The sequence below is a fragment of the Electrona antarctica genome, assembly GCF_951216825.1.
Source record: "Electrona antarctica genome assembly, chromosome: 12".
NCBI classification, from domain to species: domain Eukaryota; kingdom Metazoa; phylum Chordata; class Actinopteri; order Myctophiformes; family Myctophidae; genus Electrona; species Electrona antarctica.
The window spans coordinates 21,603,003-21,675,091 of NC_136793.1; the positions used below are offsets into that span (position 1 = coordinate 21,603,003).

Genomic DNA, 72,089 nt, shown 5'->3' on the forward strand with positions numbered 1-72,089 from the left:
TAAAAGGGAAAAGAAACATATACAGGGGGCCAGTTTCGAATTGCAGCCATCCGTAGGTGGCCTTTGAGAGCGGTTTTGAAGGAGTCAAGGGATTCGTCTTGTTTTTGTTTTTGTTTCGTTTCTCTGGTGTTGCCTGGCTACTTGGTGCTGATTAATTCTCTGAATTCTCTGTACCATATTTCTTGTCAATAAAAGAAAGAAAAAAATAAGTACTTTGGTGGCTAGCGCGCATGCGTAAACAGCAAACCCAACCACAGCGGTAACGCAAGTAGAGATCGAGTTAGCCATCAAAATAAAAGCATTTTATGAAATAATAATGATAAAAAAAATACATTTTGCATTGTATAGGCTATATGTAATTAGTTCACGAAAAACAAAAACCTGGGGACCCCCTACTCTATGCTGGGGACCCCCGTCCCCCCCTGCTGGGGACCTATCCGTAGGGTTTTATTTTGAATTTGAAATACACAACCGGAAATTGCACTTATTATTACTCACTTAAAACTGGTCCGTCCATCCATATCAATGTACAGAACCTTGCGGCTGCAAATGTATTCAACATGGCTAACATGACTGAAACATCGTGGATTATTTGTCTGTGGAGTATTCTCATGCATTTTAGTTACATATCAGGTGAGAAAGGCATGGCTGCGTTTCAGCCAACGTCTGCATTTTATAGCTAGTAGCCTAAACATTAGCATACACAGTAGGTGATCTGTAACATATAGGCTACATACACTGAGCTCGTTTGAATGACTGACAGATTGTTAATATAATAACGTAAACTTCACTTACCTTCTCTACTCGAGTCGAGTCGTCATCATTCATTATGCAGTTTATGCATAAAGTGAACATCAATTTATTTTGACGTGTCTCCAATTTGGACTGTTCCAGGTCTTGGGGTCAATGAATTGCTCTACTTCCGAGTTATCAGTCCTGAGGACATAGGTTACATCTTCAGTGCAGCTCCTGCAAAAGACTTTGGTGGAGATTTTGTAAGTAATATTACTCTGTACTTAATTGTTGGGATTTATTATTCACCAAAGAAAGTGTCTGACCTCTTCCCCCTCATACCCCACTAATGCTCGATTTTTTCTCCTATCTCTCCCTCACATTTCTCTGTGGTGGTCTTTGGTCGTTTGTGTTTTGGTCTTCATTACTTCCTTCTTCATCCTCTCCGGCACTTCTCTCTGTTTTCTCATCTGGGACCCAGACTTGTTCTTATGATGAGATTTTACTTGTGCCAGCAGACCCAGCAGATGGCTGCTCAGAAATGAGGAACAAAGAATTAATTCAGGGACAAATAATCCTACTGGAACGAGGGTAATTATGTGTGCAATGCATGTGCTGTATTTGTAGCAAATTAGTAAAGTAAATGATATCCAGGAACCATTCATGTCTATACATTTGATTTTACATAATTCCATATTGAAACACCTGTGTGAAGTGAGGGGTGCTCTAATCAATTATTGAACTTATAGTACCAACCTTGAAACATACCTTAGTTACCGTCACCAAGAATGGTGGTACCTTATTGGCCAAGGGTTTCCACCGACATACCAACAGCCGATTTGCTTAGACACATATGACGTAAATTCTCCATTCATTGTCAATTGCGTGTTCTGACAGAATCTACACTGTAGAATCTACACTGTAGCTGGTTATAGGAGGGGCTAATACATGTTTATGCCCAAGAAAATGCATTTGCAGATACCTAAAGTCATACAAGAGCAGCCAGATTGCATAGCTCTCAGTCTCTGCACTAAAAAGAAAGGAAAATGCTGAATATTTAATAAAATGCAGTATGATAAGCATGTGGTTACATCCAAAATTGTATACCGGTAGTTAAGCTGAAAGTTTGTACTTTCTGTTGATGCCTAAACAATTGCATGTTAGAGACAAGATTTCCTCACAAAATTAAGTAGTTTTTTTTCCAATAGAGCAACTAACCAGAACAATAGCGAGATATTTCTATCATGGTTTTAGGTAGATTTTGATGTCATTCTCATCCTAGCTCTACCCAAAAGTTTGGTACTGGTAAAATTGTGAAAAGGGCATTTGATCAACACATAAGATGATGATCATTATCAATGTCAACGAGGAGGAACTCTCCTGATGGAAAAAAAATGCCGATTTCGTTTTTAACATGTGTAAGTCAATGTGTATGTATCACCATGAATATGTTTTCTACATACTTCTTTCCTGTCATTCTCACACATGTTGAATATATATATATTTTTTTTTTACGTTTTCTTCTATCTGCATGAACTGCAGGGGCTGTTCTTTTGTCCATAAGGCTCGACTAGTGGAGGAGGCAGGGGGAAAAGCAGTGTTGATTGCTGATGATGCAGTTGATAATGACAGCCAGTATTTGGACATGGTTACTGATGGGAGCACAGCCAGACCCAGCATACCTGCACTGTTCCTACTGGGAAGAGACGGGTAATAAGAGAGATACACAGCCACTCTCACACCCTGACATAGACGAACACTACCCTGATTTACACTTAGTGGTATTGTACGATAGTGTCTGGTGCCACAGTGATTGGCTATTTTGAAAAGTGATGTGTTACTGGTTTCATACTAATAATAATAATAATATCATATCACCAATCACCTTTTCACATTTGGTGATTTTCATGTCGATTTTCATATGCATTTGTTCCAGGCTGATGATCAGACGGTCTCTCCAGAGACAAGCACTACCATGGGCTGTTATCTCCATTCCTGTCAACGTTTCTTCTTTGGCCTCTTTCCCCCTCAAGCAACCTCCGTGGACTCTGTGGTAGAGTCAACACGCACACCGGAACTCACATGAATCAACAGCCCACATACCCTGTAAACACGCAGCTTCACACTGAATCCCATTGGTGGTATGGAAATACATGCCTGCTCCCTAAAACTGGTGCACAGCTAAAGCCTCAGTGTTAGTTTATGTTTAGGGTCCATTTTTACACTCAGTTGTGCAAACAAACATGCACACACAGATTGGGTCACCTCGGTTATAAGCAGTGCCCTTTGACAATCCTATTCCAACGGACTTCTTATCAGAGCCTTTACCTTTATCACCATCTGTGGTGGTTCTAGAAACTCTTGTCATCGCAGGACGACCTTGGCTGGGAAATAACCGTTTCTCAATTTCAGCTGTCTGGATGAAGTCGACGGAATTTAGTAATGGTTGTGGAAGACATGTTTGTTTTTTAATAGAACTATCTCCATGTTCTATTCATGTGCAGGGATCCTTGCACATGTTCACCATTGAGTGAGGAAGTGTATATATGGAAAACAGACATTACACAATGATGTGTATTGTTCCCAAACAAATATGTCAATGTTTGGATGAAGCAGTATTAAAAGCTATTAACCACTATTAAAAGTGGTTGACAAAGTTAAGACCAACACAGTTCTGTGCAATGTAAAATTGTCTAAATTAAATTCGGCTAAACTGAACCCACCATCAATCTGTCAAATATTCATGCACAAAATTGTGTGCTTTGCTCTGCCTTAGCTAAATGCTGTCTTCATTTGTAATTCTCACACAAAACATGTTCATGGAGAAGTTTGAAGACCACATATTTAATAAACAAATCCTTTATATGTTGTAGATTGTATCGTTTCTCCTGACAGAAACAATCTTTGCCTGTTGGCCCTGTGCCTGGTGGCTGTAATAGCTGTATCCCATGGCAGGTGCTAAGGCTATAAGTGCTTCCCTGCACCAGTGTTTACTTTTCATGATCAGTTGGCTATACTGTTAGCAGTATACTGAAATTGAAGCGAAGACCTTTACTCTAGTGGAAAAAGATTACTCTGTAGTACTCATATAAAGTTTCATATTATGCACAGTTGCACACACTCGGTGGTCTCATGGTGTTTTTGAGTGGTGCAACCACTCCCTTACGGAGCTATGTGTGTGGGTGCCTGCCTGGCTGGGTGGCTTGGTATGAGCACGAACCTGTGCGCAACCTAACACACACACACAAACACACACGCACATATTAACTGTATAGTGTATATATGATGATTTCGGGTGTGCCGGTACAGTAGAGGGACCCCCACACGGTAACTCTGGATGTTCCGGGGACCCCCACATGGTAACTCATTTCTCTACCGTTTCGGACGTGGGGCGGCTCGCCAGAACCGGGCCGGCACCCTGGCCGTGGTCCCGGAACTTCCGGGGACCCCCACACAGAGTTGCACCACTCACTTCACACGGGTGTGATTTTTTTTTACTGGTACCGCGCACATGCAAGCACCACTGGGTACTTTGTGCGTCTTGGAAAGTCTGGTGGTGACGTGAGGTTGATTTGGTGCGTCTTCTGTTGAATCTATAGGGGACGCGTTCTAGCGTGCACGCACATGCACCGTTCTGTTCCGTCCCTGCGCGTGCACGTCAAATAATTACTGGTACCATGGCGTGGCACTGCGTTCTATGAGCATGACACCACTGCACACACTACTGTATGAGCTTGTAGTTCAACTATTTTCATGATTTGAGACATGACTGGTTGAATGTGGTTGAAACCCTGGAGGACCGTATACAGTTGAGTGTCTCTTCCTCCTATGTCTTAACTGTGTGAGCCATCAGGGCTTCTGTCACAGATTTTTGGGTCTCAGACTCTGAGGGCCCAATAGGCTGCTAAGCTTCTAAAACCATAATATAAAAACGTGCAAAGTTCTACTGTCTACATTATTATTTAAGCAGGCCCAGATGTGCGTTTATTTAAGGTCACATTTGACACGACTCAGAAAATGTAAAAGGCAACAACGGAGTAATTTCTGAGTGAAAAATACTTAGCAAGCCAAGACTGACCTAATAATGCTTACAGTACCAAATTGATTACAATTTAATTTAGGATTTAGATTGCCATCATCCCATTTCATGTCAGTAATCCTAGTCTCAAACCAGAGGGAGGAATCTGCTATTTAAACATTGGGGTGCTGTCAATCTGGGAACTAATTTGTTAAAAAAAAAAAAAAGCATATACAATATTGGTCTTGAGAGAGAGGATGCAGTTGACAGTGTTTGTTTACAGCACTTTTACACCTACGGATGTAGTTCTCTGAAAATGCCACTGGAGAGCCTGATGGAAGTTGATGTCACAGCAAGGACAATTGCTGAGCTTTCAATGTCCGTTATGGCCAAATGATAGACCTAAAAATAAACAAGTTACTATACTAATTAACCTTTGTCTGGTGTTAGAACTTTCCTGAAACAATAAATACTATGATTTTCATCTGATTGTCTCAATAGCTTATGTTTTCCTCCACACTGTGTATAGGCATTTGAAACACTTTCATAGAATTTGGAGTTGTTTAGTCAAGTTCTGCTTCTAAAATAACCGTGATATAAGAAATTCACAGTATACTGTATGTCTACATATATGAGTGTGCTGTGTTTATCCAGCAGATAGAACCAATTCACTTATACCGTACACACAATCTATGCACATTCAAACTCACACCCCACCGTTTTATGCCAGGTTGCAGAGTATCGGTATAATTCTGAAAAGGTCTCTGTGTGTATTTACTGTACGTGTGTGGAAATTACAGGATTCCAGTTTAACCCATTAAAACCGGGAAAGCACCTGTCATTTTATATTTTAGCTCTATTGTTTCTTATACTTTGTCTATTCAAAAATAGATCAACTAATTTCGTGTCGCACTATATGATTTTTGAAAAATCATGAAAATGTGTTCAATCTTTTAATATAATTTTTTTTTTAAATCTTAACTCAACAAAATATTTTTCAGATGGGTATCTGCACCCAAATACATTTTGGATGTCCTTGAAATTAGTATAAGTGGGCTCTAGACCGGATGGCACTGGTTACAGTTTTCAGCTGAACGTATAGAGAGGGACATCCCATGGTTTACAAGTTTTCAGTTACACAGATCACAAATGCAGACACTGGCGAGATAGGACTTAGTGAAAGATATTTATTTTAGAGCTTAATATGAACAAATAGTTTGCTGGTCAACTTCACAAACAAGATTTTGTAAGAAACCTTTCTAATTTAAGTGAAATATAGTGACATTGTAAGATAGTATATTAGCCAGAATGTCTGCACATAACTGACTGCTTACAATCTATTAAACAGCTGAAAGGTTTCTAAAGCTATGATAACTTCTTACTGCAGTACCTGATTAGATCTGAACATTTTAACTTTCAGTTGTATTCCTGCAGTCAGTGTTGGAAAGTAACTAAAGTAAATTATTACTTAAAGCCCAAACCACACCGGTATAGAGACTCCCTGGGACAAAACCGTTTTAAGGTAAACCACACCAATACAACTCATTGCAACTCAATGAGTTGCATTGGTGTGGTTATAACATTCAAATATGTCTTCCCTGTGTATTCTTTGTTTCTTCCTGAAAGCTGAAAGCCCTTTATCATACAACAACAGCTGTGGGTGCGGCTTCAGTTCTGGTGGATCACCACCCACCTGAAAACTGGGCATACTTAATGAACTGTTTGGTGTGGCCACATAAAAACATAATTTTAACACTTTCTGTACACTTTAAAAAAAACTTTATCCTAGTATAATCATAGTACCCGATGATCATGTTTTAGGGGGGGGGGGGGATCGGGGGATCACAGCTTTCCATCTTTAAAGTATAACATTTTTCCAGTAACTAGTAATAGTATAGTATAACTATATACTTAACATTTTGAGTAATAATATTACTACTAATATGTTCCTAAAGTAACTGTAGTAACTATAGTTCCAAAACAAATGTTATAGGCCTACTAAATCATGCCTTCAGAGAAAAATGATGAAATGTATACAAAGGTCAAGGCTGTATATAGTCGTGTAAGACAAATATCTATCTCTTTTACAGTTGACAGTGTGAAAATTAGGTGACAGAGTATTATTTAATGTATCCTAAATCAATAAATGCATCATTATTATATAGTTTGATATTTTTTCTATTTTAAAAATGTATTTATTTTAAATTCAGTTTGGTTTCAGTTAATTTCCAGGTTGGATTTGCTAGTTTCAGTGTAGTTTTTATTGTTTTGTTTTAGTTTAGTTTTTATTAGTTTCAGTTTTCTTGTCATATGGGGCATATCTCAGGGGCAAGATTCAAGAAGTTCAGAAAAGGTATTGTGTAATAGGCTACAAACGCAAAATACCAAAATTACGCAATTACACAGTCCTGTGCTGACAATCTTATTTTCTTTTCAAAATCTTTTTATTTCCTTTTTATAACAGTATGGGTGGTCACAGGTTCATAGAAAAAATAAAAATAAAATATCAGATTTTAGTATCAGTGACTGAGGTAAACAAACGTACTGTATAAATCACAGAGATCGTGGGCAGACATAATGAAAAGACTGTTAGTGCAAAACATGCCCCTTCAAGATAAAAGAAAAACATTTTCTCCCCTTCTAGTCCCAATTTAGTATAGCCAATTCCCAATTCCCCAGCCTCTCTACAAGTACTCCATCTCTGCTAACCCCCACAATCAGTCATTGGGAGGGTGAAGAAAGCCTCGGGTCTCCTCCGATACCCGGGCCATCAAGCCAACATCTTCTTTACACCCGACAGTGAAAGGTCTCACTAGGGGGGCGTAACGCATGTGGAGGTACACGCTATCCCCCCCACCTCCTCCCTCCCCTGAACAGGCGCCCTGACCGCTTGTGGGGATCATCAATGCAGCGACAAAGATGAGCCCTCCCCATTCAGCTTCCCACCCGCGAACACGGCCAATTGTGTTCGTTGGAGCGCCCGGCCAAGCCGTATGCACCATGAAGGCTAAGCTCCATGGTGGTGGGCAGGAACTTTAACCTGCACCACCCGGACGCCCCGATAGTGGTCCCAACCAAGTCCCAACAGAGCAGACAGCTTACAGCCACCCCCCCACAAATATAGTGCCTCTAGAAAATTTGGATGGTGAAATGGTGTCAAGTAAATAGAAAGATGAATAAAACAAATAAAATGGTATATAAATATAAATATAGGTTAATGTAAATATCCAAGTGCATACAAACATCCGCTTGTGTAGTAATATCAACAATGGAAATAATCAGTGTCATCACCAACCATCACAGCTCTAATATTGAAAGTAATAAAATAAGTGGTCAAGTATTGGTATGAAATACAGTTCTTGTGGCGTTTCAACATCAATGACATATGTGACAATGTCATAGTTTCAAGTGTGGCATACCTCAACGGAGAAAAATAATACTGTCTGTGAATCAGTCCTGTCAGAGTAAGTGACCACCAGACCAAAGAGGGCGCTATTGCCCCTAAAATCGTTAAGATGTCAGAAGCAGTTCACAGTTCAAGGTTCAGTGTTCAGTGTTTACTCCAACGGACCAAAGAGGAGGGGGGGCCACTCACTGAAAAACCACCCAATATAAGTGACGGTTGAACATTGCTACTTGTAAACAAAACAAAATGCGCCATCAAGGCTCAACAATGACCAACACACATCGATAAGTGAAGTAGCATTTGAGCACTCCCTAACACAGTATTCTCCACAAACCCTTCATGAAATAAAATAAATAAATAAAACAACACTCAGCGCGACAGCATAACGATCAAACAAACAAACATCATGGAATCAGAGACTTAGAAACGGGCAGATCAGTAGTAATAAGAACGGATAGGTCTAAGCGTTATGTTTTAACATTGAGTATCATCATTAAAGCGAAAAAAATAAGTAGGAAAAGGGCTTCTACAAAAAGGAGATGGATGCATAGCATCTAGATTAGAATGTTAGCGACAATCTTATTTTAAGTTGTCAGACAAAACAAATACATTTTATGTAGCCTATATTTCTTTGTTTTTATTATGTTTTATTTCAGTTAGGCTACTTTTGTACACTATATGATTTCAATTTCCTGCCTCTTTAAAAAACCTAAAATGTTATTATTTTCCCCACACCCCACGTTTTAGCTTTATATTTCGTTTTAGAATTAGGCTATAATAAACTTTGTCTTCTATTTTTCGTTTTGGAAAATCAATCTATTTTAAATAAATACTTATTCCATGGCTCATGTCATGTCATTCACACGCACGTTAATAATTCAGAAATCGCCTTGGACACGCCTAGTCTAAAATAATAAAGGGTCACAAAAAAGAGATGCATATAGGCCTAAAAGGCATGCAGCAAACTTTTATTGGAGAGAAGAAAAGAAAAGCAACATTGAATATCACCTATACCATTATAACAATAAAAACATATCTATATAATAACACACAGTGGGCCTAAATAAAATCCTCTGTGTTGTTAATGTTAAGTTATTTGCGAGTGTATAGCCTATATACATAGCCAACACTCCAAGAGTTTGATTGATTAATTGGAAATTGTAGAATGGGTAAGCACTAAGACTTGTTTACATTTTCAATTCATCTGAATGTGTACAAACGAGGGTCAATTTGGTTTAACAATTAAACAGTCAGTCAGGATTTTTAGAGACAGCCTTGTTGGAGTTAACCACTTGAACTGCAGTGCAGCATCCTATCATGGGCTGGGCGGAATATTCTTTGACAAAACCACATTGCTTGAACATCTGCTGGCACTGGCATGGCTACTATATCAAAATATCCTGGGGCCAGCACCATATAATTTTTCGTTATCAATCAATATCAAAAGACAATGCTGAATGCGTGCGTCCAGCTACATTGCTTTAGTAACTGCAGGCATCATATTTCTAGCAAGTGAACGAAATTATATAGTAACCTAATGACCACAACGTGTGTGGACTCATGGTTATGAAGCGAGTAGCTATACACTAATACTAGAATGGATGGTTAAACCGCAAAATATCGGTAAAATGTGCAATTAAAAGGATAATCGTATCGAGTAGGCTATTTTCCCACCGAATTAAGTCAGGATAAAATCGTTTTAACGCAGCAGTGTGCAGGGACCTTAAGTTCCATTTCAGGAAGGATATAGCCTACCTCCCGAACGAACGTCAATCAGACTACTGAGTAATAAGACATTCCAGCGGTATTCAAATAATGAGTCACTCACAAATGGTGTTCAACATAAAAAATAGCCTATTAGAGCTTTCGAAAATATGATCAGCCTAATTTAATATGCAGCTTTGTATTTAAAGTTATAGGGGTGCTTGCGTTGTGTAGGCCTACATGCATATGACAATTCAATTTCATTATATTAATAACATAAATGGTTTTTTTTCTTCCTGTAGCCCCCCCCCCCCCCCCCCCCCCCCCATTTTATAATATCGTGTGACAGACATGACAGCAATGTAAGCGTGGATTGCAGTTGGCAGTTGCAGCGCCTTGGAGGTTGAGGCCCGAATATGTGAATAATAATGAAGGTATAACCGTATTTGTTGTTACATAATTACAACAAATTGAAAAATATTTGGTGCCCGTTGTCTCTCTCTCTCGTACACAGCCGCACGCACGCGAAAAGCTAACGTGCGTAAAACCAAAACAGTGCGGATAAACGCATTAATCAGTGATTGGTTATTTCCTAAGTTAAATAAATACTATATAAAAAATCATCAGATCAGATCTTTTCACTAGTTGTGTTATAATGCATAAGCCTACGTTTGGGGAGACACCAATTGTTTTGGTGTCAGCTGAAAGCGTTTGCGAACTCCTGGTGCATGCTACAGTTAGAGAAAGAAAAGGAGAAGAAAAGGGTTTATTTGTATTCTATTACGCGTTTGACATGCATGAGCATGCATGCAGTGTTCAAAACTTGAGCTGTAAAGTATGTTTCAAACACCAGCCCTTGTCGCAAGTACCAGCCAATTGACAAACGAGGGGAGGGCAAACAGCAAAATATATCTGTCAAATTGTGCAAATACATCTTTCGGGGTCAATATATTGACCCAGAAAAATGTCGGTAAAATATTATAAATTCCATTTCTTGACGGATAGGATATCCCTCCCGAACGTCAAACAGACCAAGATAACAACAATCCAGTTAAGTATCACAAATATACTGCTGTCATGCATGTTCAACATTACAAAAATACTATTTTGAAGACGAAGATCCCAATATTTGGGCATATATGAAATATCCTCCCAGTGCCATGATGCAGCGAGAACTGCTAGTAAATGCAATTTGGAAAATAATAAATAACAGATAATCCTTGTGTCAAAACTGACAGTGAGTACTGCAGTCAGTGACACACCTGACCTGAGATGATAAACGATTGCATCGTTTGCGCACTTATAAGTAATGTGCAGCTTATAGCCAATTAAGAGTGCACGTGCATGGAAAAGATTGGCCAATCGCGAGATAAGTCAAGAGGTAAAAACGTCTGGGTTTCAGGTATAGATAACCTGTGACATTTTATCACGTCATCGGCGCCATGCAGTGATTTTTTTTTCTCCAATGTGTTTTCTAGACAAAATTCACAACGTTTTTTTTTTTTTTTTTTTACAGTGATTGCATACTTCTAATATGACCCTCGCATGGAACCACCAGCAACACACAGTTATCACATTGCCCATATTTTTGCAAACAAATCGCTTATAGCTAAGATAGCTGTTTCAGAACAATGGATAGCGCTATGTGGTTTCAGTACCATGGACAGCGCTGTTTGTTGCATGTAGGAGCCTGTTGTGTTGCATTTATAGGCCCTAAAGTTGTTTACCATGGGATTGTGTTAAGAGAAAGGGATATATATCATGTGTGCAAAACTGTTCCTGTATAAAGTTGCAGGGAGCATACATCTGATCTGATCTATATAGCTTATACCTTTGGGACTGAGGCAAGAAACCCTACTATTCCTGTCGAAAGTCGTTGTAATGAATTGTCCTTAGAAGACATCGCTCATTGCCAATATTTAGGCTACCGGTATACCATTTTGGATAAAAAAAAAAGATGTCTATTGTTTAATATTTCTATAAATATCGGCCAGGTGAATAGGCTGTATAGTGTAAGCAAAATGATGATGATTTACCACCATTTCCAATCACATTACACATTCACTGCAGTTCTCCTGCGGGTTTAACCACAACCTCAATTTATTTGATCTCTAGGCCTATACGGCGAGTCGGCGAATATGGTCTATTGGAAACATTTAACCTAAATTCTATAAGAAACAGTTAAATTCTAAGAGAACAGTTAGAATAAACGAAATTTATTTTAGGCCTATTTGGGCATAATACTGAAATAGTGTAATCCAACATATAAATTACTAAACAGCAGTACAATTTTTGCTCAATCCCAAACCGGCAGACATCAATCATTAGCGTGGTGAACAAGTCTTTGCGATGAGTTGAAATTATGATTCCAGTGTTGTCAAGAGGAGGTCATGCAATGCAGCGTCCTCACGACGCTTTTACGCCGGTATAGATCCGTCCACGGTCCTGATCAGACCGATTCTGAGTGAGAGAGAGAAAGAGAGAGAGAGAGAGAGGGAGAGAGCGAGATTGATAATGATTGTTATAGTGTTCATCACATTGGCCCTATATGGGCGCTCCTTAATTATCCTTTATCCCTAAACCTCTTTGCCATATCTTGAAAAACATTTTAGCCGATCTACATCGACACATTGTGTGCTTGTAGATCGGATATTTGAACTATTTGAAAATGTTTTTTTTCCCAAAATAGTCAAAAATTGTAAATAAGTTTAGGGATAATGGGTGGCATGCACAAGATATATAGACACAACAGTCTCCAGCTGTTTAATGCAGGAAACAGGATATACATTAATTATATAATATAGGGTTATATAATTATACATACAATAATAATAATAATAATAATAAATATAATACAAAGCACAATGATTAACTTAATATCATCCGCGACCGCAATTGTTTGTCATTCTCAAATTGACCATCGTCGTGGTCAAAAACATGCATCGGACTGTTGGCTACAGTGAAATCCGAACAATCACGTACTTTTTGACATGACCTGATTAACCTGATGATCGATTGAATGCATACAGCAGCACGAGCTGGCAGGTGAATTGGTGGTTATATGACTTATGTGCTGTATTACACAACACCCCAATACTGACCACAAAGAACTCTGTATTACACAACACCCCAATACTGACCACAAAGAACTCTGTATTACACAACACCCCAATACTGACCACAAAGAACTCTGTATTACACAACACCCCAATACTGACCACAAAGAACTCTTGCTGAACTCTTAACACACTTCTGACTCATAATCCAACAAAACACAGTTTGCGATGCATGACATACTGTAAAACAGTGCAAAAAAAACAAACACATACTGGCTTGATTAATCCACCAGCCCATCCATGTGCAACTATCTTACCTGCTCCTCCATTTTGGACACACTCTCTGCCATACTGTTGTCCATATGGCCTCCCTCAGCGCTGGGCTGCCCCATATGTATAGCGCCGGGGTGACCAGTGCGTTCAGCCGAGCCATAATGGCAAACAAGTTCGTGGCTTCATTCCTAAACCTTAGCCCCTTTCTAGTCAACTGCCTCACAATTATATTGACAAATGATGGACACCACAATGCCAAGAAGAATATAACAACAAACACAATGATGCGTAACGATTCCTTCTTGTTATCACGGTCAGCGCTAGGTATTTCCCTCCCCAACTGGTTTCTGGCTATGATGTATAGTTTAATGGTCATCAGAACCTTGGTGAGAACTATAATTTGCAGAGCTATTACACCAAATGCGTTCATTTGAGCCGCTTTTGAAATTGGTACCATACTTTGCACCGTTAGAATACCATAGGTATAGATCCAGCAAAAACTGCAAGTGGCAATCACAACTGATCTAGTAATGTAACGGTTGTAGAAGAAAGGATAGCAAACGGCGAAGTAACGGTCAAACTGAGCAAAGAGAAAGGTTAACACATTGACCCCCAGAAATGAAGGTAAAATATAATATGTTCCATTCCGAGACGGATAGCCCTCTTGGACATCAAAAAGGCCTAAATAGTACACCGAGAACCCAGTCAGTGTGTCACTGATGCTCGTATTCAGCATAAATATAAAGCGGTTCTGAGCTCGCAGATATCTTGTGCTCAATATACCGATGACCACTGAACCGGCCAGCAGCACGGAACTCGTAGCAAAGAGAATGTGGAAGATAAAAATGAAGAAGTCACCGGGACTGTCGAAGTTCACGGACAGGGGAACGGTCGTGTTGGAGAGCATCACGAAGCTCCACCGTAAAGCACAACAATTGCATTTTATAGGCCTACATGTGACTATAGGAGATTCAAGCAAACAAGTATAGCCTATAACGAAACTCTAGGGAGCTATATCATGCTTCAAGTGAAAAGATGACAATTGGAAGTGACGCATGTCAGATTATATGGAAAGTTTTATGAGCACAAACAAACCCATAATTCCTATGGGGTTTGCTTGGTAAAAACGATAAACAGTTGCTTGCTAATGTGGTGGGCATGGGCTTTTCTTCGGTTTAGCTATTGCACCATAGCCTATAGCCTACAGTCTACATCCATTTGTAACTCTAACGTCATAGAAATATGCCAACCAGGTGTAGCCTAAAACACGTTCTGTGGACACACATGACTTCAAAGTAAATGCATGGTAAATGGTGCATAGCGCGCTTATCCAAGGCGCTTTACAGAGGTTGTGCATTACATTCACCCAGACACACCGATGCCGGAGGAAACCATGCAAGGCACCAACCTGCACATCGGGAGCAATTAGGGGTTCAGAGTCTTGCTCAAGGACACTTCGACACTAACTTTGTCGAAAGTATTCCCGTGTTGGTGCCAGGTTTCTGTGGAAATGAACCCTATATATGAAATGGGGTCTCCCCTATGTTCCTCATCCCTATGTTCCCCAGGTTCTATGTTCCCCAGGTTCTATGTTCCCCAATCCCCACTTACCTTAGGGTTTAGGGTTAGGTTTCTGGTTTAAGGACTTCAGTGTTTTGTACTGTACAATAAGTACAGAACAAAGAATGTTTGTTTTTGCCATCTTTGTTGGAGAGTCTGAGCAATTATGTTTTAGTTTATGTTATGCCAGTGTTCATTTTTAGTTGGCTAAGACTAGATAGTTTAAGTAGCCTAGGCAGGCCTAAAGTTCAATGGATTGTTCAAAGAATGAGCTTAAATCAGAATTTGCTACTAAAAGTATAACACTAAAACTAAGTTGCTAAAATACTTTTAGTCTTATTAGAATTACTAAAATTACCAGGTTAGGTTTCTGGTTAGGTTTAGGTTTATTCTAAGTGGGGAACAAATAACCTTTTTTTGCATGGAGGGGAAAATAGAACCTGGGGAACATAGGTACGCTCCCCTGGGCACTAGGGAAAACTAGGCACATAAGAGTGACCACTAAGGAAATGTGGGATTTGGTACCCACTGCCCACCTTTCCTTTTACCCTTCTGAGAACAGTATTGTATATTTAGCTTTGAAATAGTATTTCAAGTTCAAGTTTATGTATAAACAATAATGGTTGTTTTCAATTGAGCACCTCAATAGCCCCATGCATGTGATAACTTGCATCCATCATGGATCACAATGAACATTTTTGTGTTATCCTTTTAGCTAAATGTCCGACTGTACCTTGTGCTGTTTACATTTCTATAATGTATTCATTCATTCATTCATTCATTCATTCATTCATTCAATCGTTCGTTCGTTCGTTCATTCGTTCGTTCATTCATTCATTCATTCAATCAATGGCCAAATATATTCATTTGGGTGTCATGTGGGGGTCCTTGACATGAAAAGGTTTGAGAACCACTGGGATAGGACTTAGGACATTCAAAGATAGCAGCTGCAGGGTCTCCTCAGCAAGGGTCCATACATTATTCACTTCATAATTTTGCATCTTACATACAGACAGACAGACAGACAGACAGACAGACAGACAGACAGACAGACAGACAGACAGACAGACAGACAGACAGACAGACAGACAGACAGACAGATGGATAGATATACTGGATAAGTGGATATTATGATGCTCTTGAACATATATCATCAGTGATGTTACCTGGGGTGGAGGGGGGGGGGTCATTAAGAAGGAATCAAACCCTCACTCTGAACAGAGGCGTTTCCAGGAATTACATGTTGGGCTCTGTCTCTGAATACACAAATATGATTGCTCAGGCCGGATTTATATCTCATATATACCCTTTTACGATTGAATCCCATCTTCCAAGCACATACTGACTTCCCTAAAGATGAATTATCTAGACCATAAATAACGTAATAGAACATCAGAATTTGAAACCATTCTGTGTCAAACCTGAACATAAATCTGAGAGAAAGACTGATATTGACTTTATGCAGACTGCATGCAGCTATCTTGAGATCAGTTTGGATGCGCTTACTTTCAGCAAAGCAACGTCCTGCTGCCTCCTGCATTATGTGTAAATTCAAAACAGGTGGTATGCAGGGCAGTTGTGTGATATCTAACGAGCACTTCCAAACTGCAACACTTAGAACAATAATCACCTGCAAGGAAAGTAACTCATAACATTTCTACAGTGGATTTTTATGAAACAAACACTTTGTATCAGACTGAAGAACAGAACAGTTTTCTGTGTCGGCTGCAATAGTGAAGTTTCACTAGCACAGCCACGTTACCATTGGTTTAAACATAAACTGCAATTTGTCAGGTTTACTGCCATTGTGGACCGCATGGATTGTCCCACGTGAATATGTTCTACTGAACTGAACAGTGTATCCAGCAGTACTATACAAGACCATGCAGCTTACGGTGGTCTGCTGCCATAGTGGGCTACAGAGGAGCTGCAGTGCTCGCCCCATGGTGAAGACAGTTCTGTAAGGAGTCAAAGCCAGTTACGGTGGTAAAACCAGCTTCTAGTTGTTTGTGTTGTCTGACAGCAGGAGGACCAGACAGCTGTATTGAAGCCAGCTAAAGGTTGGTGTGTGTATATGCCTGATGTCAGAGTATAAAATCTCGCACTGAGGCCAGACTAAAGTGTGTGTGAGAGCACATCCAGAGTCAGAGGAACCAAAGTTCTTCACATCCAGGGTCGGAGGAACCAAAGACCTTCATCGACCTAGGCTTCAGACCAGTGAAGTTTTTCTATTTTCTTAATTCTTTAATTTATTTTTGTACTTTTTGAGAGAGCTCTATTTTTGTTTGGGTACCCATTCAGGAAAGTCAGAACTGCAAAACACTCATTTAGAATTAGGTATTGCATGTGGGGTTCAGGGTATATAACTGTTTTGATATGTTTCCTTTTCTTTGACATGATTGTTGAAATGGTGTGGTTATTGTGATTTTTGTTTTGTTTCATGATGTACGCTCCAGTTCGAACTTAAATTTAAATTTCATTTGATCAATTCAATTGAAACCGGATAGTAATACACTATCTAAAATAAAATAAAATTCCTTAATCAAGGTGATTTGATCCATGGTTGTGTTGTTTATTTAATTATAAACTGACACTGGGTTACATATGGGAAAAAGTGTGGGTCATGACCGAAATAATAAGGTCGCGGGTACAAGCGTCCGAAATGAGTGTTCTTCGACGGGTGGCTGGCATCTCCCTTAGAGATAGGGTGAGAAGTTCAGTCACACGAGAGAGACTCGGAGTAGAGCCGCTGCTTCTTCGCCTGGAAAGGAGCCAGCCTAGGTGGTTCGGGCATCTGGTTAGGATGCCTCTCGGGCGTCTCCCTAGGGAGGTCGTCGAGGCACGTCCCACTGGGAGGAGACCCCGGGCAGACCAAGGCGCAGTTGGAGGAAACACATTGACTCACTGGCCTTGGAACGTCTCGGGATCCCCCAGGAGGAAGTCACAAATGTTGCTCTGGAGAGGGAAGTTGCCCCCGTGACCCGACTACGGATAAGCGGTTGAAGATGGATGGATGGAAACACTTTGCAGATAGAAAGAGGTTAATTCAAGCTTTTCGTACAGCTGCAATGTTGGGGTGAGTTTGAAATTTTTTACTACAATCAGATAGGAATTTTCTGTTTGGATGTATGGGCTGTCAATGGGAAATTGCATATAGTTACCATGCACCTTGCATTAACTTAAATGACAAGATGGCTGCGGTGTGCATATGGTCCATTGATTGACATTCCACTTGCAGGCATTTCATAATTGCTGATTTCATCAATACACACACACACACACACACATTATATATATATATATATATATATATATATATATATATATATATATATATCATCATCCATCTATAATCATCATGCGATGCTAAAGAAAAATAAATATATGCTCAAGCAATGTGCAGAGGGCACTCTATAGAGTGAATAGATTTGAACCACTCGAGGGTGCTATACACACCAAGATTTTGCTAAATGAAGTCAGATGCATTGTCCTTAATAAGATTGATGGCTAAATACTGATTTATTAGTTAATAATTTAATAAAATGATTATAATTTCCTTTAATTTAAAATAATTTCCAAATTATTTTATAATTCACAATGAATTCCTATCAAAACCTTATACAACGTGGAACTAAAATAGCAGATCGAGAGAGCACGAGAGACGTGTGGCTGAAAACATCATCAGGGACATCCATCACCCCAGCCACTGCCGCGCCCACGGCCGGGAAAACATTACATGAGCATCAAGAGCAGCACCACCAGACTCTTGAACAGTTTCTACTTTACAATTAGACTGCTGAACAAGAACTAGGTCTGGTGACACTGCACAGACTGCAGTGTCACCAGACCTGTGTTGATTTAGTAGAGACTCCATATATATACACGTAGGCTACATCACTACTATTTATTTATATGCATACATACTGTCATGTCCTAGGCAGGACAGAACAGACTCAGCTGAGCAGTTCTGGTGGCTGAGGGAGTGGTTCCAGGATGCTGGTTCTGCTGTTAAACCCAGGTGCCAGGGACCAATTGCGAATCACCATCAAAGGAGGGTATACCATAGGAACTGAAGCCACAAAAGTCTGGTCCAGACAGAGAGTGAGAGTGCGGCCATGCAGGAGGAGGAGCTGTGTCAACAAGCTCATAGAATGTACAGCAGGTTGAGGAAATGTTTTACAGAATTTAACTTTGCTGTGGACATTGTCATTTAAAAAAGAGGCTGTAATATTTGTTCTGACTTGATTCAGAATGCATTCTGAGGCACTGGTGGAAAACTTATATGCTAATATATATTTAGCACTAGTATTAAAACTTGCCTTTAAAGAGGCATCAAAATTAGATCTTAAATTTTAGATTGCTCCTTTACTTCTTTTCTTCAATGGCTGGCATTTGTGTCCCCACCCCACACACACACACACTAGTCTACACTGTCCTGTTACATTGCAATACATTTTGTTGTGCAGAGACACAGCATATACAAATGATCAGTTTTATGTTGTCAAACACATTACAGTTATAGATTTCATGTTTTTGTTTGCCCTGCAGATCTAACACTTTTTGAGGAAATCATTTATAAAGAAACTGCATGGGTAAAAAAAATCACACCTGTGTGAAGTGAGGCGCTCTTATCATCATATACATGACACGGCTGGGGATCGAACCCTGACCTCCCAGTCTCAGTCAGGGCGGACACTCTAACCACAAGGCCACTGAGCTGTTGTAAGGGTTAAGGGGGTCCTTGAAATTAAAACATTTTAGAACCACTGTGCTACACTATATGGAACAGATCTTTAATTAGTATAGTTGGAGCAATTCATCTGTCTGCTGTATGGACAGAGTTGTGAGTCTTCAGTGGACGTCACCCGTGCCAAGTTGCTTGCGGAAAATGGTGGGGGAAAATGACAAACTCACTTCTTAAATCTAAAGTTGACCTGGCTCGTCTTCTTCCATGCTACTCTGCTCTGAAGAGAACCACTGTGTTACCTTATACAAGCGAGCTGATGACGCTATTGTGGAAAAACCAAAAACCTATGAAGGGCAGGGATGGTTGGCTTTTGAATCCAGTGTGGTCCTGCGGTCCAGTCCTACCAACGTCACTGGTTGACCTCCTTGTCACTGGAGAGCATGGACAAAAAGTTATAAGAAGACTTGACGAGTTCTATGAACACGATGACTGATTAATGTGACTGTGCATTTTGTTCTGCATGGTGCAGGCTAGTGTATAGCGGGTGACTGTTGCTTACATTTTTGCCTGTGAGTGGGTACAGGGTGGAATACTGTCTCCAGGGGTGTCCAGTGTCCACACGTTTTTGACTTGAGAGCTACTTTCAAAATGACCAGCTCAACCCACCGAAATAATTATTATACCATTGCTGAAAATAGTTTAAATATGTATACCTGAGGGGGCTTTAGAATAGCGGAGCTGGCGTTACATTTAGACAAATGCACTTGGAATGGGAAATAGAGCGGAGAAATAGAATAGGTAGGCTTTTTTTTTTTTTGTAATGCTACCTTACCTACGTTTTTTGTGCACAACACTCTTGAAAACAAGATTTTGTGGGTTTGAGCTGACAGGCCCTGTTTGATCATGTCAATCAATCAAGTCACCTTAATTCAAGTGGACATATTCGTATACTATTGCTCATACTGAGTATGTTTTTTGTGTGTGATGTTATGCTATATGCTATGAAGCTTGCTTAAATATGCAGCACCTGTCTAGATACCTTAAAGTTATATGCAACATTGGTATCTCTTACTTGGTAAAAATGTGATTATATTGTAATGGTGGCACTGATTTGCACACCAACATGCCACAGGCACATGTGGTCACTTTAAGAATAGTTTCACTGAGATCCTTGACCCTCAAAACATAGGTCTAGACACCTTATTTGTTCATTTAAGTGCAACATTGGCTGAGAATCGATTATTTTTTATAATCGTGGCACTCAATTACATTACAAATTGTAGATGGGACACTTTGGCAACTTTTTAACATAGCTTATTCAAGTAAGAAGTAATAATGTGGAGTCAGTTCAAACTTTAAAATAGTCATTCATTCATTCATTCCAAATGTATAGCGGATACTGACTGAATATACAATTTTCACCGATTTGAGGTATAGTTCAGAATTTTAGCTACAGAAAGAGTAATTTTCAAGCTAGAAAAGTAATCTTGGGCTCAAATTGAAGCTTAGGGACATGGGAAGTTTTCTATATACAAGTGAGGCAGTGATATTCACCATAATGTGTTGGAAAAGAACCATCTTTGTTGTTATTAGTCAAGCGGACAGCATATTATTTTGTGTTTCTGGTGATGATGTAGGTCATATTTAAAAATATAATGGTAGCAAGCCCCAAAATCCTATTCTGCTACTTACCCCTATGTGTCAGGATACTCCATGACAAATTTCAGACTACCATGTCTATTTATGTAATTTTAGTGAATTAATATTTGTCTTTACACAATTTCGCCAGAGACATATACCAAAAAGAGGGTTTTGAGGTAGATGGGACACTTTGACAATTTTTTATCATAGCTCATCATTTTCAGCACATTTTTTCCAATAACAAAACACTGATTAGAAGTATATTTCCAATCACAATTACCGTCCTCACTTTTATCTTCAAATGTTTGTGTTTACGCAATGTTTGTGTTTACACAAACACTCAAAGCTGGCCATGCATTGTCAATGGCATTCAATGCTTGTGTTAGGACATTGTTTGTGTTTACACAAACCCTCAAAGCTGGACAGCCCCTCAAAAAATGTGAGAAAGATATCCTCCAAAATGGCCCTGCTCTCTATGGTCAGTTTAATATTTTGAATAGGCCTACTTTTGCCCAACCCTGACCCCTGTAGGCTACACCACCTGTGGGTTTGATGTGAGGCACTGAAAATAAAGTGGTCTAAGCCACATTTTCCCTGACTTTGTAGGTCAGGGCACCAATGTTATTGTACAGACCTGTAGGCCTAACTAAATTGGCAAATTATTTAACAAACAGACTGGTCTCAAGAGGTCATAGGCATCGAATCGACTCCATTCTGCTTCCATGCACCTGGTGTATAAAACACAGTTGTGTTGACCACATTGATGCTCAAAGGCACACACCCCTTCTCTCTGAGTCTGCATCCATGAGTGGTGGTAACAACAGCGAGGCTCTGTCGACTGTGTTGCCTCTCACTACGTTTGGCAACGTGTTGATGTTCCTGTTCAACATCGTGCTAGCATCGGCGATCATTTTCTTCAACTTGTCGGTGTTTCTCTCCATCCTGATGAACAAGGCACTGCGCGGCGAGAACCGTTTCATGTACATGTTGAGCACCTGTTTCAGTGACATTTGCTCCGGTGTCTCTTATTATTATGTTGGTGTTTTAGATGTGAGGGACAGCTATGACTCTCCGAACAGAACTTTCTACATTGCGCCCACCTTTCTCGGGTTGTCTTACATGGCAATACTGGCGGCTCAAGCAGATAGATATCACGCGGTGGCAGCGCCATTCAAGTACTCACAGCGAATGACCCGAAATAGGACTCTGTTTGTGATCTTCGCATACTGGCTCTATGCCTTCGCCATTGTGGCGGTCATCAATTTAGTTACAGTAGGGCTTGCCAAAAGAGTCACTGGCATCGGTGTGTTCGTGGGAAATATATTCACAGTCATCATCATGATAGGGTTGAATATTAAACTGTTTTTCATAGCCAGATTTCAGTTACAAAGGGAGCCATCAGCAGAGGCGGACAACAAGCGATCGTCGGTGTATCTGATCATTGTGGTTGCAGTGTTTTTCTTGGGGGCATGGCTACCAATATTCATTCATATTATCGTCTGTACTTTTGCTGGCTCGACGTGTTATTCGTTTAAAAACGAAGGCACTGACCCCCTTCGCATTCTACCCCGAATTAATGCAATTCTTACCCCGCTTCTGTATATCAGAGGGTGCGCTGCGCTCAGGACTACACTGCTCACCAAAGTTTGGAGACCTGTCCGTAAGAGGTGATGCATTGTAGGCTCTTATTCCAAGCACAAAGATGTCTGTTTTTGTCGCGAAATATTGTAGATGGATGGTGTCTGTGTGTGTTTTTACTTTGTTAGGCTTTGGTAAAAGTTTTGTGCATGATGATAAATATAATTTCTTATCTCTTTTCATAGCGTGAGCCCGGGGCCGGAAGAGAGCGGACGCAGCTTCACTGGGCACCGTCTTCAATAGGAAGGAAGAAATTATGTCAAATTATTTGAAACATGATGGAACCTAAATAATTAACGTTTTGTTTTGATAGGCCTATAACTCTGTGCCCAAAGTAAATATACAAGGCCTATAATAGGACAATATCAGATTCAGATTTATTTATTTATTCGTGTTATTTTGCAATAGGTTATAAGTTAAATCAGTTTCTAATCACTGGTGGTGAATAGGCTGTCTTCAATTCAAATCCTTTAGTTTAAATTAACAAATACATGTATTAGCCTATACTTCTTCATAGTCTATCAAATTTAATTTCGACATAAAAACAGTCCAACTTCCTCTGAACGATTTGTTTTATGATGTATATATCTTTTCTTTTCATTGTAGGCCTATTCGCCATAGGCTATTGAAAAGGAATTGAACGTATAAGGTTATTTGACTTTTCGGTGTTAATATAAGATATGCAGGGGTATTTTGTATTGTATTTATTACGTTCTTTTAAGATATTAGGCTATGAGCTGGTCAATATAAATGTATCATGAAATAATATTGTCATCGTGAATGTGATATCATATCATACTGCAATCTAGAATGCGAGGTTAAATGCGCAGGATATGGCCTAATGCCTATAGTCTGCTTATTAGGCCACTAAATGCGTTTTGGCACATAGGCCTACGTACGTTGACGTTACAGAAAGATGTTGAGTCGAGAGCAGGTCGAGAGATGCAATATGACTCCTCCTAAACACGTGTCTGTCTGACCGTAGTCTGACAGAGGAATGAGATGCAGTTTTCATGACAACCACGCAGTGTCACAAGAGCGCTTTGGCACAGAGCCATTTAACCATTATGGATCCTTGATTTATTCCTGCAATGTGCCTGATGCCCTGCTCTGATGCTTGGCGAGCTCTGAGTCTGAACTGATAGCATAGATCTACACGCATATAAAGAGAGATTAGGTCTAGCTATAAACCGCCACGGTTGTGGTCACCGTGTGTTTCTGCGTAGTTATTAAGGCTCATCATTGAGCTCCTACTGCGCAAAAGGCAACCAAGAAGAGGCCGGGCCAACCAATTCGAATTGCACGTTCTTTCCTATTACCACTATCAGCCTATTACGCATATCACATTCATTAATTCATTAATTAATGAACACAGTGTGGCCTAGAATAATTAGGCTCAGCCGCCGGCTCAGGGCAGGCCACGATGGTTGAAAACGCTTCCCAGAGCGGTCCTCTGCTCTGTCTGCACTAAGAGGAGGGGCGAGCACACACACTTCCGCTAACATCATCTGGTTTTCTGGCTAGTTCTCTGCTGGTGCCACTCCTCTCCTCTGGCTTCTTCTACTACTGTACTCTCTGGCCACTGACCCCTCCAGGCCCTCAGCTAAGCAGCCCCAAATTTTAGCCACACGTCACATAATCAGTATGTAGGTAGGCAGGCCCATTATTTGCACCTACAACTGCCATAGTTTGGTGACGTTGTTATGTTGTAGGCTACAGTTGCAGACTATAGGACTAATTATACATTGTAAGTATTGAAGACTACTTCAAGCCCCTTACTAAACTTTATATATATATATATATATATAAGCCCCTTACTAAACTTTATATACTTTATATACTTTTATATATATATATATATATATATATATATATATATATATATATATATATATATATAATCACACACACACACAGTTACACACACACACCGGCGCCAATGAATGGTAGCATAATGTTAACACAAAACACAAGCTTAACTAGCAGTAGCACCACAGAGGTGGTTACTCTTCCGTTGAGAAATGTAGACCCTGGTGGTTTCGGGTGGGACACAGCCTACTGTTTGACAAGCACAAGACAAGTAGTACTGCCTGAAGCTCAGAGGCGTCTCACTCTGATTCTTGAATGAGCGTTTAGTGGGAGGCATGGGTCGAATCTATGGACATAAAAGTTACCGACTTTGCAGCCTATGCCTATAAAAAAATGGCGACCCGTTTGTTTATAAATTTGGAAGTCAGTCGTCAAATAGCCCTACAGTCGCCAAGACTATCTAATTTGTATGGATTCGTGTGAACTGATACTGTAAGGTGACGAGGGACCTACATCTGCATTACATTGGCTATGTCTTGAGGTCTACACTCATTTACATAAAATATCTCTCTTTCTCTGCACCTGGCTTTCAACACGTCAACATTGCGAGGGGTGTGCGCGCTGAGAAACGATCCAAAGCATCACGTAACATCTTTGATGTGTTCTCTCCTCCAGTCAGTCAGTCAGTCACTCGGGGCTGGCTTGCTTCAGCTTCTATTCAAATTTGGGTCAGGGGTGAGGAAGCCCTAACGTCATAAGCTTGCAACATGGCGTCCCGAAGGCTGTGAGATGAGCGAGAGGATGGTACATTGAGAACGCTCCTACCGATGTAATAAGGTAATTTCGCCAAATTGTTTTGGTTTCACGTTGTTTCTAAATGCACAGCGGATCGGGTTCGGCGTGTGTTTTGGTCGGATCGGTTTTCCGCTCACTGCAAGATCGCCAGGATCTTCGCTGTTCCGATGGTTTTTCCATCGCGTGCCAACAAAAAAGGGGGCTCTATTGCTTGCGTTGTGCTGCCTGGTGCTGCTCGCTGGTTCTACCAGCCTTGCCTGGCAAGAACGGCAAATACGCGTTTATTCCTACTGTCTCGTCCGAGGCTCGTGTCCGAAAACAGAGTCGGTCCATCAATAGCAAATGTTTAGATGTTTATGTCGACGATGTGTGTTGCGGAGATGCCCAAACATGACGACTATTTATTTACCACCGAATGGTTGGGTGAACCAGGCTGGCAGAGCTAGAGCACATTAACGTTACAACACCAAAGAAAGGAGCAACCTCCCTCCGCCGTCACGAGCACAAGACATATGTTTTCTTCTCGGAGTCCATGATTTAGAACGTTTTTCTTTATTGTAATGAAATGTTACCTGCGATTTATCCCGAATCTATGTTATTGACTGATTGTTACCATATTAATCATAAACGCGGCGACGTTTTTTTTAAATCCAGGTAGATACGTTAACACCTAATTTTTAAATGAGACAAATGAGCTGTGTCGATATTACAAACGTTTTTATTCCTCTATCCTCTCTGACAATGATATAGGCCACTATTGTTTTTTATACTGACACGTATAGCTACTGTAGCCTGCATTGTTTATGTTTGCAATCATAGTCCTTAGGGCAGTGGCACAGTTGCAAATTAACAAGTCTACAAATAACACGCATATGCCCACAATTAGACACGAGATATATCAGTTTTTAATTGTGTTCTCCAGTAAACATGAATGCTATTGATAAAAGGTATCGCTTTTCTTGCAGTAGGCATTAACGTTACTTCCTCTGTGAGACATCGACCATATTTGCAACGGCTACAGTCGGGTGTAATGTTACATTGTGCTTTTGTGAGTGACCCAAAACAGGATCCTTTTGCCTTAGAATACTTGCATAATGTCATACATTATGACACATAATGTGTGCCTGCCACTTTAATCAAGCATTCTTTATGAATGATAAACACTTAGATTGCCATTTATCGTACAGTGGTAGGTCTGTTGACTATATCTTTAGGTTATGCTCAGGTGTGAACTCTACTTGTCTTTTCTGATGGGTGTTAGTACCAAGGGGCATGGAGATAATAAGTCACAAGAATGTTAGTAATGTGCAGTTCCTTGGTTGGCTGTTGTTTTTCTCCAAGGTTTTTAAGAACCCTAGAAGTTTTCCATAAAGTTCTATTAAATGCAATCCTTATTTCTCAGTCAGGAGGAAATATTATTCATGGCCCATTATTTAATCATGTAATATGCATTTAGTGAAACGCCATGGCCATTAAGTTTTTCTTTGAGTATATGACTATTAGCATTTATGCCTGCCTGCCACTAATCACGATTACCTATTTCTTGGGACTATGTTGGACTATCTTTAAAATGTAGTTGTGGATTCAGTTTGATCGGCCTGACAATATTACATTTGGTGTAGCTTCTAATCTAAAGTTTGAATATGGCCGCTAAAAACCTGAATCTATCAGTCACAATACTGACTGTTGTGCCAAACAGTCTCCCATATCTTGGACATCTGGATAGTAAGTTTCTCCTTCCTATGAATTAGTATATGCATATGCATTACTATGCAGGATTCAATTGTGTAAATAATATAAGCTAGAATGGTGCCGTACAAGAGAGAAGTTATTTGTAATTGTATTAGATGCTATGTAGCAAACATGTAAACAGAAGTTACAATGCTAGATTACTTCTGACCACAATGGAAACAAGCCCCTGGGGCGTTTTGTGTTATCCTTTTTGCATAACCTTTGACTGTACTACCTGTACTGTTAATAAGTATGTTAATAAAGTATTCAAGAAGTATTCAAATAGTCATGATGACATACTAGTATATCAGCCAATTCTCAATATATCATGAGTGTTACACCATCAAACCCACTCATCATGGTGTTGCTCAACTCATTTTCCTGTAGCACATCACCAGATGTGTCTGTCCGAATATGATGGACAAGTTGATTTTGAACCATCATGTGGATAGTTTGAATGATTGCCATTGACTGCCAAGTCAGGCTTCTGAGGCCTGGGGTGTGGAGGGTAAATGGTAGGCTGTTTATGTGTATACCTCATGATCCTCATGATCAGCCGGTTAGTCTTGCCCCCCCACCCTCCTACCCTACACACTATACACACACACACACACACACACACACACACACACACACACACACACACACACACAGGTTGTGTATGTGTGTATGCCTAGGGTATACATTGTGATCATGGCTTACAGTGGTGTGTGGGGGTAGGGGCTAGGGGGCTGCCCATGCAGTAAGAAGGGTACTTAGGCTATATGTTCTGCTGACATGTTGGAGTAGGACTTATGGATTGTGCTGGCCTGTCGTATCCACATTGGTCCGTCTGTTCTCTCCTGTTTGTTCCAGGGCGGGTTGGTTTGTTCAGTGGCTAAAACCACCTCAGGGCAGGTTTGTTGTTGTTCTTTAAGGAGAAGAAACGGTCCTTGGAATGTAGTGCTGATAGCCCGAAGGGTGTGCAGTGTTTAAATGTGGGAGGTGGGGGTGTCGGCGAGTGTGGGGACAGCCCAGCCCTGTACTATATGGGATCTTTGCCCAACATGCCCCCTGTCCTAGCATTTGACGGCTAATCATATGGGTCAGCAGCATGTATCGTTTGTTTACTTTTTTATTTAACTTTTTTATCTCTCAAACAAAGTTCATTCTTTCAGCAAGAAGCTGACTGACTTAGTTATCATAGCGAAGGTGCACACTAAACCCTAATCCTACTGTACTACACAGCCATAGTGCCATCTCTAAAGGCCCTGACATACAATGTTGATATCTTCCGAAATCTGAAAAGCCACCCCATGCCTGTATGCGGCTGACAATTGCCTGTATTTTTTGTGATGTGTCCTGTGCCATTGGTGGTATTCGGCCAGTGATGATGTCCATCCACTCGAGCATGTTGAATTGGTAGCGGCTTTCATGTTTAAGGAGAGAGCTCTCTGTTTGGCTGTTCAGCCTGATGGCACGAGAAGAGAAACATAAGTAAGCGGCAAGGCAGCAATACAGCAACTGATAAAGACAGGGCACAGATGAAGTATTGATGTAAGTGAAATGCCAGTGCCAGTTGCAAGACAATATTCTCAGTTTGTTTTCTGAGCAGATAATGAGATGGTATAAACATGATTCAGGCTCGTGTGAAAATGCTGACTTTGTTTGTTTTTGTCTTCAATTGTCCTGATGAAGTCCAACTGTGGCAGAAGCATTGTACCATCATGTAATTTTGTTCTGTTCTTTAAAGTAAACTAAACACTTGCTTTGGAGCAATGCTGTTGTGCAGACTTTTATTATTTTTTAACTATCACTCTGTGTCTAACACAAGGAACAAACTGTATGTACAGTATGCAACTCACTGTTTTGAACTTCAAAACTAATTCATTAATTTGTCCTCCCATGATGCTCAATCTACATTTTATTTTTAGATTATAACTACTACCACCTCTTGGTATGGAGAGGTATTTCTCTCTTGCAGGTGCAGCTGTAGTTTATGTGGTGTGTTTGACATGAGTTCAGATGACACAAAGCTTTTGATTGATTGAATAGTTTATTAGACATAAAATGTAAAAACAGCAACAGAGTACAGTCAAACACTTATTCCAAAAGGGATAGCACCAAAAAAAAGTCCTTGCGGTCTGGTTTCTATTTAGGCCCTATGCAATCAATTCATAGACGAGAGATACAAGGCGATTTGATCAGTCGCCGAACAAGAAATGTAGCTGTAAGCGTGTGTGTGTGTGTGTGTTGCGGGGGCTTGGCTTTTCTTCTCTAGCCATACTGCACTGATACTGCACTGGCACATCTGGGAGAGCAAAGGCTCCCTCCTGTGATGAAATGGACAGGACTCTTTTCATTCCACTGCACCCTGGGCAGGACTCTGTTTGTGTTCAACATGGCTGACCTGCCTGATGGAAAATGGGGCTTAATTGGGGATGTCTTATACTCAGGCTCAGGCTGTAGCAGGGTTACTGTAAATGCCCCCCCCCCCCCCCCCCCCAAGCCATGCAACACCAGGGTCACTGCACTTGTTCAATGGCATTTGTTTCGAATAATTCAGCAGGATTTTCTCTCATTTCTGAGGTCAGTCTTTACCTATGGGCTTTCTGTGTTTTCTTAGATATTGTATTACAGGACTTAACCTATTTCTTGTAGCTTTTGCAATGATATGATGCACAGAATTGGGTGGCTTTTCAGAATTGTCAGTGATGCTTTAAATATATAATTATGACTCAGGAAATGATTCTTAGATATTTGTGACCGTAGGTCTTAAATATCTATCTCTCTGTATGTCTGTAATCCACGTAACGCAAACCGTTCGCCCCACCGACTTCAAAGTTCGACACAAGCGTTCCACACCACCACAGGGCGTGCAGTGCCCGGTGTCGAGTCCGTCGGATAGCCGGTTGTCCAGAACCAGAATGAATCTCCAACTTCCATCGTTACCGACTCTTTGCTCTACAGCCGGGCATCGGCCTAGTATAATATTATTCTAAATAAAATATGTTTTTCAGTATATCTGACTGCTTGTGTTGACTGATAAAAATGTTGTGCAGTAATATAGAAAAGTGTGATGCAATGCATCGTAGAATCAAATCGTTACCTGGTGAATCGTAATTGAATTGTGAGGGCAGTGCCAATAATGCACACCTCTATAAATGTCACAGTGACAGCACCTTGCATCAATGATCATAGAAAAAGGAAAACGAGCATTGTCATCAGCTGGATGTTATGTAAGGCCTAACAAAAACATACTTTTTTCCGATTGGCTGTCATTATTGGGCTGAGTAGGTAGGGAATTTATTTTATTACTTTTTGTTTTTTAAGGAACTTATTTTATTTTCGTTGTGTCGTGTCTCCCTTCTGCGGACGGAAACCGACACCGGCACTGTTTCACCTTAATTATGTCTGCAAATGATTTAGTATTCAATCAAATGATTTGTGGCGGTGCTTTGCACGGGCAGACGACAGACACGGTACACAGGTCCATGCTGTTGTGCGTCTCCTCACGATGACGCAATCCAAAACATTTGCGCATGTGATATTTTAGATGAAAGAAAACTTTATTTTGACTTCGCGCGACCAGGTGTTCTCACCAAAGAGAATTTTAATGATCAAAGACCTTTTTGGTCTGACTCGGTCGGATTCGGACTTGCGTGGCCAGTTAAAACTCACCCGTGGCTCCCGACATGCGTGGCAGGTTAAAACAAACCTGTGGCTTCCTGTGAGGTTAGGGTTTGGGTTTTGGGTAGGGTGTTGGACTGTCAGACTGTTGGTACATAGGATCAAACACATGCACCCAGTATCACACAGTTAAATCCTTTTTTTTACACTCTCAAGGTTAAATTGGCACTGAGGATTTTACTGTGAACTTAATACTTAATACCAATATTTTCCTTTATTTAAAAAGGTGAAAATTCAAATGCATACATGTATACTCTTCTCTTTATTTAGGTGTGTATTACACAGGTGCAGAGGATCCTATTGAATGTGTAGGCTAAAGGTGCTGCTATTCTGTTTCATGTCAATGCTGTATTGTAGGCCACCCTTTCACTGCAGGGGAAACTGAAACTCAGGATAATTGCAACACCCCTGATTACAACAGGGTTCAGCCTTGCCCATGCAGCAGCAGCCCGTTGGCCATGTTGAAATGGCTGTGAGCTGGTTGCTAGGTGTTTGCATTTCAAACTGGCTTTGTACCATCCCCCCAGACCCTCCCCCACTCCCTTTGCCCACCAGCAGATACGGAAGGGGGGGAGTGGGTGAGTGGGAGTCTGTCTATGCAGCAGAACCTTTAGTTGTGTGTGTGTGTGTGTGTGTGTGTGTGTGTGTGTGTGTGTGTGTGTGTGTGTGTGTGTGTGTGTGTGTGTGTGTGTGTGTGTGTGTGTGTGTGTGTGTGTGTGTGTGTGTGTGTGTGTGTGTGTGTGTGTGTGTGTGTGTGTGTGTGTAAATGCGTGTGTGATACGGATATATGTGCTCCAAACAGGCCTTACCTCACACCTAGAGGGGGCATCACTGTATATTGTTCCAAATGTTACAATAAATGAGGTTTTAAATGTGTTGAAAGATTCAGGTTGATTGGTTGGCCGTCAGCATTAGTCCATAGGGTGCGTGTTCTTTACTAGTTGTTGCACCACTGGACTTTGCCTCACCTCTGCCCTCACTCTCCTTTTTTCTCCCCTCTATTCTGGAGACTAGTCCAGGTTTCTCCACTTTGGCAGTCCCCTTCTGCACGGACACCGACTCAGAAAGACCAGATAGATTTATTACCCTGTTGTTTGACCCCTTATACTTCAGTGGAGAAGGTTTTAAAAGAGAGGAAGCGGCAAATGAAGACAAACCAGATCACCCAGCTTACCACTGTAACCAGTTTTCTTCTTTATTTGGAGGAGATTCACTGCTGGGGGGCAACTAAATGCTAATCTTCACATGTTTCGTATTGTCACACATTGACATAATGGTCTCATTTATCCTTATTCAATAGGCATGTCTATATGGTCTGTGTCAATTTAATATACAGTGCCACCTCAACGACAGACAGTTAAAGCCTGTCTGCTTGTATGAGTCAGAGAGGTACATCACACAAGTTAGGTGCTTGACATGGTCATGTCTTGAGTGTAAGCAGTAAGGGCACTGTGTTTTTAAAATGAGGTTGCCTTACCCCCACCCACCGTCCCATGTATCATTAAGCCAGGGTCAGTTTTTGAAAAGGTTAAGATTGCGGGCAGGGTAAGCTGATCCGGTGCCTATGCTTAAGGGCAACATCTACCCCTGGTCCCCAGTCCAGTCCCAGGGTTGGCCATGGTTGGTATGTGGTGCCGTATTTGGTCTCAGAATGTGTCATTTCACGGGTGGTGTCAATAATTCATTATGGCCCTCTTGAGCAGCCATCTTGCCATCTCTCAGCCCTTCCTGCCAGCTCACACCACTTTTCTCAAGGGACTGAGTGTAGTGATCCAGCCGCTTGGAGATATTGCACTCTTAACATGACTCGTATCTGGACTGGAAGTTGTACCCTCTCAGTCTCTGCAGTCCTGGGAGATGTGCTTTCTGTTGTTGTGCTTCTTGCTGTTTTAATGGATACCCATTCCTCATTACAGCAACTGAATCTGTCCCCTAACAGGAGTCTGTCTGTGATACTTTCCCATTGGAGAGGTTGCATAATCACTTTTAACGTGGGCCTCGGATATTGAAAATGTCCGGTCCGCAAGTGTAAGTTGCAGTGCGACCTATAGGTGGTCGCACACCTGATCTGCCCCCTGTGGCATTAAGTCTGTGTTCTCCTGGGCAGTGCCAGTAGTACGGGGATCTGGCACTACACGTGTCCCACCGGCCACCGTTGCTGCATATAGATCAGGCATAATCCATTAGCAGCTCCCTGGAATCCAGCCGGCACAGCACAACACAGGAGGGGCCTGGGAGAAAGGGTAGCTGTGTGTGTGTGGGGGGGATTTTTTTTTTCCCTGATCTGGATTCGTCTGAGCCCTGCCCCCTTTTACGTAGGTTTGCTGGAAAAGCCTCTGGTCTTGAATCCCTGTGTGTGTGTGTGTGTGTGTGTGTGTGTGTGTGTGTGTGTGTGTGTGTGTGTGTGTGTGTGTGTGTGTGTGTGTGTGTGTGTGTGTGTGTGTGTGTGTGTGTGTGTGTGTGTGTGTGTGTGTGTGTGTGTGTGTGTGTGTGTGTGTGTGTGTGTGTGTGTGTGTGTGTGTGTGTGTGTGTGTGTGTGTGTGTGTGTGTGTGTGTGGTGTGTGTGTGATTTCCTGGTTGGCATCATGGTCGAGGCCCTTCCATTTCTTCCTCTCTAGTAGTCCACTCGAACTGCCTACAAGGTTGGAAGTGCATCCTGCCACTGATGCAGGTTATGTGTTTATAAACTGGCTTCATTACACCTTATTTATACTTGGTTGTGCACTGAAAATAGCCGATCTACAAGCTCACAACGTGTCGCACCATGGCACGTTGTAAGCTTGTAGACCTATTTTCGGTGTGCAACATGGCGCGCCACAAAGTATAAATCGGGCGTTAGGATTCACGTTCGCCAGAGGTGTGCCGGGGTGATCGGCTCCTTGGGGTTGGGTTTGTGTGCCCTTCATGAGGTTGGTGAGGATGAAAGAATGGAGTGAGAGAAAAGAAAGGAGAAACAGGAGAACGAGAGGGGGAAGGGAAGACCATGGGTAGAAGTGTCAACGCAGAGGAGGCAAGCCCAGGCCTGGGCCAGAGCGTAATGATCACTCCAGCTGATTGTATCAGCCAGCCCTGCTATTTGAGCGCAACACAGTATGTCTGGATTGCTACATCAGCCAGCCAACCAGTTTTAGTTCAGTATTCCCCATTTTGTCTTGTATCTTTTTTAGCCGGGTCTTTCAGGAAGCAGCTTTTACAGTCCCCCACCCCCTCTTGTATTATGCTTTTAAATGGCAACTTGATCATTATATTATCAATATTTATCTTATTGTTAATGATAAATGCAGTGTTTGCTTAAGCATTTCATAAGCTTCATGTTGGCGTTGCAAATTGTTGTCGCTGTCGAATATCAAGAATCAATAAAATTGATAATTATTTGTTTTAATACATTTTTGGCAGCAACCCCTTTTGGTGTTTTAAGCATTATGTTATACTTTAGCTATTGAAAAATAGCAGATCTACAAGCTCATAGCGCAGTAGTGAGTGTCACGCTACGAGCTTGTAGGTCTGCTATTTTTGAAAAATCGTGAGTTTTTAACTCAAATCTTTGCTTCTGGGGGGGTCCCTGGGACAAGATATTTTCAGATGGGGGTCGGCGGCCAATTACATAATCTTGGGGGTCCTTGACATGAAAATCTTTGAGAACGACTGACATAGAAACATAGGTTTTTCAGAAAACTGTCAGGATTTAGAAGACATTTGTGAATCTTTCCCAGGTCAAAATGGGTTAAATGGGAGAAGTTGACAGACTGAATTACTATGTTATAGATTGTAAAGCAGACTGATAAAATGTAAAAAAAAAAAAAGAAAAAAGAAAAAAAAGAAAGTTTTCAATGACATAAATGCAATTGTACATTTGTATATTACGTATATTCTATTATACATTTCCCAGTATATTAGGCAGTGTAGGCCGCTTTAGAGCCTGTGGTTTTAAGCTTTGGCTCTGTATATCACAAGTCAAAACATTTTCAGTCATTTGACAAGCCCCTATCCCAGATAGTGGTTTTGGATAAACAGAGTTCTGCTGCATTTGTTTGCATTCAAGGGTGTTGCTCTTGACACTTTTGACTAAAGTTTGGAACCACTCTGGTCTTCCCTGCTGTGCATTGCATGAGATAAATAAAGTAAATCTCTAGGTTGGCATGGGCTAGAAGTGGTACATTTTCACATGTATTTATGGCTCGAGTAAAGCGTCTCTGCGTTACAGCATAATCTCTTGTAATGCGGTATACCAGACTGTGATCAGTGGCATTAAGGCTGTATTATGAACATTTTGCCAGCATGTTGAAGGCTAAAGAGAGCATGCAGAACAGGGGTCAGGGATAGACCTTCCTGCTTCAGTCAAAACACTTGGCATTTCATTTGTCTGTAACTCCGATTATAATGGAAGGTATGCATAGTGTCCCTCCATTAACTACAACACCAATATAATACAATTGAATGGGTACTTAATATGTAGGTTAGTAAAACACGGCATGATTGAGATTCATCAGCCCCAGTTCTGTACGAGGGCCTCTTCCGAGGATCGGGTGGTGCTGTAGCTGTCTTTCAGCCACACCCTCCCGACCCCCCCCCCCCTCCCTCTGCCCCAGCTCTGTGTAGTTTTACCTGCTCAGGTGTCACCTAATCCCTCCCCCCCGGCCCTGCAGTGCCACCGACCCCCACCCCCAGACAATAGGCACGGGCTGACATTACCATGACCTAATGGAGAGTAGCATGAGCCGAGCCCTCCAAAGAGGGCACCCCACCGAAACTGGAGTTGCGCTCTGGAGATACGGACAAGAAGCTGAGAGCAGGTAGCTTAGAAAAGTAACTATTTTAGCCTTTCTTCCTACCCACCCATTTTGGCTTTTGTGCCAGAACAGTGGCACGGTGTATGGTTCAGAACCTGATACATGCAGTGTGGCAATTTGTTTGAAAAAGGACGCTGAGAGGGAGGGAAGGGCCACTGTTTCCCAGCCACAGTGGTTATGTGGCATGCTGCGCTGGCTGTTAGTGTTTACTAATTTCCCCATGAGTTTTAAGAGCTTAGATGTATGTGCTCTCACTAAGGTTTGAAACACATCTTGGGAGATGTTGAAATGATCCGTCAGACACGTGCTAACCGATTCTTGCTTTAAGGCTGTGATGAATCCAAGACTCTTCTAGATTGGGAGCATTCTCTTGAGACTTGGAATCATTAGATTTTTTAAATCTTCCCTTCCCCCATTTTGTTGCCATCTTTCCTGTTAATGTGCTATTTATATGATCAATAACATATCACTAGCAAAACCTGTAAACATGTACATTTCTGGTAACGTTAACCATATCCTCTATTTCTTTTCTACTTTTTGCTTTCAGCTTCAGGTGGTGCTCGTGTAGGAAGAGAGAGAGAGAGAGAGAAGGAAGGTGGAAATGGAACTGCCAAATCATGCCAAACAACTGCTGCTGCAACTCAACCAGCAGAGAGCCAAGGGCTTCCTGTGTGATGTCATCATCGTGGTGGAGAACGCCCTCTTCCGTGCCCACAAGAACATCCTGGCGGCCAGCAGCATATATTTCAAATCCCTGGTCCTCCACGACAACCTCATCAACCTGGACACGGAGATGGTCAATCCCTCTGTGTTCAGACAGGTCCTGGACTTCATCTACACTGGGAAGCTCATGTCTTCGTCGGAGCAAAGCAACGAGCAGAACTTCAGTGCCCTCTTAACCGCAGCCAGCTACCTCCAGCTCCATGACCTCGCCGCCCTGTGCAGAAAGAAGCTCAAGCGCAGTGGCGGGAAGCCCCTGCCAGGAAAACCCTCCACCCCGGGTCCCCTCAGCCGTTTACGCCTCAACAACCAGCGCCTTTCCTCCTCCACCCCTGCTGGGCCTAATAACCACTACACCCCAACCCCTTCAGATGCCGACCAGCCACAGCCAGACGAAGGCCTTCGGGACAAGCTCTCGGACGACGAGATGTTCGTCGGCAGCTCCGGGAAGAACGGCAATGGCGGCAACGGCAGCAGCAACGGCAACCTCAGCAGTGGCGGTAGCGCCGGGGAGCCAGACCTTGGACTGGACCTGTCCAAGAAGAGCCCTCCCTCTGCAGGTATGGCCACTGACGCTCTCAGCCCGCACAGCAACTCCCAAGAGTCTCCTCAATCTGCCTCAGTATCCACAACCAACAGTGCCTCACTGGACGACTCCTCCACCACCTTGCCAGGTCTGGACCATAGTGGTCCTGAGCCCACAGAGCTCACCCCCACCTCGAAGGCGGCAGAGGAAGCCCAGAACAAGTCCGACGGTCCGCCGCCCAGCAAGCGAACTCGTCAGGTCTCCCGCAAGAAGGAGTGGCCTAAGAGAGATGCCTCTGGGCTTAAGTCTGAGGAGCAGGAGCGGCCCCTGGTTAACGGGGTCATTGTGGGGCCCAAAGAGGGCCGCTCCTCCAGCAGTGGGGCTGGAGGCAGTGGCTTTGCCTCTGATCAGTCCTTCCAGTGTAAAGAAGAGGAGGAGGGGGGTGAGAATGGCCAGGACCACAGCGATGAAAGTGGTCAAAGTGACGGAGAAAGCGGAGGAGGAAAGGGAGGTGCCGGAGGAGCGCACAGTGCCCACTATGTGTACCGCCAGGAAGGCTTTGAGCCGGCGTTTGGGGACAACCTCTATGTCTGTATCCCGTGCGGGAAGGGCTTCCCCAGCTCCGAGCAGCTTAATGCCCATGTGGAGGCGCACACAGAGGATGAGCTGTACATCAAAGAAGAGAGCGGGACCTATGTGAAGGAGGAGGAAGATGAGGAGGCCGAGGACCTCTCGGCACCCGTAGGACCGGCCAGCTTCAGCGGCTCTGAGCCACGGCCTTTCAAGTGCACCGTCTGCAGCAAGAGCTACAAAGACCCCGCAACGCTGAGGCAACACGAGAAGAGCCACTGGCTGACCAGGCCCTTCCCCTGCAACATCTGTGGCAAGATGTTCACCCAGAGGGGCACCATGACGCGCCACATGCGCAGCCACCTGGGCCTCAAGCCGTTCGCGTGTGAGGAGTGCGGCATGCGCTTCACGCGCCAGTACCGCCTGACGGAGCACATGCGTGTCCACTCGGGCGAAAAGCCGTACGAATGCCAGCTATGCGGGGGGAAGTTCACCCAACAGCGCAACCTTATCAGCCACCTGAGAATGCACACCTCGCCCACTTAAAAGAAGAAAAACATCACATCAAGCCAAAGAACTCTGGGAAAGGAAAAGAAAAAAGAAAAAATAATCTTGCTCTATTTTATTCTTTTTTTCCCATTTCGCAAGCAAAGAAATGCACACACACATTTACACGTTTCTACATATTGATTCCAGTCTAGTCCCCCCCACCTCTCCATCCCCCACCACAGCCAAGTATATGATGTAGCTGTTGGCCAGTGGAACGGGGGTCTGAATGATGGTGGGATCGCATCAGCCCCCCTTATATCAGACCACACCTCAGATGATGACTTCTCACCTCTCAGGAGATCTGGAGGGTCGATGTACTCCTCTGTCTGTAAAGTGGCCAAGCCATGCTGGAGTGGCATGACTGTATTTTACAAGTTTTGGAAAATGTGAATGTGGGCGACCACCTTACCCCTCCACACACACCTCATACACACCTTTACCCCCCCTTCCCCCCCCCCCGACTTCAGAATATTCCCGGTAAACATCACATTGACCAAAAAACCCATGCAAACACCACAGGCAATAATTCAGAAGCAAAGATTATATTTTACCCAGACAGCTTTATTCTTGGTCGTGCTGGCGATGGGGTTATGTGTGAAAGAGGCGAGGGGTTTTACTGGGGTTGGGGACCATCTCCTTGCTTTAACTGAAGTCCTGAAAGGGGGTGTGTTCCAGGTAGGCTGACCCATTGGATCAGATTTTTGTTCTTACCACAGACAGTCAAATCCTCTTTCCAACTGTTTGCCAGGGGTATATAGAGAGAGGATGCTATTTCTTTCTTTCGTTTTTTTTTTTCTTTTTGCCTGCTAGAACTCCTGAGAGTGAAACGCGGGAACGAAAGACGAACCCTTTTGAGGTACTTGAGGTTTTACTTACATGAACTAAAACTAAAGTAATGTTTCAGTGAATGTTCAAACTGGAAGGTCTTGGGGATAATTTCTTCGTGGGGGGGGGGATTGTAGGGGTGGGTTGGGGTTAGTTTACTGGGGAGTGAGAAGGTGTTGTAGACTGAACATTTATGTTCAGTGGGTACGCTTTTTTTTTTTTTTTTTGTCTGTATAGCTTTCCTCCCCTCAGAAAAAAAGTCTATTTGTATAGGCTTGTGACCTCGCTACCTCTGATTACTCTTACAAACTCTATGTTGATTAGTTGAAAGTTCCTATGTAATTAATTGTATAAAGTGTGTAGATTACGGTTACTTTTCACCTGATGCTTTAACCTGCCCATCTCTCAACACAGGTTTTTAATGCTTATGGATTTTACACGTTAACATTGCTTTTAGCGGTTTGTTTTTAACTTGTCATAAATATAGCTTTTTTCTGGGTGCTCTGCTCAATGTGCCCCCACTTCACAATGTACTGTAACTTCCTGTCTGGAGCCAATAGTGGTTAGTTATTTTAGATGCACAGTGTTCCAAAGATCTTATGAATGTTGAGGAGGACAGAGCTGACTAACAAACATTGCTAGACAAGTTCATAACCAAAGTTATAAAAAAAAATGTACTTAAGATATATAGCATACTAAATTATTTCACTTTTGATTTATCTTTTTACTGTATAAAAAACAAATTATGATTATATTCTAAGTCCAGACAAAGAAATCCACTCTTATGATGGAATCTTGACCAATGACTCTGAGGCTGAGGAGAGAGTTTCTTGTGCGGTTTGCAAGGAAAGCTTGTGCTGATTGGTGGGCTGGTATTAATGTAAAACTTTACAACCTAAAGAAACTGTAAAGTGTAAAACACGTTTCCTGGACATGTTTTTCTCTTTTTGTTTGTATCCAGAGTCCTTATCACTTTATATTCCCTGATTTTTAAAAACAGGACTTGATGACATTGTATGTGTTCTGTTCAGACCAAAAAAAAAAGAAAAGATAGGAATTATAATCACAATTTTAATGTGAAGTTCAAGTTAGCTTGTTAAGGCTTTTCTTTTGCCGGACTTGTGAAAACTTGTAACAAGGGAGAGAAATGCACTGGACAGTTGGAACATCCCATCCATTTCGTGCAGCATCCATTTGTACTGATTGTATTCCCTCAAACCCCAGAATGGATCTATCATGTTAAAGAATCGCCTCTTTAGCTTTAATTAACTGTAAGCGACTTTGTCCCCTCTATGGTCACTCGGTCCCTCAGACTCCCTCTGAAAACTGTCCAGTGTATTTAGACTCCTAACAGTTACACTGTGGAGCATGAACCTTCAGTACAGGTTTTTGTTATAGGCATTCCTCAGTTTTAACCCTTTTCCCCCTTGTTTTTTCCATTTCTATTCCTCTTTTGTCCTCATGTTATGGTCTGTGAAATGTTTGTTATCATGGGGATGCAGCTACAGTCAAACAAGCATCACTACCGTTTAAGGTACCTGCGTCCTGGACTCCCAGAGTTGTTACAATGTTATGTTGGTGTCTTGCTGTAAAAGCAGTTACTGCTTAGTGATTGCATGATAAATTTATGGATTTCTCACACTCCCCCCGCCCCACCCACAGACATGCTATCTAGCGCCTGTTTCCTTTATTTTGCTTGTGATCTCTTGTAGCTTGAGAGGGAGTCCACAATGCATTGCCTTCAAACGTTATTGTACTTGTCAGCACTTACTGCAGTACAGCATAAAGTCTGTCATGCAAAAGGTGTTTTTGTACAAGATCTCTAGCCATCTCTGCAAAAAAAAAAAAAAAATGTTGCAGCTGCAGTCGAACGTTTACTCGTTTGACGAAAGAAGAAAACTACGAACTCCAAACTGTGACCATACTATTACTACTACTACTACTCAGATACTTCAGGGATTGTTCTGCAACTATGAATGTAGGACTCTCAGCTACATTTGTAAGACATAGTATTGTATCGATTTCTCTGTATTTTAATCATGGGAAAAGCAAAACACTAGTTTCATATTTAAGACAAAAAGGGGGGTACTTTTTCAACTAACACAAAGAGCCTTGACAAAGGCCTGGCAGCTCAAAACAAGTCTACATTTTAGTTAGTAACACACTATGCCTCATTTATACCTGGTTGTGCACTGTTTTGCACACCGAATAGCAGAGCAACAAGCTCACAACATGTCAGTTACATTGTGAGCTTGTAGATGTGCTATTTTTGTGAGTAACACTGATACACAACTATAAATCAGGCTATATGTTCAGAAATAGTTGCAAAGTTGTACAAAGAACTAAGATAAAAAAAAAAGCTCATACCCAAATCCACAAACTATTTTTTAAACCAAAGCACATTTGAATGATTATGGAACCATGTGTGGCTCTAAAAAGATACATATTTATCTCATTGTTTACATAAACTTTTACAGTTTTACAGACCTCAGTCGAGGCTCGGCCAGTCATAGAGGTGGTTTTGTGTGTAATGTAAAAAGAAAAAGATGATGCTTTAACACAGAGGTTGCTGCCAAAACAAAAGCATAGCTTCAAACATGTGGTGTGAACTGCTGCATATTCTATTAGATAGAGGGGGTTGATGTGCAGTTTCAGGGCGTCCCCCTCTTTGCCAGCTGGCTTTGGGTTGACCCTGCACACCCCGTCCCCCCTGCCCTCTGGCCTGTCTTCAGATGGGACAGCAACGGTGGGGGGTGGGCAATGTGTCCTTGACATATTAATCAAAAGGCATTGTTAGCCAGTGTCCTTGGCTCTATGTTGTGTCTCCATGTTTACCCAAATGCACTTGAGGACTATCTCTGCTGCGTGGGTTTCTTAATGTGGGTGTCGGGTGGGTGATGCTTGAAGGGTTTGGGGTCTTATTCTAGTCATCTTTCATGGTACCTCGCTGATGCTGGGCAGCGGAGCTGTCAAACCTTTCTGGAGGATCGTAGCTTTGATTTTGTTATTTGCATGTAAACTTGTTTTTTTTTTTCTGGTAAAAGTCTTAACTGTGAATGTTCATGTCATTTTGTTTCTGCTTTTTATTATGATTTGAGTCTATGGTTTTCTTTTGCTGACTGTGTTCTGTGTGTAAAAGCAGCACAAACCTCTGCCTGGCCGGGCCTCATGCAAAGTTGGTGCAAACACTTATTGACAGTGTTCTTTTTTTATCAAATGTCTATTGTTGTCAGTGATGAATGTATTTATTTCTGGTCCTGCCCTCACCTCTGTATAGAATTCTCTCAAGTGTGTGAGGCTGAGGTGATGGCAGGACCCTTTTTTGTTTTTGTTTGAGGATTTCAAGCTGAGAATCAAAAATGAGACGCAAAACATAGCCATTAACCATAATCTGTGAAGTTGACTTTTTGGGTGGGAGAACTGATTTTTCTTTCTCATCACAGAGACTCAAAGAAAAATGGTATATGGCATTTAATATCTTCTTTTCTCAGTTATAACTGACAGTCTGTAGGTATTTTTTTTCTTTCATGTGATTTCACTATGGGTGTTAATGTGCCCATGTGTCCTTGGGTACTCACTGAATGACGGCACACAGGGAGGGATTGATTTTTAACTCCTTTGTGTTTCTTGTGTCTGGAGACAGGCGGGTTACTGACCCGTCCGTGCAGAATAGAGGCTACTGTATCTTCACAAACATGCTCTACCTGGGTGTTGCCACGCCATTTATATAAGAGGAAACAAAACATACTCCAAACACATCTGAAACATACACACAATCAACACCTTGCCTCGCTTCGTCTCTGAATGACGATGTGCTTTTATGTGACTATTGTTAATTATTTTTGTCGTCTTAAACCACTCACCACTACGTCTGTCGTGCTCTTGTTTTTCAGTGTCTCCGAAGTGGAGTTTTTCTTTTTTTTTTTTTTAGAAATGTGGGTTGAGATAGCTTTACTAAGTGCACTTTGTACATTTCTCAAAAGCCTCTGGGAAGAACCCCCAGTCGCTCTCATATCATTTCTCATTAACTGATGGTTTACCCCGCTTCCTCGCTGTCATCTTTATTTGTTTGTTTAATATCATTTATGCAGTGTTACAAAAGCTTTAAAAACCCTCAATGTACAAAGCAGGAAACCCAACTCTGTGAGATTGTACTCAATGTTGGAACTTTCCATATCATTTCTTGGCATTGTTATGGCTGATAGCCAGCTTTTAAACCGCTTTGATACCCTGCATCCTCTCCAGGTTTACCCCACAGTAGAGGGGCTGGTCTGTCCAGTTATTATGGAGATGTACCTCCTTGGCAGACTAAACCAAAGCTAGTTTATAAATGGACTCCGGTACGTTGCCACTCACTCACTCCCAAGTGTGATGAGGCCATGTAAGCTTTACTGTCCCTTGCTTTTCCCTAGTGACACCTGACCTGCCACTTAGCCCTTTGACCCTTCTGCTGTCCCTGTAGCCATGCCAGGTGACTTGAGTCCACCGCATTTTGCATCTTTCCACATCAGTATTCATTTACCTCCTAGTGACATTGTGCAGTAGTGATTACAGAAGAAGAAAAAATACCTCAAAACTTTCAGTGTTTACAGCAATATGCTAACTTGCCATTACATCTCTGCATACATTTGTATGTTCATAGTTTTCCTTTTATTATTTATTTTTGCGTGTGACAGAAATATCGATTAATTTTTTTCCACCGCATACTTTTCTCCATTTTAACTTTTTGTTTGAATTTATAACCCATATAGCACGGTGTAACCTTATTGACACGCTCTGTTGATGGAAGACATCAAGACATTAGCTGCTAAACTCGTACTTGAAAAGTTGATTACATGGAGCTGTCCATGAAGTGGGTGTATCAAGCTTCTCGCTGGTCCGTCTTCTTCATGAACAGCCTCTCAATAATGTATCAGGATCCGGGGCTCAGCGGCCCTGGAATGAACATGTAGGGTCTTTGCCTATGAATAATTGAGGGCTGACAAGCCTTCCCCCTTTGCAGACATACTTCCCGTGGAAAAGGTGTACACACCCAAACACTTTTCCTTGCGCGTGCACACACCACACACACACACACACACACACACTTTTCAGCTCATGCACACATTAATACCACAGTTGCATTCCCTTTTTTTAAGTTGTAAACTTTCAAACTGGTTTTCCTCTACTTACACAGTGGTATTTAAGGTGAGACTGTGTGACCCACCCTGTGGCTAGTGGCAGCACCCGGGCAGGACTCGCTCCTCAGAGCGATGTATTCAGGTCAGAGCCATCACCACTTCACAGAGATGGGGCTCACTAACTCAAAGTGTCATAAAAAGAAAGTGTAATACAGCTGACCTCAGCACTCACAACCTTGCAGTCTTAATGTACAGCAGTGAGGAAAAATAAACTGTTATTTTATGATCTTTTCATTAAAAGCTTGATCGAAAAACCACAATGCTTTGAGACTCTTCCTTGGTTTGGTCAAATCTCAAAAGCCACAGTATTATTGAATGTGATTCTGTATGTATGATTAAAAAAAAGTGTACGATAGATTATAACATGGTTTCCTGTCTATACCTTTTGCTTTTATGGGCATTGTTCTATAGATATGCTATATTGAAATGATATATTTTGTGTGTGAGAGAGGTTCCTGAAACACTTTTAGCTCTAGAAGTGACCTGTTACATCTATAAGTTAAGCTATAGGCCAGGACAGCGTCTATGTCACATAAATGGATGGCAACATAATTTGTTTTTAAAAAGAGTTTTTCAGAAAAGGATTTAGAAGGCATTTTTAGAATCGGCCTCAGGTCTATGGATTGATGAGCCCAACATCCACATGGCTTAGGCTTACAGACTTGGCTGGTAGTTGAGAATGCCTGGCACTCACTCACAAATCAATTTGTTAATGCAGGGCCCATTTTCAGTGTACCTCCCTCCCCCGCCAGTTCTCTTTCTCTTACATGTAGTCCTCCTCAGGCAAGGTGTGGCCATACCTGCATGCAATTAGGTCTATCTCTTACTGTAAACAAAAGCCATTGATCACGCCCCTCGTTGGGTGTAAGAGAGGTATGCTCCCTTTTTCCAATTTCAAGGCCCCTTTGTGCCCTCGTGACGTGTTCTCTAGTCCATCGTGTCATTTTCACCCCACCCAGTTTCACTTTTTGCCTTGTTTCTCATTATCCAGGTTGGGGTCAGAGAGAGAAGGCTGGCACGTTTATGGCTGCTCTGTGCCTTTGGTAATGCACCGTGTGCCCCTGGAGGTGTCACATGCTAAATGACCCCGAATGGGGTCGCTGAGAAACAATGGCTGGTGTCTATAGTCCGACCCAGCGCCCCTCTCTGTGTTCTCTTACATCAACGCCAAGCAAACAACAGTAAACCAGGCGGGTGAGAGGGTACACAATGGCCATAACCCTGAGAGAGAACGCGGAGTACCCTATATGTGCCAGCCATGGAGTTGTTCATGTGTCATACGGTAAACGCAGTGAAAAATAATAAATCGGGGGAAAGACAGAACTGTACAAATTCCTAGAATGGTCGCATGCCCCAAGATTCCCAGTATGAGTCAGTGAGAATGAGTGGAATTCACCAGGGTCTGCCCAGGTGGGTTTGGTCTTGCCTGTGCATGCCTGGGATGGCCCACTACAATCTGGGGAATGTGAATAAGGGATGCCTGGCTTGCCCAGAGTGGGTGAGGAGACATGGACATCTGTTTTTTGCATGGTACACTGTCAGAGTCACAGACCTTTAGCTCAAATGCCAGTTGAGTGTGTGTGTGTGAAGTATGATTTGTAATTATGACATCAAGGAGAGTGGACTGTAGCCTCCTTGGTGATTAGGGTTGGTTGTTTTCAGTTCTGTGCAGCAACTACCGGTAGATACCACCACTGCATCTGCACAATCCCAAAAAGGAAGTTTAGATTTAGAAAACGCATGATGCAAAGTAATCGGACAGGACATTTATTTTTCAAATCTTTGGTGGCCCCTCACAACAAATGATTACATCCGCATTCAGGCCTTCCACTAGCCATACAGACCAGATGGTTGCACTCCCCCAGAGAGAGAGAGAGAGAGAGGGAGACCGAGAGAAAGCATCACCACAAGTAGGATTTATGCATTCTGATCGTGTGTGCATATATCTTCAATGTTGTGCAACACATCAATTATTAACAGTGTGTTGAATTAATGCCTGCAAGCTCCAGTGTGTGTGTGTGTGTGTGTGTGTGTGTGTGTGTGTGTGTGTGTGTGTGTGTGTGTGTGTGTGTGTGTGTGTGTGTGTGTGTGTGTGTGTGTGTGTGTGTGTGTGTGTGTGTGTGTGTGTGTGTGTGTGTGTGTGTGTGTGTGTGTGTGTTATCAGATCCCACTCCTGGCAGAGCACAACACCACTGCCCCTCTGATCCAAACCTCTCTAACCTCTGTTCATCACCCCAGTTCCTTCTCTTCTCTCCTTTCATGGTCCTCATTCTTACTCCTGCTTTCATAGGGCCGGTCCCTCCATCTCTATCTACTACCCCCTCCCCCTTCATCTGTCCTCAGGGAAGAACGCAGTGCATCCTGTCCCGCTGGGAAGACACTTGTCTTGGCACAAAGGTGCAACGCTGCAGGCAATGTATATATCTACATTTGTGTGGGATTTCATTGATTTTATGTGGATGTGTGTCTGCACTATGCTTTACCCTCATCTCAGTATTTCATTACACACACACACACACACACACACACACACACACACACACACACACACACGCACACAGTCTTGTGACTGCATGATACAAGGGTTGACTCACTCACTTCATCAATAACCCAGCAGTATTGATGAGTGCTGAGTAGACTCGCACCATCATTACAGGTTGGGGCCTGCTCCGAATTGCAGTGTGTTTTCAGCAGGAACCTTAAGGGACGATGCCCAAGGTCTTCACTACAAGGCAATGAAGACGAGGCCAAAACCTACGTATACACAAGCGCACATGCTCTGTATCAGTGGCTCCCAAACAGAAGGCACGGTAGTGTGCCACGGCATGACCCGTGGTAGCCGTGAGACCAGTACAGCTGTGCCTTGGGGTTTCTGTGACAACCACACCTGATTATAGCATATAGCCCACAACTATATACAACGTTGTGAATATTTATTAAATGTATACATCAGTATTTATTATTTCCTAATACAGAGGCTAATTCTATACCCTTTTAAGTTTTAATCATTTTCAACCTGACAGTGTCCTTATTTTCAGCTGGGGGGGGGGACAGAGAAGTTTGGGCTGGAAGCATTATGTTTTTTAAAGTTGGGGCGCTGAGGTGATCATGATCAGTAGCATAGTCAGAATCGTGTGTGTGTGTGTGTGTGTGTGTGTGTGTGTGTGTGTGTGTGTGTGTGTGTGTGTGTGTGTGTGTGTGTGTGTGTGTGTGTGTGTGTGTGTGTGTGTGTGTGTGTGTGTGTGTGTGTGTGTGTGTGCTAATAATCCTACTTATAGGCCTTTATTTCTCTCCCTAGGAAGTGCTAATAATCACATACTAACAGTCCATTTCAATGCAAAATCTGATATTTGGAAATCGATGAGATGTTTTCTAAATTATATTAGCACAATACACAATGTAAAGAGAGCATACATTTTAACTGGATGTGGGGGTCTGTAATGGATATTGGATATATACAGTAGTAGGGGGACTGGCCCCCCAAAAAGTTGAGAAACACTGTTGTGGGTGAACATTTCATATTAGGCAAAAATTATAATTTCCACCACAATTTAAAAAGAAATAGTGAAAACAGCTGATCGACAACCTCGCACAGCGTTGCCCTGCAATGTGTTGTTGTGAGCTATACAGCTCCACAACTGTAGATTTTGATTTGCCTGTTGGAGTGTCTTGGGTACAAAAATGTAGAAATTATGCACAAATTAGATGCAGACTCACACTATGAAGAGCAGATAGTCCTGCCTGAAGACCATAGGCCTAGTGGGGGATTCCCCTTTGGATGAGTAGTAAATGTTTGGTTTCCCATGCCAGGTGGTTAGGCTATACATATGCATGTGATTATCATGATTACCACACAAACTGTGTGGTCTTTGCAACTAGGTGTGTGCGTTTTGGGGTGGGTTTAGAGGGCTAGATAAACGCTATTACTCTTTTCAATGCCCATGGAAACCACTTGAGAATCCAGGGCCAGGTGCAGCTGGGATCCCCCTCATGTCGGGCAAAATACAGTACCTATGTATCTGTCTGCCCACACACACACACACACACACACACACACACACACACACACACACACACACACACACACACACACACACACACACACACAACCCCCCCCCCATCCTGGGCTTTCTTTACAGCACTCAAGAAATTAATCTTTTCTGTCTTCTTTTTTCCCTCCATACCCTTCTTTTCACTTCATTTCACAAGGCCTCCGACGTTTGAATTGAACCCGGTCTGCTGAGTCACCCAGCGCTCAACAGTGAAAGGGAGAAAAAGAGCGAGAGGAGAGGGAAAAAGAAGAGACGGACAGAGAAAGGACTCGGCAGGTGGTGGGCACCAGCACGGCTTCAGCCCGCCAAGTCCTTTCAGCTGGCACACAACCGCTAGTCTGCCACGGAGGCCCTGCTTTCCATCAGAATATTCAACATCCCCCCCCCACACACACGCACACACACACACACACACACACACACACACACACACACACACACACACACACACACACACACACACACACACACACACACACACACTCTCTCTTTAAACGATAAACGAGGAGAACAGGCTTGGGCTGGGATAATAGGATCCTTTCTTTCTGCCTCTGCCATGTGTGAGGACGGCAACAATGCCAGAGACCGGGAGGGGAAATGATTCAAAGTGAGATTTTCACCTGCCCCCTTCAACCCCAGCCCCCCTGCTCCTTTCAGAGCATGCTAATACCGCCTCATTTGCAGAGCAGTACTGTAAAGCCAAATTTTATACTTCATCGCATGGCGGTGTCGCGTGCCAAAAATAGCAGATCCATAAGCTTACAATGCATCACGGATACAACGTGCTGTGAGCTTATAGATCTCATGTTTTCGGGCACACAACACCGTTTTACGATGGGGCACAAAGTCTGCATAAGCTGTGACACACACACACACACACACACACACACACACACACACACACACACACACACACACACACACACAATTGTGCAGATCTTTTCTTTTTCTTTGTGATGGACAGTTTAGATTATGGTACTGTAAAACCTCCATTTTTGTAATTATGCTCGTTATCGTCATTAGCGTACCCCATCTCGAAAATAAATAAGAATTAAGGTCTAACTACACAGTCTCCTGGGACAGTATATCTCAGGATTTCCCCCCTCTGCCTCTCTCTCTTTTACCACACAATTGTTTTTTCTTTTTTTTCTTTTCTGTGAAACCATGCAGATTGCTTTTAAATTTAAATGTTCCATGATCAACACTTTGTGATGGTTTCTCCTTGAATCCAAGCCAAGGACATGCAATGATAAGCAAAGCTTGTTATTTCTTCTTATTCTTGTTATAACCTTCCCTCGAATTAAGGAATCAAATCGTCCTTTTTCTATAGAAACTACACGACTCGTCCCTTTTTAATACTGAACTAATAATGGACACACTTTATTGACACACATCTTACAAGTTCAAATAGCTCATACGTATACTGTACATATTGGACAAGGGGTTGGTTTGTTAAAATGCACATTTTAGTAATTTTGTTTCATAAAAATTGCAGAATGTGTCTGAAAATGTCAAACGGTGTAACCACAAAAATGTTAAATATTTTTCTAAATATTTTTCTAAATCTAAAGTGAATGAAAGTGTTCTAATAAAATCTTTAGTATGTCAATAAACAACTAAGACAACTATGTCAAGTCAAACTGGTGCAATTAAAAGGTAAAAAACAGGTTCATATGCCTTGAATAAAAACTAAAACATCCATCAAACTGAATCAAAACAATAATATGAAATGATGGGAGAAATGAAATGAAATGACTGAATCTACAGTCATTTACATTAAACTGGGCCTGTCACAGGCCCTGAATCTACAGTCATTTACATTAAACTGGGCCTGTCACAGACTCACAGGCCCTTGAGAAACACTAGTGTTGATGAAAAAGCTCACTAAGTACCATAGGAAGCACCATAGAAGACAGGAAAGAATCCTTGTATCCTGTTAACATGAAGCTTAGCAGCATCATCTTCTTCTCCAGTTTCTGCAGGCTCCTGCTCTTCATCTTCCTCCTCTTCATCTTCCTCTTCCTCTTACTCCTCACCCTCATCAGCATCAGTTTGTTACTTGTTTGCCCCTCCTAAATACAGGTTTAATGTTTGTCTTTAGTTCAATGTTTGTTTTGTAAACGCCATTGACAATGGTTTCTCTGTCAGTTTTATGTCCCCCCACTCCCCCCCTGGGATAGGCACAATAAGCCATTGGCTTCAGCCTAAACCCTTTTGGTCTAAGTGTAAAAAAACACGATGAAATGAATACATGTAATGTAATGTTTTTTTTGTTTTTGTATTTATGACCAAAATAAAACTGAACAATGAAGGGAACATTTACGTCATAATGTGCCTCATTACGTATTGTCTCTTTATTGTTAATGGCGTTTAATGTTTGTGTTGGCACCGTTACATCACCTAATCAACATGAGTTAGACTTTGCCTAACTTTGAGGTGCCCCTCACTTCACACAGGTGTGATTTTTCTCCTCTTTTCGCTTCTGGTCATCTTGTTCCTGCTCACCACAAAGAAAAGTCTTCTGTTCTGTTACTGTAGTTTATTTCATGTTTGTGTTTTATTTTGAAAAGATGTGAATTCATTGTTTCCTATGGCAGGTAGTATCTCTTTAAGAAGGAAGTAGGCTTCAGTTTTGTCATGTGACCTCTTTCAGGAAGTGCATTCCATTGCAAACATTGGGTGTTGATGGTCGCTGAGGGAGCGCTTGTTTTACAGGTTAGGTTTAGGCATAGTTTTACTGAGGTTAGGTTTAGGCATAGTTTTTGTTAGCCCTGATATGTTCCCTCAGTCCCTACGCTCATTCTGTATCTCTGAGATGAGGTCACGTCCAACCCCCCTCCCACTGTGGTTCAGAAACGGCGCATGGTTTCCAAAAATAAGTTGCTTATGTGGAATCTTTTCCCTCGATGTGTGTAATTTACCACACTTACCCTTTTCTGCACATTGTATCCAAAAAGTGAAGATCCGCTATTGGGCTAAACTAATTTTAATTTAGGAATGGCAAAGAAAATCCAAATTTAAACAGTTAAACGAGCGTTTCAACTTCCTTGAAAAACATGGAAGCGGCTCACTAAAAAAAGCTATTTGCTCATTTAACCGTTTAAACTTGGATATTAGTTGCCTTTCCTAAATTTAAATTAGTTTAGCCCATTAGCGGACCTTCACCTTTTGGATACAATGTGCAGAAAAGTGTAAGCAGCGTTCTTTTTGGAAACCATGCACGGTTTCTGAACCACAGTTGGACATGACCTCATCTCAGAGCTACAGAATGAGCGTAGGGACTGAGGAAACGTATCGGGGGGTACGCTTTTGTGAGGTTACTTATATATAACCTTGCCCTACGAGTAGTAGCCGGCACTGTAAAACAAGCGTCCCATCGAAACCCAGGCTCTGCAACAGGTAGTCCCTTCATGACACATGCAGACTAGAACTTTCTCCTGTGTTTTGTATCTGCAAAGTGCAAACATCTGCTCAAATCTTCTCCTAGTCGTAGCATCATTGGTATGTATTGTCTTATTTTAATCTGGTCTTTCATAGTAGTTCATTATTTTTGTATGAAAGTTTTTTGTGAAGTTGATGTAAAAGGGGCCATATTCACACCTGTCTACGGTAAACTTACCTGTCCATTTCAGATTGAATAACTTGCTGTAAAGTTGTTACGTTTAGCCTACCTGGTTTATTTCAAGTTGATTCTCCTTACTTATCTGAGTTTGTACCGCTGCAAACATACATTTATGGTGTTATGCAACAACTTTTATCCACTCACTCACAGAAGGGTCAGAATGTTTATTATTGGGGGATGACTGGTCTATTTATTTATTTTTCTCGACCAGCGCTGGTCAACACCGTTTCCATTTTGTTGCACAATCGTCTTGTGTATTGGCTGCATGCTTGCCTCTTACCTCTCGACACAATGACCATTCTGGCTATACGTGCAGTATAACTGCAGCAACCCAATGATGGGCCCTCCCATTTACAAATTTCAGATATTATACTGACCGTTTGTCTGCTTCTATTACATTATAATTGACATAAAATAATAGTACATATTACTTTTTCATCTCCATGCACTGATTCTCTTTCGCTAATTCATTTTGTGAAACTTTTGTAAATTCATTCACTTGTTGAGCCCAGTTGAACAGGACGTGATTGTGTGATGACAGCTTCAGTCCATGCCGCCTTCTCTGGATGTAAACATTGGTTTTCCACTCGCGAGGTCGGATGAAAGTTGTATTAAGCTGTAAACATTGTCCTTTATCTGAATCTGAGCCGCTAAAGATGCTTTTGATCGCATGCGTGCGCGTGTACGAGGAGATTTGGATATTCGAAGATGTCACACCACGGGAGCCATCGGAGGCTATGCTAAAAACGTTAAATAAGGTAAATAAAATACTATTAATTCTGGATTAAATTACATTAAAGAAACCCGAGATTTCTCGTTTTGGCAAAGGAGGGTATAAGCAATAATCCTGAGAAATCACGGATCTGGCTCTATACCAGTTAATTCACAACACAAAGGAATGTTAAAATATGAAGTTATCCCCAGTAACCTGATGTCTTCCATTTGTCCTTTTTAATGAGACTTAACATTAATGAAATAAACTGGGAAAGGATGTCGTGAGGAGGAAAGCATTTGTCTAGAAGAGTAATCAGTGTCATGGTGTATGTGTAAACTCATTTGCTCATAATCTCCTCCCTTTGCACTAATTTGTGTGTGTGTGTGTGTGTGTGTGTGTGTGTGTGTGTGTGTGTGTGTGTGTGTGTGTGTGTGTGTGTGTGTGTGTGTGTGTGTGTGTGTGTGTGCGCGCGCATACGTGCGTGCGTACGTGCGTACGCTCGCACATGCATGCGTGCTTGTGTGATTTTCATTTGATGATCATAATTACCTCTGATGGTGAGTTAATTAGAACTTGTTCCTAATTTATCATTGACTGCCTGACATGGTGTTAATCAAAGAACATGCATAAATACTGAGATACTAATCTCAGATGCACACACATTTTCTGGGATGAAGGAGGCAGGCAAGGCACTGAAGGCAGCTGTTGTTGATCCTTGTTTAAATACTCTCAAACATTCATGATCTTTCATAGTTTTAGTGATACATTACGTTTTCTGTTTAGTGAGTTGCTATACATGCAGATCAATGTTCATCTCAAAAACAACATACACAAGAGCTTCATTCCTCAGTGCTATGAGAATACATTTGTGTGCAGCCCATGCTAAAGCCTGCCTGGTTTATATTTGTGTCGAGTGATGAAAATAGCTGAACTACAGGGCTGCCTGTCACATCCCTGTGACATAACTGACCATGATACTGACAACCTCAGTATCATGTCGGTATCATGGTCAGTGTCATTGTCAGTATCATGTTGGTGTCATGGTCAGTATCATGGTCAGTATCATGTCGGTGTCATGGTCAGTATCATGTCGGTGTCATGGTCAGTATCATGGTCAGTATCATGGTCAGTATCATGTCGGTGTCATGGTCAGTATCATGGTCAGTATCATGGTCAGTATCATGTCGGTGTCATGGTCAGTATCATGTCGGTGTCATGGTCAGTATCATGTCGGTGTCATGGTCAGTATCATGGTCAGTATCATAGTCAGTATCATGGTCAGTATCATAGTCAGTATCATGTCGGTGTCATGGTCAGTATCATGTCGGTGTCATGGTCAGTATCATGTCGGTGTCATGGTCAGTATCATGGTCAGTATCATGGTCAGTATCATAGTCAGTATCATGTCGGTGTCATGGTCAGTATCATGTCGGTGTCATGGTCAGTATCATGGTCAGTATCATGTTGGTGTCATGGTCAGTATCATGGTTAGTATCATGTCAGTGTCATGGCCAGTATCATGGTCAGTATCATGTCGGTGTCATGGTCAGTATCATGTCGGTGTCATGGTCAGAATCATGGTCAGTATCATGTCGGTGTCATGGTCAGTATCATGGTCAGTATCATGGTCAGTAGCATGTCGGTGTCATGGTCAGTATCATGGTCAGTATCATGGTCAGTATCATGTCGATGTCATGGTCAGTATCATGGTCAGTATCATGTCGGTGTCATGGTCAGTGTAATGGTCAGTATCATGTCGGTGTCATGGTCAGTATCATGGTCAGTATGTCATGGTCAGTATCATGGTCAGTGTCATGGTCAGTATACATGGTCAGTATCATGGTCAGTGTCATGGTCAGTAATAGAACCGGCGAGAAGATACCAATGGATAAAAATAATCAAGGATCGAAGGACCAATTGATGGAAATAAAATCCATACTTTTATGAATATTGTAATAGTTTTAAAGGACTGTAAATAGATACCTTCAATAACCCAGCAGGGAGACCCAAAAGCCGTGGCTGTCATTCAAGATTTAAAGGGCTACTCACTCATTTTTAAGGTAAACACAGCACAGCTTTTGGGTCTCCCTGCTGGGTTATTGAAGGTATCTATTTACAGTCCTTTAAAACTATTACAATATTCATAAAAGTATGGATTTTATTTCCATCAGTCAGTATCATGGTCAGTGTAATGGTCAGTATGTCATGGTCAGTATCATGTCGGTGTCATGGTCGGTCAGTTTAAAACAGGTAGGTTGTGCACAGTCAGTATCACGTCATATGATACTGACATGATACTGAGAAGAAGACTGCACATACTGTAGTTTAATTTACCTCACCCAGGCAGAACCAGAACAAGACAACAGGTGAACAGGATGTGAACTTGCTTGATGCACTCATATTCAAATGAATACAGTTGCAAACTGTTATCACCTTGAAAGCTACCAATGACGACTCAATTATTCACAAGGTACCAGGAAAGGATTGTGTGAATTTAAATTAAATTAGTTGAAAAGTGAGTCAACTATATCCATTGGTGGAAAGTAACTAAGTATATTTACTCAAGTACTGTACTTCTAAGAGGCAAATATTGTACTTTTACTCCACTACAATTTGAAAACGTAGTTACTTAGTGGATGTTTGATTATTATTACAATAAAATGGTATCTTTGAAAAACAAAGAAAAAGACCCACACTGTCAGAAACGTACAAAAAATGTTGCTGAGGTCCCTGTCCCCACCTCTCTTTAAAGGACTGCCTCTAGCCCTTGAAACCTCGGAGTGCAGACATCATGATGGCCCACAGCATTGAAATGCCTGGTCACTGATGACTTCTCATCATTGTTTCGGATAGAGCTTTTATGTTCAGAGTCAGAGAAATGCGTTTTCACCGACATGATACTGACCATGATACTGACCATGATACTGATGTCACAAGCCCCCTGGCAGGGCCTAACATCCCTGGTAACAACATGGTACCATGGTAACATGACATGGTAATATGACATAAGACGGCCCTGCCATTCAATGCTGTGTGAGGTATTGGATAGGGGGCATTGGCCCAAACAATTTTGAGAAACACTGGGCTGCAGTGTACTGCAGTGCACACACACGCTTACACATACATATTAAAGAAGTTAAAAGACAACATTTTTGTTGCATGGTTGACAATGACAATAAAAGGAATAATGAATGTGCCATTGCAGATTTTATACATTTAAAAGATCCAGCAATGGCATATTGTGCAGAGGCATTCATGGCATCTTGACATCTCCTCTCCTCTCCTCCTCTTCTCTGTCTACTTATATTAGGTTAGCGAGAGTGGCTCCTCCTTTCCCAAGCCACTCCGCTTCACGCCTCAGCTGCTACTGTAATTGGACACAATTTGATCTGCCTCTCTCTCTCTCTCTCTCTCTCTCTCTCTCTCTCTCTCTCTCTCTCTCTCTTCCAATTGCTATTGGAAGCCCTCACAACCAATCTCTCCCTTTTCCTTTATATTGCTTCCTTTTTCCCTCCCATGGCTGTTGCTATTATTATTATTATTATTATTATTATTATTATTATTATCATTATTATTATTATTATTATCAATGTCTTGTTTAGTCTTTCTTCCCTTTGCCCTTTCCTTTCCCCTCAGTCTATCCCTTTGGCTCTATGGCTCTCTGTGCCAAGAAGATGTATAGGGATGGGGGAGAGGGAGAAAGCGAAATAAAATGAAGGTATGAGCAGTGGGTAAAAGGGCAGCGAAAGCTCCCTTGTGGCGCAGAGCTCCACCCTATGTCCTGAGGCCCATCAGAGAGCATTGTGGGGGGCGCCTGCTGGCCAAGTGGTCCAGGTGCATGCCACTGCCACATATAGGCTTTTGCCTGACAGCGCGTCACGTGTTCGAGTCCCGTTCACGACGACCTTTGCTGCATGTCTCTCCCCTTCTCTCTCTCTCCCTCTTTCCTGTCAATCTCCACTTGATACTATCAATAAATGCAGAAAAGCAAAAAAGAAAAATAATAAAAAAGAGCATTGTGGGAAGAAGGTCAGTATGTTTGGATCCACACACCAATGTGCTCCACTCTTCCACTGGCCACACTTCAAAAAGAATGTTAATACTGTATCCCAGGAATATGCAATGGGTTAAAGGAGGTCACGTGAACATGGAGAGAGCTGCAGAAGTGGGGACTAATAACCTAAGAGCTCGACGCGGCCTAGTACTCAACACACCATTACCATGCTAATGCTTACACAGCATTTCCAGCCGCTCATTCAGTGTGTGTGTGTGTGTGTGTGTGTGTGTGTGTGTGTGTGTGTGTGTGTGTGTGTGTGTGTGTGTGTGTGTGTGTGTGTGTGTGTGTGTGTGTGTGTGTGTGTGTGTGTGCGTGTGTGTGTGCGTGCGTGATGATTGTCAGATCAAGTCGGAAATATTTCTTGCATCGCAGAGCCATTTGCAACGTCATAAAAAAGCGAAACAAAAATTAGGAGACATACATTTAATAACATTACAACAGATCAAGGCCCTTCGACTTAATCTGCCATTGAGCTCCGCCTACAATTTTAGTATTGACTGGTCCACAAAAGAGTGTCAGTCTAACTCTGGTAAATCGTGGAACCCTGTATATCCAGGTGATAATACATTTTGTATTCACTATTCAGCAAATTGTGTGCGTGTGTGTGTGTGTGTGTGTGTGTGTGTGTGTGTGTGTGTGTGTGTGTGTGTGTGTGTGTGTGTGTGTGTGTGTGTGTGCGTGCGTGCGTGCGTGCGTGCGTGCGTGCGTGCGTGCGTGCGTGCGTGCGTGCGTGCGTGCGTGCGTGCGTGCGTGCGTGCGTGCGTGCGTGCGTGCGTGCGTGCGTGCGTGCGTGCGTGCGTGCGTGCGTGCGTGCGTGCGTGCGTGTGTGTGTGTGTGTGTGTGTGTGTGTGTACGTGCAAGTGTGTACACTGCGTGCAATGAGTGTACACGTGTACACACTTGCATGTGCACCATCTACAGCATGCAACCCGTGCAATCAGATACTTCCGTATCTGATACCATTACCTCCGCCAGATAATGGAGCCCCCAGTGGGTGAGGGGCTTCTTTTCTGAGAGTCCTCCGATGCATCAGCTTTTCCTTAACTCCCAAGCCACCCCAAGCCACCCCCCACCCCCCCAAGGCCTCCCACTCCCCACTGTCGGCTCATGCCTATTGGTCGGTGGAAGGAGAGGATGTTACAGTGTATGAATAATTGAAGAGTCGGAGGGGGAGAGCGAGATGTGTAAACTGACCCTTAAAGCCTGATCTGTGCTTAGCTGCACGCTGGTGTCGTGCGCCGAAAATATCAGATCTACAAGCTCACAATGCACCAATCTGCTGTGACGAGATAGATGTCCTCACCTAAAGGCCTGCACAGGAATCCACCACCAAACCCTACACCACCAAGACCTGATACACCAAACCCTGACGACCTAACACACCAAACCCTGCACCACGACCTAACACCACCAAACCCTGCACCACGACCTAACACCACCAAACCCTGCACCACGACCTGATGCACCAAACCCTGCACCATGACCTAACACCACCAAACCCTGCACCATCTCTTTACTTTAGTGAGTGTGCACGTGTGCGCGTGTGTGTGCCGTTGTGCTTTAGCTCAAGCAAGGGGTCTGTCAGATGTTGTACTGCATTTACCCTGTTAATGCCATGAGACATGCCATGAGTTCTCCAGCTGAGTGTGTTTGTGCGTGCATGGCTTTCTCTGTGAGTGCATCTGCATGTGCTTGTGCACATGTGCATGTGTGTTTGTACAATGTACATGTGTGTGTGTGCATGTGTTTTTCTGTGTCCAGGTGTGAGTGTATGCGTGCGTGCAGGCATGTGCATGCCTTTTCTGTGTGTTAGTTTTCTGTGTGTGTGTGTGTGTGTGTGTGTGTGTGTGTGTGTGTGTGTGTGTGTGTGTGTGTGTGTGTGTGTGTGTGTGTGTGTGTGTGTGTGTGTGTGTGTGTGTGTGTGAGCGCGTGAGCGCGTGCGCGTGCGTGCGCTTGTGTGTGTGGGTGTGTGTGTGAGCCAGTGAATGGGATCTATGCCCTCCTGGTTTCTTAGAAGGATTCCAGGGCTCTACAAAGGGAGAGGAGATTGTTGCCATGCAGGACTGACCCTATTCAGCTCCTGAAAGATGTTGAGTGGCTCTACTGAAGGCCAATGTAGTCCGTCGGTGCCATTGGTGGGCACTGGAGACTCTTAAAAGACAAGTAAACACACCACGCACTCTGGATATACCCAGAATGGTTGCCATGGCTTCTGGGGAATGTGACCAGGCTAGTTGTAGCATGCCTCTGGTAATTCCACCCTGCCTGGCAGTGTGTGTGTGTGTGTGTGTGTGTGTGTGTGTGTGTGTGTGTGTGTGTGTGTGTGTGTGTGTGTGTGTGTGTGTGTGTGTGCGCGCGTGCGTGCTTTTGCATGTTGTATATGTTGTTGGTGTGTATGTATGTCTGGCAGGTATTTGGGTGCACAGTAAAATCCTCCATGTTAAATTAACTATATGAGAGTGGACCCTTATGGGTCCATTTGGTTCCATTTGTACACTCACTTTGTGAGCGTTTAGTCATTTGGGATCGAGAGGTCTACAGTGATGTTGGTTGGAAATAAAGCATATGTATTTAATGTTAATTATTATGTATGTGCTTCTGCAGCGATATCAATTCTCCCCAGATAACTACAAAAGAAGTGTGGCTGATACATTCCACATAAAGAGACTCAGCACAATGACTCATACGAACTGCCGCGTGGCATCGATTAGAACAAAGAAAAAAACATACCCCAGCTCGTGCTATGTGCAGTTCGGTGTAACAGCTTTCAAAATGCCATAACTGTAATTGGCATTACATAGCTCGAGCATTAATGATTATTGATTTTAGTGTGGCAGGGAGGCTGTTTGTCACAAGACCCTGTGTTGTGTGGTGGCACGGTCACTGAATGCTTTCCGATGGCTGTTAGTCAGAGAATCAGCTACTCTAGGTTTTAATGACCCTGCTCCTTTCAACCAATTACTTTGCACTGATTCGATTCCGTTTCACTGTGTCATTCTGCATGTCTTCAGCATTCCTATGGGCCTTTGATGTCCTCCTAGTTTGTGATGCATGTTTGCCTCTTCTTTATACATGTCTATAAAAAAATGTATCCAAAAATACAAATTCACAATTTCCTCCATCTCTGTCTTTGTCTTTTAACCTGCCACATGCTGTGTCCGGAGCTGAAAAGTGGCTTCTTGACATTGACCATAAGCCAATAAACGGGAACTTCATTATCGTTTCACCTCTATCCATTATGGACAGTTACATGGTGGTAATAAGTCAGCAGGCCATAAAACCAAGAGGTATCCAAGGGGGCAGATGGACACACATGCATATGCACATGTACATGAAAACATACATATGGACTGATGCACATGCAGAAGCATACATGGAGGATAATACACATGCACAAACCTTAACTTCACGCAAGTCTCTCTTTACATACACATCTTAAACCCAGGAATATTAACACTGCAGTTTTTTTGTTGCCCGTTTCCACCATGTAAGCACATTTTCCCTTCGTTCTGTAGCCATCTCTCAAACCTCTTCCCCTGACGAGCAGACATTATAACCTTACACAAATTAACAGGTTTTGCTACTAAAAGTCTATATTATTATTATTATTATTAATAACATTAATATTAATATTAATATTAATATTAATATTAATATTAATATTAATATTAATATTAATATTAATATTAATATTAATATTAATATTACCAGTACGCCCTAAAGGGCGAAGTCGCACTGAAACAACAGAGCTTCTTAATACAGCACAGTTGAGGTCAGATGTAGACAGATTGACATATGGAGCGTGTCACGAGGTGTGACAACAATCTAAGGGTCTCCATGATGTCACGTGATGTCACGAGATGTCACAAGGTCAGATCCATATATGGAGAAGTGGGTGAATGAACGGATGGGAGATGCAGGTTTTCATACAGAAACTAATACGCACATCACTTAGTGGAGGTGCTGGGTTCAAAAGTGACATCAGAAAAAGAGAAGGGAACCTGCACACTCATATGCTCCAAACGTTTATTATTGACAACGTTTCGAGCCAAGGCTCTTCCTCTGGTCAAAAACAGCCGCAATTGTTATTATTACTACCAGTAAGATGCCTGACTACCAGTAAGACGCATCCGCCTGGAAATCCAAAAGATACGACCGCCGCGTCGGTCGGCAGATTGGACGGTCGGTCGGCTTTTGGAATTCGCCCTTGCTGTCCGCCTGGGTGACAGCAGACTGCTGGGCGAGCGCTGGTGCTTTGGCATGGGGGGTCAGATCAACATATGGAATGAATTCTGTACTGGCCATATATGGAGTGTGTCTTGAGTGTACAGGGTTTGATGAGGTCAGATCAACATATGGAATGTCAGAACAGGTCAGCTCCATATATGGAGATCTAAGGGTGGCAGCGGGGGCAGTGTATTGAGTGTACAGGGTTTGATGAGGGCCCAGGTAGGGCCCTCATCCAGGGTTTGATTTACATTTAACTCTAGACAAATATACAGAATTTGTGATTGATATGTTCACCAATAGTGCCAGATACAGTACATCCAAACGTTCCTTCATAAAGTGACATACTGTAATTTGTTCCCATGGAACACCCGGCCTTTTGCAATGGACAACCTTTCAGTGAGTGCACCAGTAAGGACAGTGTATAGCCTACTAGTAATAAAAAGAGGGAAAGATGATTTGGCCTGTAAGGGCTTTGCATGGCCCAGCTCAGCATTATTTGCTCCCGCTGGGGTCTCAGTGCGCTGTCCCCTCCTTCTCTCTCCTTCTTTGGCCCCCTATCCCACCCCACCCCATCCCATTCCCACCCTAATCATAGTGACCCAGCCCACCTTGAGCCTGGCTGCTTTAGCATACTCAGCAGTACTGTAGTAATCAGTAATCAGCCTATGAGGTATAAGCCTCTATCCACAGCACCAGGCCGGGCTCTCCAGTCATCTCATTCCAGTCAGTGGGCCCCAAGATCTGGGCCCCCACAGGGAGACTGTCATGTCATCGCTGTCAGGTGTAAACCTTGTATGTCCAAAACCGGGCCTTTTCAGGAAATGGGGAAAAATAACCTTTGTTCCAGTGAAGCCAATATAGTTATTATTTAGTCACAAGCTCTTGTTAATACTTTTCATGGGTTAAATATGAATTGAACCCACAGACACCTTCAATCTGGCGTCTCTTTTGCTATGTCAAATAGGTGATATTCCCAAAATAGCAAACATAGTAGCTCTACAAGCTCACGATGTTTCGCGATGTGACTCGTGTGACAAGTTGTCACACAATAAAGTACCAGTAAGACGCCCTGAGGGCGAGAATGCATCCGCCTGGATGACGGCAGACTGCTGGGCGAGCGCTGGCGCTTTGGCATGGGCGGTCAGATCAACATATGGAATTAATTCTGTATACTGGCCATATATGGAGCGTGTCTTGAGTGTACAAGGTTTGATGAGGTCAGATCAACATATGGAGATATGGGTGGCAGCGGGGGCAGTGTATTGAGTGTACGGGGTTTGATGAGGGCCTAGTTAGGGCCGGACCTTAATTTTCGGTCCTGTTGAGAACATTAGTTTTCGCTGGCTGCCGGGAGTGGCTGTGCTAATATCTTTGGGGCGGGCCCGTCTAGAGTTTGAATGGACAGGTATCAGTCAAAAGGGAGACATTGAAGAGGAAGGACGGGTGGAGTAGGATCAACACATGGAATGTCAGAACAGGTCAGCTCCATATACCGGGAGCAACAGCCCCGCCCCCCGCTATTTGTTTCAATGAATACCTACCCTCCCCCCCCCCACTATTCATTTCAATGGAAGTTGCTCAGTGGCGTTTTGAAGCACCCGGAAGAACACAATACTTCCGCATTTGACTACCAAATGCGGAAGTGCTACCGAGCGTGTGCTACAGGCCCACCTGCAGTTCCAGCTTTTACCACTACATCTCTGCGGCGTCAACGTTGGCCAGCCATTCTGGGGGCTTATGGCTATTCAGGGTTTCATGAGGTCAGTGTCGTGATCTTCATATATGGAGACGGCCATATATGGACCGTGTCACAAGGAGTGACAGACTGACGGACATATATGGTGGTGTGATGTGTCACGAGGCGTCAAGGACTGACGGCATATACTGTATGGAGGTGTGACGGACGGATCGACTGACAGTTTTTGCAGGTTTTAATAGTAATCTGCGGCCTACGGTCGCAATAAAACAGGACATTCATGTATGGGAAAAAAAAAGATGAAATATGGAGATACAAGTTTTCTGCATGGCAGTGACAATGTGTAGAGAAAATAAAATACCGGTATGCCCTGTAAGATACTAGAAACAGGAGCTCACTGTTTCAACTGACAGCTGAATCTGGAGCTAATAATCTCTGTGGGTTCAACCAACTACAGGTATGAAAGAAATATGGCCATCCGTTATTTTAGACTTACGGATGGGCCATCCGTAAGTCTAAAATCACCAAACTTACCCTTTAAGCATTATTCTTTACTAGAGTGTCATTATATCATCAGAGAGACTCTCTTTATCAGCATATCATTCACACAGCAAGAGGAGAAATCTGCAATGAGGTTGTACAACAATAGCTCACACACAAATGCTAAAAGAAACTCAGGCTAGGTGTGACTGGAAACACATAGGTTGTGCTAAATTATTAATACATTTTTACTATAGATTGTCCCTTCTGAGTGAACTGAAGAACATGCATGCAAACCTGTTGTACATGCAAACCTAATTACAGAAACAGGGTTAGAAATCAATAATGCTAGCTAATGTTAGCTAATGTTAGCCTTTTCTCCATATAAGATGCATGCTGTGGAATTTAACTCTGCTGTCAAAGGTTAGGAAAAAACTTGGTTATATAAAAAAAAGTACATTTGTCTTTTATTTTTTTTTATTGTTTTTTTTATTGTTTTTTTATTGTTTTTTTTATTTGGAAAAAGCGGTGCAGACCAGTATAAAATACATATTTCTTAAACATAGAAAAGTCATTGGTGCATTTCCCAGGGTTTTTTTACACCCCCCCCCAACCCCCCGTCCCCCGTCCCCCATCCCCCGGTCCCATGCCATCCCCTCTCCAAGTGACTCCATCTCCAATGTCTCTGTATAGTCCTCACTTTCTTCAGTCATTACGGTATTAAGACAACACATAACAGGGGCAACAGGGCAACATTACTTCATCATCATCATCATCATCATCATCATCATCATCACCTTTATTTAATACTCGGAGATACAGTTGAGGGCAAGCCCTCATTTTCAATGCAGCCGAGGTTACAGTACACAGAATACAGTAAAAAAAATCACACCCGTGTGAACTGAGTGGTGTAAGGTTTTATATAGCATGATCAGCTGTGGTCTGACGTAAGATTCAGAGATGATCAGCTCTGATCAGCTCTGAAAATGACCACGGTTGCTACGGTCATCCAGTTCACCCGGGTGTGATTTAATTACGTCAGAAATTATTTTGAACATAGCAACCATGCTCATTTTTTTCTGCACACAAAAGCCAGTTGTAGGAGTGGTTTACACCACTCAAAAACAATACATCAAACATTATAAATCAGGATAAATTTAAACTTCAGAATGGACACTTCAAGAAGTGAGTGGTGCAACTCTGCGTGGGGGTTCCCGGGGGGGGGGGGGTTCCAGACCCACAGTAACGCACCGGTTCTGGCCAGCCGCCCCGCGTCCGAAACGGTTGAGAAATGACAGAGTTACCGTGTGCCGGTCCCTCTACTGTACCCTCTACTGTACTGTACTGTACTGTCACTGTACTGTACTGTACTGGCACACCCGAAATATATCATATATACAGTTAATATGTGCGTGTGTGTTTGTGTGTGTGTTAGGTTGCGCACAGGTGGTGAAAAACAACCATGCTGTTTTCGTGCTCATACCCAGCCAGGCAGGCACCCACCCACCCAGCCAGCCACCCACACACACACATAACTCCGTAAGGGAGTGGTTGCACCACTCAAAAAAGGGCCAGAAAGAAAAAATAAAAATAAACAACAAAAACCAGGAACGAAAATATTTACAATATAGCTGAGGGGAACAAAAACAAAACAGCTTTGGACTTCGACCATGGGAGGAGGAAGGGTGTCTTAAACATGTTTTACAAAGATCATAAAGCAGGCATTAGGACCAGTGAGACACACAAAGTCTGCAATATGTCCAGTTGTTCCAAATTTGGTAGAATTTGTCTAGTCTAGTTCTTAGGATGTATGTTCATTTTTCCATTTTGCAGCTCATAGCAGGTGGCATGATGACTAATTGGTGTTTAATTACTGACATTGTTATTTACTTATCATTAGGAGCCATTAGCAGAAACTCACTTGAAGGAGGTGACTTAACTATACACTAAACCTTAATTTTGTCACAACATCACTATTTCTCCTTTGGTGTGACACACGTATAGGCTACCTTCTATGATGTCACTGAGCATCATGAAGGTACCCACGTACCTCAAACAGCAACATTATGAAAATCACATAAACATAATTGTCTGGGTGAAAATCGTCCGGGTTTAAACTCTTCTTGAAACACTTTTGAAACACTCTTCTAAAAGAATGATACGTCTTAAAACGGAATGTAAGTTGCACTTGTTCTGTTGGTCTGTGGTCGGCCAGTCAATAATCAGTCTGCTGTGGTGTTGCTGCTATATTGCGTTACTGTTGTCTGATCCTATCTTATCCTTTATCCTTACATGATGACATCAAAGATTACATGCAGGATGTATCACGCCAGAAGTTGATGTTGCGCGCTCTACGGAGATATGTTCATAGATGTTTGTGCTACCAAGCCTGGTAGCCAAGCCATTCCGCAATTACCTACTGGGGGGGGGGGGGGGGGGGGGGGGGGGGCATGGGCAGAGTGGGTGGGTGTCATTAGTGTTGCCATAGAAACCTCCATCCTCCAATCCCTCCACCCCTTACGCCCCATCCTATGAATTTCCCCCGCTAATCTCGCCCAGAGACCGAGAGGAGCGTCAGTAAATGATTTATAAACGAGCTGGTGGACTTATTACTGATCATCATTCATGAGCATTAATTCTCCAAGTGTTCAAATATGACGTTACACAGGCATCCATTTTGCTGTACAAATAGGCATTTACCGGTGCAGCATTTACTGGGGTTCATTGTCTCCATCTTTCATTGGTTCTCTCTCATTAAACACAGAATACAGAATCACATAGCCTCTGCAGTGGCATTAAATTTAATCATTGTGTCACCCAGACCCACTTAATCCATTCAGGCCTGACGTCGAAATTTAAAAAAATAAGTTTTCTAAATCATGACAATTTTCGGAAAGATTTGAGGCACATTTTAACGATTTTTCAAAAATAGCAGACCTACAAGTTCATAGCGCGCCACTCGGTGGCGCGCTATGAGCTTGTAGATCTGCTATTTTTCAATAGCTAAATTATAACATAATGTTTAAAACACCAAAAGGGGTTCCCGGTTTAATGGTTAATGTGGTTAAACGCTAACGTGACATGGATGCGTTCCAGGTCTCAATGGATTAAATAGGTGACTGCGGCTACAGCTCTGTGTGGAGCTGATAGGGTGGAGGGAACGTTGACGGAGGGAACATTTTAATTTAATTTAATATTTGATTTGTTTAACCTTTATTTAATCAGGCAGATTATTAAGAACTAATTCTTATTTACATATTCATAATTATGATATGCAATTAAGACAAAACAACTGTACTGTATAAGTTCACCATACATATTAAATGTCTGAGATGTTACTTGCAGAATATGTGGCATTTTAACCTCTAATTACTGTATAGGCTTACAATATGCGTACAATTAAGTCTCTATTACCGTATCAGGAACTGAAGAAATTTAACAAATGTTAATTTGACATGATTTGCCGAACATTAATAGCCATGTTGCTGTTTCCCCTTTAGATCTTTCTCTCTTCCCTTCACCTTTCCTGCATCTCATTAATGTGTCCAGGCTTGTGGACTAATACCCCCGGCCACCCCCCAGCCCCCCCCCCCCCCCAATCATCAGAGACGAATGTGACCATAGAATTTCCGACTGACCGTAGACAGAGACAACTAATGGTAACTAATGGTCTTATGTGTAGCCAACAATTATTCCACAATCTCCGAATGCTATAGAGATTTACGTTCACAAAAATATATTTAAAAATATCTTCACATTTTATTTTATTTCCATTTCTGCTAAGCAGCAAGCTCTTATGCTTAGATGATTTCGATTTAATATTAGAATACCTTCAAAAAGAAAAAAACAAAGTTAAAAAAAAAAGAATACCTTTGCGCAACTGTAAAGACGAAACTGAAGTGGGGAGGAGGCTTCACCTCCGCTTTATATTACTCATGATCAGAGCTTCCGGGCTCCAGACTGTATGACGGAAGCGTTTGAAAATGGTGAGAGGCAACTCGCCTGGCCACGTGAAACTAACTGTCAATAGACAGAGGCAACTGACCGTAGACACAGCCGATTGACAGTAGACACAGCCTAATAACTGTGCCAGGGGGGGCATAGACACAGCCAACTAACTGTGCCAGGGGGGGCATAGACACAGCCAACTAACTGTGCCAGGGGAGGCATATGCAGGGAGTACATTGTCATCACTGCTGGACATATGATGTCCCCTCCTGCCAATAATTATACTGATGGAAAAAAAGTTACTGTAGACTTTCATTCTACAGTATTAATACTGTAGTGTAGACCCCCTCCCTGGAAAAAGTGGTAATTGTCATTACCATATCATGTATCATTCTTGCTAGTCTTCTGTTCTGTAATGGACAAAAGCAAGTTTGTCTTTGTGATCTTCATTAAACACATTTTTAATTAATGTGTTTAATGATGATACCATGTTTGTAATACCCGAAACAGGCTCTGGTGATCAATTAACTTTTATAATACAATATTGGGGCAGGCGGGGTGGCGGGGCTGGGTGGCAAATGTGTCGTCGCCGTCGGCTGGTGAAGACAATGATGGTAGGCCTACATACCCAGCCAAGTGCAACTGACGGTAGGCTACTGTAGACATAGTCGACTGCTGACATTCTCTCCATTCATTCCCTTTTCTATATCCTCTCTGCCATCACTCCCACTCACACACTCTCCTATACTCACTTCATTTCCTCATTAATGCAACTCTATCTATTCTCTCCATCGCTCTCTCTCATTTGGCCTCTTTCATGAACTCGTTTTCATTCAGTCTTTTCTCTCTCTTTCAGTGGCTTTTTTGCCTGTCTGTCCCTCTGTATTTTCTCTCTTCTCTGTCGCGCTCTCTCTCTCTGCTGTATTCATTAGTTTGACAGGCCAGTGTTGTTAATCGCAGCGAGTGGAGGGAGGCAGCGAGTGTGTGGTGTGGAGGAAGACTCAGCGAGTGGAGGGAGGCAGCGAGTGTGTGGTGTGGAGGAAGACTCAGCGAGTGCTGTTGTGGGGCCATAATGGGAACCAGCGTGGGGCATGTGGCATACATAAACAAACCAGTGCAACCACCCCGCCATGAAGACCACATGAGTGTGTGTTTGTGTCACACACACACACACACACACACACACACACACACACACACACACACACACACACACACACACACACACACACACACACACACACACACACATGCACTATATGCATGATGCATTTACACATATATGCATACATGGTTACACCATAGAGATCATGTGTGCGTAATTGCGTTGCTCCAGTGCTTCACTGCAAGCTACACACATCCTACTGACTAATCAGTTCAAATGGTTGCCAGGGCCAACTGTGGCTGGTAACGTGATAGCACTTCCTTCACTGTATAAAGAACAGACACTGCAGGCCTATTTCTCCGATCGGGGGCGAGGCTGAAACAGTCCACCTGTCATTTGCCTAAAAACCTACCTTAATCAAAAGTGCCTTCCACGGCGGTGTCGCTCGCAGACAATAACTGATTTTTGAAACTTTAAAGTCAGTTGAAAATCTGTATGTCCACAAGATTAACATACAAATTAACAGATCTCAAGGGGACTTAATCAGTTGATGGGCCTCAGCTTTTCTAAAGCTTGTACCTAGTCCTGTACTGTTCTCTGTTAATTTAAATTAACAATCAGGATTTTAATTGTATGCTCCCTGTTCCATGTTGTACATGATGGCAAACATGCTATAGCTCTCTCCAGCTATAATCACATTTTGAAAGGAAGCAGTGTCCACACACAGGCCACCCTTTATGGGATCAAGTGTTCTACAGTCCTCCCAGCCTCCAGAGATATAACCAGCCCTGGCAGTTTGACTAATCTCATTATCCATATCTCTAGTTTTCTATAATAAAAAAAAGGAAAGAAAAAAATCAAATCTGTTTTATAACAAAGATCACAGGAAAAAGCATTATTTTGGGAACCAGATGAAGGAGGAGAGGAGGGCTGGTTCCTTATAGCACCTCACACTGATGATGGATGCTTTAAAGAAACACCGTCTTCTCACTCTTCTGTAGTTGTGTGGTCATGAATAATCCTACTTCTAGAATCTGTCAGTGCTGTTTGAGTAACATTAATGGGGACCAACCACCTTCTTCTACACGTTCTCCTCTCTGTTCAAACCACTCTTGTTCCCAAGCCTATTTGATTTGTCACCCCCCCCTTTTTTCTGTGTTATCTCTTCCTCACGTATACTTCACCTCGCCTCTCCCAGCTGTGTGAATCGCTCATCATCCTTTCGCCATCGACCCCCACCTCTCATATATATCTCTATCGCACAACGCCAGTGTAGACCGTACAGCCACTGCTACTCTTCTCTCTCCCACCGGCAACGTTATTATAGTTATTAGTTTTGAAATTTTCATTATTTTGGAAGACTAAAACCAAGATTTATAGTTAGTTTTGCAAACACACAATACAGTTTCAGTTAGTTAATACATTTTGTAAATCCTAGTTTTTATGAACTAAAATGTTTTTCCAATTCTAGTTTTAGTTATTTTGTTAACCCTGCTCTCAAGCCCCCAAAACCACGGCAGTTCATGCATGCATCCCCCTCCCGGTCTCTTTACACCTTCCCTACATCCCCAAGTTGGGTTTACATGTTTGTTTTTCACTCTCTCGTCGCAGTTGACTTGTCTTTGCGCTCAGCCTCCTCAGGCTCTTATGATTAATTTATAGTTTGTAGTACGACAGTGTCTAAAATAGCATATCTACATGTGTGCCTGTAGATCAGTACCCTGTGTAGTTTGACACCATTGCACAGGGAAGTATAATCAGGCTTTACTTGCCTATCGTCCACCTCCTGTTCCCTCCTTACTTGCCATCACCACTCCATTTCTCCCTAGTCGCACCATCCCTCACGCTTGTTTCTTCCCTTTTCCTGTAATACGTTCACTTGCTCTTCACTCTGCCATCTCTCTCTTTCTCCCCACATCTCTTTCTCCCCTTTTTATGCAGATGACTACCTCCTTGGATATATGCTCTGCAGACCCCTCATTGCTGAAACCGTGTGGTCCAGCACCATTCATCTCTGTCAGACTGCATTAGTGCCATGAGGAGTACGTACATGTGCACGCACGCACAAAAGCATGTATGCACACACACACACACACACACACACACACACACACACACACACACACACACACACACACACACACACACACACACACACACACACACACACACACACACACACACACAGGTTCCCTGATCTGGTCTGCTGTGGGGGGTAGGTAGGCCATGACAGCAGGCCTCTCCAAAGCTGGCCAATGAATATAGATCACCTTGCTATTCTGCACCACTGGGGCCCTGAGACCCTCACTAGCCCTCTGGGACCGCACAGACCCTTAAACTGGACCAGACCCACTCTATCTGGACATGCAGATAGAGGCTCAGCAAACACAGCAATTGTGACTAGTGTGTGTATGAGAAAGACAGAGAGACTAGCATGAATATTTTAGCAGTATTTAAACAGACCTTTTTTGCAAGATACAAGTGGGAAGAAATGGTCTACTATACAGTGTGTATAGGGCTAGTCACTGTAGTCAGCCAATAGCAGCAGACCCTGGTTGCTTTTATAAGCGGATGCAGTAATGATAACTCAGCATTAGTCCTTCTGCCAGCATAAAACAAGTGTCTTATGAAAATGCAGGATAGCAGGAGTGCTGATCCTCTTCACAGCAGGACAGACCAGGATACATCTGTGAGCCTACCTAAGGAAACGCAGGGTGTCACGTTCCATATTGTTTACCTGAATGTCAGCTTCATCCCACAGCGTGATGAGCAGATCATTTGCAAGCTGGGGGTTTGCCTGCACCATAATAATTGGCAAACTCGTTATGTAGCCGCGGCGACGCGGATCAGCAGCAGCAAGCACGCTGTTGATGTTAATGCGTGTTAGTCACCGAAGAGGTTCCTGTTCCATTGTGCTCTCGTGGCATGATGTGCCACCGACTTCTGGGAGTGTCTGTTTACACAGAGTGCGCTGCTTACTGTACACAGGGGTGGCAGTGGAAGACGTTCCATCTTGAAATGACAGACAGGCCTGCTTCATTGCTGAAGAGGAGCTGTTTGGAATTTGGCATTTTATGCTGTGTATACATTATACCAGTGGTTCCCAAAAGAGAGATTAGACGTTTGCCCGGGACCCACACTAGTGAAAATACCTAGTCTATAAGCTTCTTCTTCTTTTTTTTAATAAAGTATATTTATTGATTTTTAACTAAATTAAAGACAATAGACACACAAACACAACAAGAACATGATAACAAAGAAAAGAAAAGAAAAGAAAAGAAAAGAAAAGAAAAGAAAAGAAAAGAAAAGAAAAGAAAAGAAAAGAAAAGAAAAGAAAAGAAAAGAAAAACAGCTCAGGGACAACACTGTAAATTAAAAAGAAGAATACAAAGACATGGCAAGAACAATGAGCAATAATGACAATAAATGACTATCAATAGACTCCCATTAAAGAAAGAATTGAATAATACATATAAAAAAACCTGAAATGATGAAATTAAAATATATGAAAAGACAACACAGTCACCATAGGCACCAAAACATTACAGTGAAGAGTAGACATATATGCATACTCCACTCCAAGGCGGCAACCACCACCCAAGAAGCGGCCCCGACGCAGAGCATCAGGACCCCATCCCAGGCGACCCCCCCCCCCCCCATAGTGCTTCTTAATTGTCTCCACCAGGCCGAAGGCATGGGGAGAGAGTATGTTTTGCACTCCGTCCGTGTGTGTGTGTGTCCGTCCGTCCGTCCGTCCGTCCGTCCTTCCTTCCTTCCTTCCTTCCGTCCGTCCGTTACCAGCTAATCTCCGGCACCGTTAACCCGGTCGATGCCAAACTTTGCACACACACTCCCTGGATGCCAACGATGAACCTCTGCCCCACATTTTCCAGAACGGCCTGTTATAGCATGAGGCAGCTTTTCACATTTTTACCTAAAACTGCACCGATCTGCGTGAAACGTTGCATGCACACTCCCTAGAGGCCAAGGACAAACCTTTGACCTGCATTTTCCGCATCTGCCTTTTATAGCGCCACCAGGAGGCCGACTTTTGTAAAACACATTTTTTGATATTACTCTTCCAGATTCTGTCCAAAGATTTCACAAATCGTTACACAGTATCTCTATGGTCATGTGCTCAAGTCGGATCTGTCCGATATTTCATATTCCATCCTAATTGGCTATAATTGGGTTTCCCTTTTTGCAAGATTGCCCCGTTTTGAACAAAAGCCTCAAATCATGAATGCAGCATGCAATTTACGTGAAATCTTTCACACATGTTCTTACTAGGCTGAGGAATATATC

General features: G+C 42.5%; 4 protein-coding genes across 4 annotated transcripts; 3 read left to right on the forward strand and 1 right to left on the reverse strand.

Annotated features, from left to right (window-relative positions):
- The first annotated feature begins 499 nt into the window (after positions 1–499).
- LOC306933356 (protease-associated domain-containing protein 1-like) lies at positions 500–5,234 on the forward strand. Its single transcript, XM_079515548.1, has 5 exons — positions 500–633; positions 895–995; positions 1,214–1,323; positions 2,275–2,442; positions 2,669–5,234. The coding sequence occupies exons 1-5, from the start codon at positions 561–563 to the stop codon at positions 2,787–2,789; spliced, it is 573 nt and encodes a 190-aa protein (XP_079371674.1). The 5' UTR covers positions 500–560; the 3' UTR covers positions 2,790–5,234.
- Positions 5,235–13,229: 7,995 nt separating this feature from the next.
- LOC306934625 (uncharacterized protein) lies at positions 13,230–14,096 on the reverse strand (the record flags this gene model as incomplete). Its single annotated transcript, XM_079517274.1, has 1 exon — positions 13,230–14,096. One exon carries the CDS (start codon positions 14,094–14,096, stop codon positions 13,230–13,232), a length of 867 nt encoding a protein of 288 aa, XP_079373400.1.
- Positions 14,097–21,881: 7,785 nt separating this feature from the next.
- LOC306934343 (uncharacterized protein) lies at positions 21,882–22,748 on the forward strand (the record flags this gene model as incomplete). Its single annotated transcript, XM_079516912.1, has 1 exon — positions 21,882–22,748. One exon carries the CDS (start codon positions 21,882–21,884, stop codon positions 22,746–22,748), a length of 867 nt encoding a protein of 288 aa, XP_079373038.1.
- A 1,616-nt stretch (positions 22,749–24,364) lies between these two features.
- LOC306933965 (hypermethylated in cancer 2 protein-like) lies at positions 24,365–38,798 on the forward strand. The gene is made up of 3 exons (XM_079516352.1): positions 24,365–24,462; positions 25,200–25,361; positions 36,057–38,798. Exon 3 carries the CDS (start codon positions 36,111–36,113, stop codon positions 37,869–37,871), a length of 1,761 nt encoding a protein of 586 aa, XP_079372478.1. The 5' UTR covers positions 24,365–24,462; positions 25,200–25,361; positions 36,057–36,110; the 3' UTR covers positions 37,872–38,798.
- The last annotated feature ends 33,291 nt before the right edge of the window (positions 38,799–72,089 follow it).

What these genes read in the sequence shown, in the direction of transcription:
- LOC306933965 (XM_079516352.1), top strand. Translation starts at nt 36,111, where the DNA reads ATGGAACTGCCAAATCATGCCAAACAACTGCTGCTGCAACTCAACCAG.
- LOC306933356 (XM_079515548.1), top strand. Translation starts at nt 561, where the DNA reads ATGGCTAACATGACTGAAACATCGTGGATTATTTGTCTGTGGAGTATT. An exon ending in ATAATCCTACTGGAACGAGG is followed by an intron (nt 1,324 to 2,274) that starts GTAATTATGTGT and finishes CATGAACTGCAG; the next exon opens with GGGCTGTTCTTTTGTCCATA. An exon ending in TTCCTACTGGGAAGAGACGG is followed by an intron (nt 2,443 to 2,668) that starts GTAATAAGAGAG and finishes CATTTGTTCCAG; the next exon opens with GCTGATGATCAGACGGTCTC.